The 72,089-nt window shown below is 46.8% G+C and overlaps 3 long non-coding RNA genes across 4 annotated transcripts; all 3 read left to right on the forward strand.

Annotated features, from left to right (window-relative positions):
* Nucleotides 1-10,010: 10,010 nt before the first annotated feature.
* LOC125518837 (uncharacterized) lies at nt 10,011-11,835 on the forward strand. The gene is made up of 2 exons (XR_015612255.1): nt 10,011-11,124; nt 11,325-11,835. It is a non-coding gene; the product is annotated as an uncharacterized LOC125518837 (long non-coding RNA).
* Nucleotides 11,836-45,269: 33,434 nt separating this feature from the next.
* On the forward strand, nt 45,270-47,243 carry LOC125522967 (uncharacterized). 2 transcript variants are annotated; one of them, XR_007290061.2, is made up of 4 exons: nt 45,270-45,995; nt 46,166-46,400; nt 46,597-46,755; nt 46,858-47,243. It is a non-coding gene; the product is annotated as an uncharacterized LOC125522967 (long non-coding RNA). The 2 variants fall into 2 exon arrangements; XR_007290060.2 differs by having other exon boundaries at nt 45,271-46,400.
* Nucleotides 47,244-58,689: 11,446 nt separating this feature from the next.
* LOC125523880 (uncharacterized) lies at nt 58,690-59,559 on the forward strand. The gene is made up of 2 exons (XR_007290471.2): nt 58,690-58,854; nt 59,180-59,559. It is a non-coding gene; the product is annotated as an uncharacterized LOC125523880 (long non-coding RNA).
* The last annotated feature ends 12,530 nt before the right edge of the window (nt 59,560-72,089 follow it).

The raw sequence follows: 72,089 nt of genomic DNA on the forward strand, positions 1-72,089 counted from the left end.
GTGCTGTCGTAGAAGTGTTCCATGACATTACCAAAATTATCATCACAGAAGTGTCCACTTCCATGACGATAAATCGCGCGTCACAGAAGTGCTTTCGTCAAGGGTGACCGACACGTGGCATCCACCGTAACGGAATGCCGTGAAGCTATCGGGTCCCGTTTTGGATCCGATAACCCGCTAACAGCCCCAACCAATGGGGATTTTCCACGTGTAAAATCATCATTGGCTGGAGGAAACACGTGTCGGCTCACCGTTGGGACAGATGTCATCCACTCATTGGACAAAGGCACCTATGATACGTCGACACATGGCACGGACAAACAGAGGCCCATTCCTGTGAAAAGTCCAGCCCGTTTGACTTGGTCAAAAGGTGGCGGGCCGGCCCACGGAAAGCCTGTTAATGGCTTGTTCGCATATAGCCCATTTAGAGCCCGCTAACCCAGGGCCCGTTACGACCTATCCGAATTAGGCCCAGTAGCGTCATCTGGGCCGTCCAATATGATTCCAGCCCATTTTAAGTTCCGGCCCATGTATGGCCCATGACGTCTATCGACCCAGATGAGGCCCTTTGTAACTCTTGGCCCATTAATGGCCCGTGGTGAAACTGGCCCGTAATGAATAGTGTATCACTTTATACCCATTAACGGCCCATTAATCCATTGGGCCGTTTGCAGCCCATGTTATCTTTCGGCCTTCTCAGGGCCCATTTATTCTTGGGCTCATTTCCAGCATTCGGTTACTTACGGCCCGTTACTGCCATTTTCTGCTTGTGGGCCAAATTCATCCCGTGGTTACAGTCGGCCCGTTTGTGGCCCGTTAATACGTTGGGCCGTTTTCATAGCATCATCAAATACGGCCTATTAACGATGGCCCGTTATGGTCGGCCCATGAACGGACGACTCCAACTCTAGCCCGTTTACGGCCATAACGCGGTCTGTTTTTGGCCCATGTTTGGCCAATCGATCATACAGCCCGTCTAAGGCCCATTGATGATACGGCTCATAGAAGGCCCATTGTTTCTACGGCCCGTAGAAGGCCCATTGTTTCTACGGACCGTAGAAGTACCATTGTTTCTACGGCCCGTAGGAAGCCTAGTGTCATTACAGTAAATATGTAGCCCATGGCCTGTTAAAGGCGCGAAACTACTATAGGTTTAGACCTGCTAATGCCCCAAGATGATTAGAGGCCCATGTTTTGGCCCATATGAGTAACGAGACGACCTGAAGACCGACAACACTGAGATCCACTGAACCTTCCGGCCTAAATTACAGCATACCGACCAAAGAATAAACCTAGACTATACAACAAAGAAATTACGGCATATTAGGAATCAAAGTTCACTACCCTGTGATAATAAAGCGCAACATGACCGTGGATTGCATACACTGGGCATCAAAGGTCGCCACCAGTGCATATAAACGCGTCGACAAAAGAATATACAAAACTAAGAGCACTTCAGAAGGCAATAGACCTGGCAAGCTCGGACCTCGCAAGCAGCCGAACAAGATGATGAGACCTCAGTTGTGTCAACGATAGATGCTTCATCCCTAGCTGTATGGCACCATAGTGCGCAAGGCAGTCCCCTGACATCTTCATTACATCTTTGACTTCAAGTCGGAGCTGAGCTGAAGCAAGCCTTGTTGGAAATATGCCCTAGAGGCAATAATAAATTGGTTATTATTATATTTCCTTGTTCATGATAATCGTTTATTATCCATGCTAGAATTGTATTGATAGGAAACTCAGATACATGTGTGGATACATAGACAACACCATGTCCCTAGTAAGCCTCTAGTTGACTAGCTCGTTGATCAATAGATGGTTACGGTTTCCTGACCATGGACATTGGATGTCGTTGATAACGGGATCACATCATTAGGAGAATGATGTGATGGACAAGACCCAATCCTAAGCCTAGCACAAAGATCGCGTAGTTCGTATGCTAAACCTTTTCTAATGTCAAGTATCATTTCCTTAGACCATGAGATTGTGCAACTCCCGGATACCGTAGGAGTGCTTTGGGTGTGCCAAACATCACAACGTAACTGGGTGGCTATAAAGGTACACTACAGGTATCTCCGAAAGTGTCTGTTGGGTTGGCACGAATCGAGACTGGGATTTGTCACTCCGTGTAAACGGAGAGGTATCTCTGGGCCCACTCGGTAGGACATCATCATAATGTGCACAATGTGACCAAGGAGTTGATCATGGGCTGATGTGTTACGGAACGAGTAAAGAGACTTGCCGGTAACGAGATTGAACAAGGTATCGGGATACCGACGATCGAATCTCGGGCAAGTACAATACCGCTGGACAAAGGGAATTGAATACGGGATTGATTAAGTCCTTGACATCGTGGTTCATCCGATGAGATCATCGTGGAACATGTGGGAGCCAACATGGGTATCCAGATCCCGCTGTTGGTTATTGACCGGAGAGTTGTCTCGGTCATGTCTGCATGGTTCCCGAACCCGTAGGGTCTACACACTTAAGGTTCGATGATGCTAGGGTTATAGGGAATAGATATACGTGGTTACCGAATGTTGTTCGGAGTCCCAGATGAGATCCCGGACATCACGAGGAGTTCCGGAATGGTCCGGAGGTAAAGATTTATATATGGGAAGTCCTGTTTTGGTCACCGGAAAGGTTTGGGGTGCTATCGATAACGTACCGGGACCACCGGGAGGGTCCCGGGGGTCCACCAGGTGGGGCCACCTGCCCCAGAGGGCTGCATGGGCCAAGTGTGAAGGGGGACCAGCCCCGAGTGGGCTGGTGCGTCCCCCCACCAGGGCCCAAGGAGAAGAGAGAAGGGAAAAGGGGGAAACCCTAGGCTCAGATGGGCCTAAGGCCCACCTAGTGGTGCGCCCCCCCTCTCTCCCCCCTTGGCCGCCCCCTAGATGGGATCTAGGGCTGGCCGCCACCCGTAGGGGTGGAAACCTAGGTGGGGGTGCAGCCCCTCCCTTTCCCCTATATATAGTGGGGGGTTTGGGCTGCCATACACATGAGAACATCTCCTTCTTGGCGCAGCCCTACCCCTCTCCCTCCTCGTCTCTTGCGGTGCTTGGCGAAGCCCTGCTAGAGTACCACGCTCCTCCACCACCACCACGCCGTCGTGCTGCTGCTGGATGGAGTCTTCCCCAACCTCTCCTTCTCCCCTTGCTGGATCAAGGCGTAGGAGACGTCACCGGGCTGTACGTGTGTCGAACACGGAGGTGCCGTCCGTTCGGCACTAGGATCATCGGTGATTTGGATCACGACGAGTACGACTCCATCAACCCCGTTCACTTGAAAGCTTCCCCTTAGCGATCTACAAGGGTATGTAGATGCACTCTCCTTCCCCTCGTTGCTAGATTACTCCATAGATTGATCTTGGTGATGCGTAGAAAATTTTGAATTTCTGCTACGTCCCCCAACAAGCCTTTCCGCTTTAAATTGAGACTGAAGAAGTCGAACTGATTGAGGCAGCGAATGCACAGAGGTTGTCTCACACCTGCTGGTGAGTAGCTTCAACTCACTGTCTTCATCAAGACAGGACCTTGGGGTCATCTCGCTGTCCTCAAGATGGTTTGGCTCACTATCTTTCCAAAAATTCTGCCTGGCATAAGAGATATGACTCTGAAAGAGATACAAGGAGACACATAACAGGTTTCACAATTATATAAGCAAATAAATGGATCTGTTCTACATAAGGAACATGTTTTTACAACTACAATTTAAAACTGGTAGTTGTTGCAAACATCCAATCAGATGTAAACAGCAGTGGAGGAAATGATGCCTATCCAAATCTATACTAGAACAAAGTTTGAAGGCTTGAGAAGGATGAACTTACATTACATGTTAACACGGGCTGGACAAAGCCCTTCTCCATGTTGATGGAAAGATAATTCAATAAATTCCACAAAGATAATTCTTTCTAAGCATTGCCATTATTCTACATTTTGCAAAGAGTAAATATAGATGAAATAATATTGGAATAAATAGAGGATAATGAAGCTCAGGTGCAGACTGACGATACATAATCAAATAGCAATTAATTAAGTACAGCGTTACAAGGCAAAAGGTACTGACAAGAGGAATGCAGACATCAACGTGTGCAGTGGCATTGGCTTTATTCAACATTTTGGTAAGAGTAAATATAGATATGATAATTTGGAGAAAGTGGAGGGCAGGGCAGATAAGATGCAGAGTAATGCTAGACAATCAACTATCTCGCGATGCATGTACAGTAATACCACCACCGTCCGTTATTAGTTGTCGCTCAAATGGATGTATCTAGCACTATTAAGTTCTAAATACATCCAATTGATCAACAATTAATTCGATACAGAGGGATTACATGACAACAGGTACTTACATGAGCAATCCAAAACTTCATAACCATTGTGTTAATTCTACATTTATCTAAGAGTAAATATAGATCTTATAATGTCAAGCAAATGAAGGATAAACTAGCGAACATTTACAGTGATGCTACATAATCAAATAACAATGAGTCTAAGTATGCTGACAAAGGGCAAGAGGTACTGACAAGAGCAATGCAGAGCCTAGTATTGTCGTGAGATCCTATGATCCTTTGAGCAAGGAGATTCATCTGAATTTAGTTTTCATACAGGAGAGAAGGTAATGCACATGCAGAAATTTAGGAGTTCAAATTTTGAATTGATATCATAGATAGTACCTGACGCTGGGTTGTCAGCAGTTCTAATAGGGGTTTGGCCACTGGAGTAGGGGTAAAGTCTGTTATAGTTGGGCCTGTGTTTTCTGTGGCTATTGATCTATCTGATTTAACAGGTATCACTACCTTTTCCAACTACCTAGTTTGTACTCCTTGAGGATCTGCAATCACCCTCTTCCTTTTGGACATCTATTACGAAAGAACAACATTTGACTGGAAAACAATAGTATGATGACACATGGAATAGGTACAGAAAATGGATAGGTATGGCATATACTCATATATGATGCTTAAACTAAGCAAATGGTGTAATAAAGTAGAAGTAATGCAAGAGGTCAGATGCAAAATATGTGCGACCAATACAACCTTGCCAAGTTAGAGCATGCACCTTGATGGGTGAATAAGATAGGCCATCCTCCACTATGCCAAGTTTGTTAGCCAGTGGATCGTTCCGCAATATTCCACTCGTGCCCCCATTCTCATATTCATTTTGATAATATTCAATACTTGACATGCATGAAAACATAAAAACAAGTGAGATTATCTTTGTAATGTAGAAGTGCTTCTAATCCAATACTTCCTCCCTGTAAACCCCTTTGTGCTATCTCTGCAATTATTTTCGATCGCACTTCTAAACCGTTTATCGGAATGAGGAAAATAATATGGCATTGGAAAGCTGTTGCAAAACCGCACCTTCCACATGTTGAAAGTTTTCTCTAATTCCCTATGGATAAATAGTAATTTGGAAAATTGTAGAATTTCGCAAACGGAACATCCGAGTTCGTATTTTCGATGCCATTTCTAAATGGCTAATCCAATTGAGGAAAATAATATGGAGTTGGAAAGCTTATGAAAATGCGCTACTTTTTTATGTTAAAAGTTTTTTCTAATTTTTAATGGTTTGAAAGTAATTTAGAAAGCGATACAAGTTCCACCGAGTTCGTATTTTCGAGCTAATTTTTTAATCGTACGTCCACCGAGTTCGTATTTTTGAATGGCGTTAGAAAGCTTGAACAAAATGCGAAACTTTTTTGTATATATTGTTTCTTCAAATTCCTTACAGTTTTAAGTCAATTTTGAAAATGACTAAAAACGTATTTCCCCATAATTTCTACAAACTTTATCGGAATGAGGCAAATAATATACTGCTGAAAAGCTACAAAACATGCAAAAAAAAATTCCATGTTGATGGTTTTCTCTGATTCCAAGCCGTTTTCATGTAATTTCCAAAATGGCAAGGTCATTCGTCTTGCCTTTATCGCAAAACAGATTCTTCGAAAATGCACCGCATGAAGAACCTGAACTTCTCGGCGCGTGTACCTGAACTTCACTCTGTTTTTACGTGCTTTTTTTGCTCATAGATCTCCATCAACTGATCGTAGCTCTCCATCCACTCACCGGAATTGAGTAAGTGATATACCGATGGAAAGCTGTTGTAAACACGCAACTTTCCCATGTTAATCGTTTTTTCATACTCGCGACAATTTTAAAAGTTTTTCATCTCAAATTCATTCACTATAGTAGTCAAACTTCTTGCTATTTTCACGTTGAACTTCTTGACGTATTTTTGTTTGTAATTTTCTCATCCATTTCGTCGGTGTTACACAAATGATATTCTTTTTGTAGAAACCTCTCACAATATTTATTTCACTTTCTCCGACCGAGGACTTGAACTGACACAAATGATATTTCTGTCATTCTGAAGTAAATTAGAGAAATGATGAGATCATGATTTCTTCCTTCATTGCGATTGGAAACACACTACGTGAAGTAGTTAAACTTTTCGGGCATGTCTGTTCGAACCTCACTCTGTTTTTGACGTGTTGTTTTTTACACTGCGTGAAGTAGTTGAACTTCTGGGGTATGTCTATTTGAACTTCACTTCGTTCCACTTTATTTTGTACTTTTTCTTATATGAAATACACACAATGTAGTACATGAACTTCCGGTTGTTATCACTTTGAACTTCTCTCTGGTTTGAGAATATTATTTTAAAACACAAAAAACAACATATTTTTTATGTATTTTTGGACATCTAAATACACGGTGATCCTCTCTCACAAGAATTTTTTAAACTTTTCGTTGCCGAGCACTTGAACTTCTAGCAACCATTTTTTCATTTATGAGTTATTTTTAAAAGTGCAAAAATGGCGTTGTGTTTTTTATTTTTTGAACAGGTAAATCCTAGGTTTTAATAAACTCTGAATTTCTCTGTTATTTCAATTTGAACTTCACCTTTTTATATTTTTGATTAAAGAATTGTATTCGATTTTTATACGAAAGAAATCGAACATGGAAATACAAGGTGAACCTTTCTCGCAAGAATTTTTGAACTTCTCCGGACAGAGCACTTGAACTTCTTTCAACAAACCTTTGAAGCTTTTATTTTTCTATACTTTTATTCTCACCTGAAATGCATTTCTTGCAGTACTTGAACTTCTTGTTGTTTTCACTATGAACTTCTATTACATTTTTGTGTATACATCGAATTACAAACAATTGAAGGTCGATCGTCATTTTTTGTCATTTTAAAACATGTAATTGGAGGTCGGATGTCCCGCAATATAAATTTTGAATCGTGCACAAGGGTGCACGTGAACTTCTTGCAACAAATCTGAGTTTTTATATTCTTCGAACTTCTATGTTATTTCAAATTGAACTTCACATTTTTATTTTTGAGTAAATAATTGTTTTTCATTTTTAGATATACATCAAATCTGACTTTTTATCCAATTTGAACTTCGTGGTTGATACTTTAATAATAACAGATATTTAAGTTTCTTTAAAAGGTAAAATCATAGATTTTTTTAATAAACATCAAACCACTTTGTTATTTTAGTTTGAACTTCCAGTTTATTAATAAACAAGAAATTTCTATTTAAACTTTTTTAGTTGCTCCTTTTATTTTAATTTGAACTTCTTCATTTTATTCTTTAAGAACGACAAAAATCTGAATTTTTAAATTTTTGATTCATCACATTTTTCTCATTTATTAGTTTACACTAATTTTACTCATGTTGCTATATCCGAACTCTATTCTTTTTAATAGTTGGACTTCTCATTTATTTACATGACCTTCTTCCTCCATCTATTCACGAGAGTAGCGGCACCAGGCATGGTTCATTGTCCCCCCCCGGTCTGCATGCATAGACCTGCATAGGCAGGGGCGGCGCGGCTGTCGGTTCTCGGGGCGGGGGCGGCGCGGTGGCCGGAGCTCCTGCCAGATGTGGAAGGTTGCCGGGGAGTCGGGGGCAGAGGTTGAAGGTGCAGGTGGAGGCAGGGAGCGGCGGCGGCAGGGGGAGGCAGGGCGCGGTGGCAGGTGGAGGCTGGGCGTGGCGGCGGCGGGTAGGAGGCTGGCCGCGGCGGCAGGAGGAAAGCCGGTCACGGTCGCGTTTTCTATTTTGGTCTAGGCAGGGAGAGAAGGTCGTGGATTTTGTAATGGGCCGTTCGGGAGGTGCATAGTGGGCAAGTCGGGAGGACCTCCTCGGCCCTATATAGCGCGTCGTGATCCAAATAACTATTCTAATCCTGGGATTAGAATAGTGTTGTCCTATACACACACACACACACACATACAGCCGGTCTACTCTGTTAATATTAGCAGAATAACTATTCTGATAACACTTCCGCACTGCACGCTCAACGCAAGTGCACGTCATTATTTGAACCAATTGTGCTGCAGTACTCACACGAGTGAACTTCGTGTCGGAAAAAACTGCACGCAGTGTTTTTCCGGTACTATTTTCGCTCTAATTTTTTAACCATTTATCGGAACAAGGCGTATAATATACCATTGGAAAGCTATTGATTATGCGCAACTTCTCCATGTTGAACACTTTTCGAGATTTCTCTCAGTTTAAGAGCAGCTTCAAAAATGGTGCGGCGGATGACGAGTGGCAGCGAGCGTTTTTTCGTGATTTTTTCTAAACCGCTCATCGGAATAAAGCAAATGATACGCCGTTGGAAAGATATCGTCGAGGCGCATCTTTTTCATATCTATTATTTTCTCTAATTCGTTACGGTCAGTTCCAAATTTACTAAATCGCGGAATTCTGTTTTTTTATTTTGCAATTTTCGGTACTGTTTTCGCTCTAGTTTTTGAACCGTTCGTCGAAACGAGGCGTGTAATACGTCGTTGGAAAGCTATGAACAAGGCACAACTTTCATATGTAGAAATGGTTTTAAGATTCCTTACAGTTTTAAGTTAATTTGGAAAATCATTTGGCAGACGACGAGTGCCAGCGGCCGTTTTTTGCGAATTTTTACAAACCAGTCGTCAAAATGATTCAAATGATATGCCGTTGGAAAGATATCGACGAGACGCAACTTTTTCATGTAGAACACTCTCTCTAATTCCTTACGGTTTAAGAACAGTTTTAAATTTACCGAAAAGCGGACACTGTTTTTCGTGAGACCAAAATCATCGTGTGTACTTCATCGGACAGAAGAACGCACTGCTTCAAATGGAAAACCGCACTACCTCAGGCAGTCAAGTGAACTTCATGATTTCTTTTTGTCGGACATAAACTTTCTCGCAAAACTTTTTGTTGTCTTTTTTTCAACTTTTTTTGAACGATAGTGGACCGCAACACTCCCGAAAATGAACCGCAACACTATCAAAAGTGAACCTCATTAGTTTTTGTTGTATTTTTTCATACTTATTAATTTTTACGCGCGTTGACCAAGCGAGTGGACCTTTCATCGAATAGAAGAACGCACTGCTTCAAACGGAAAACCGCACTGCAGCAGACAGTCAAGTGAACTTCATAATTTCTTTTTGTCGGACATAAACTTTCTCGCATAAGTTTTTTTTGTCTTTTTTCAACTTTTTTTGAACGAGAGTGGACCGCAACACTCTCGAAAATGAACCGGAACAATATCAAAAGTGAACCTCATGAGTTCTTGTTGTCTTTTTTCACACTTATTAATTTTTTACGCGCGTTGACCAAGCGAGTGGACCTTTCATCGGATAGAAGAACGCACTGCTTCAAACGAAAAACCACACTGCAGCAGGCAGTCAAGTGAACTTCATGATTTCTTTTTGTCGGACATAAACTTTCTTGCACAAGTTTTTGTTGCCTTTTTTCAACTTTTTTTCGGACGAGTGGACCGCAGAGAGGAGGGAAAATGAACCGCGACATATATCAAAGTGAACCACATTACTATCTTATTGTTTCACTAAAATTTTAGCACTTTCATGTTGAGCGTAAGTGAGCAGCGTCACTCTCAAAAGTGAACCACATCAGAGGACAAATCGCACTGCAAGTGTTAATGTAGTCGACTAGATTTTGAGACACACAAAACAAATTGCACTTCATACAAAGGGCTAATGGGCTGCAATTTCCCAAATTTTCACATTACAACTTCATACACCCATGCATCACACTGCACAACCAAACAACGTTGGTGTGTTCGTTTCTCCTATAAAATATAGTTAACTAAACCACAGGTGTGTAATGCATCAGAGCAACCCAGCAGCAAACAACACTATACACACAACCAAAATGTAATGAACCACGTTGGAGACATAGATAAGTTGAAGTGCACACTTGCATTTGTAGCAGCAAAATCTAAAATAGAAAAAAAAACCCTCCAAAATGGTATTATATCCCTGGCAAACTACACATTTAATAAAGGTGTTAGTGTAATTTGAATAGAATTGCACATTTTGAACTCCACTGCAGCGGGATGAACATGACAAACTGCACTGTGTCACCGCCCGTACTGCATGCTGTGGGCGCACGACAAGTTGCACCACGAACGGTGCGCCCACGTGAGCGAACTACATGTCGCAGCATACCGAGCTGCAATCCAAGCCGCAACGAGTTGCACGCTGAGCTGCAACAAGCTGCACACCACGCTGCCTAGTATATATAATTTTTTCGAAAGTGAGCTTATACATAGTACAAGTGAATTGCATAAAAAAGTGTACCCCTCGTGGTTTTCTTCGGAGCTACAGAAGAGAAATCACCAAACTTGTTGTTTTCTTCGGACTCAAAACCGACAGGAGACTACACTGCAAACCCCAAGCCAGCGGACCGCGAGGCACCGTGTCCAACCATCCACATAAACCACATATTTATTCGGAATCGCTATTTTTCATCCGGATGAAAATAATTGGCTTTCATCCGTTTTCTGAGCCGTTCGATCTCTGTCCTGAGATTCCATCGCTACCGCGGCCTTTGTCCCTTCCACTCTCTCGTTCCCTTTGTCATTTCCCACACGCAACCGAACAGAGTCGAGAGAGAGGGAGAGAGGGGTCCATGGCGACTTGGAGCTCTCCTATCCGGCGGCTTAGTTCACTAGGGTGGTCGTCAGGCGTCCGACGTTCTTCCTCCAGCTGCCCCCTGGCTGTCCCCGCACGGAAATCTGCAGCATCTCTCGGGCACCGCACCCACCTGGCCCCCAATTTTCCCCCGCCGGCATTTCTGGCCTGATCCTGTGATTTGGTATGTTCGTCAGTTTTGGCATGATCCTCCTTCCTGTTGTTAGTTGTATGTACTGTTTTATGGTTAGATCTATCCCCTTTCGTCTGTTGAGTGTGGTATTTCCCCTGTAGCTAGTTTAGATGTATGTGGTTTGCGTTGTTTACTGTCATTGAATCTGGTGAATTCGGCTGGTTGATATGCGCCTGGATTTTCCCTTGCAGCTAGGTATTTCAATTTGGACACGCTGAAATCATGTTCAGTGAGTTCAATCCCCTGGAACACGCTGGATTCTCTAGTGTTTTATATACCCTGTGCCGTTTGCTGATGTAGGTTTGTATGTATTGTTTCATTGCCTATCCATCACTATGAGATTGCTATAGATTGTCCATGTCCTGATTGCCTGGTTTAATGGGGGATTGCTTTGGCTATTTGTTAGTGTAATTTTAGTGTTTTGTAAGTCAATTTACACTGCATTTTTTACTGTAATTCTTTGCTGATTTACATTGCATTAGTGGATTTACTGTGTATTTTTCAGTGGATTTGCACTGTAATCCTTAGTGGAATTACAGTGTATTTTCTTAGTGGATTTACACTGTAATTCTATTTTGGAAATACACTGTAGTTCTTACTGGATTTTTAGTGGCTTTTACAGTGTAATTCTCAGTGGATTTACAAAATGTAATAGTTGTTTTTACAACGTAATTTTCAGTGGATCGGCACTGTAATTCTTGATTGATCTTGTAATTCGTTAGTGGAGTTACAGTGTAAGTCTCAGTTAATTTACAGTGTAATTCCTAGTGCTTTTTCGACTGTATTTAGTTGATTTTTACAGCGTAATTTTTCAGTGGATTTACACTGTAATTTCTAGTGCACTTTCTTAGTGGATTCACAAATGTAATACTGCATTTGCTAGTGGTTTTTACAGCGTAATCTTCAGTGGACAGACACTGTAATTCTTGAGTGCTCTTGTAATGCAATTCTTTAGTGGATTTACAGTGTAAGTCTCACTTGATTTACAGTGTATTTCCTAGTGTTTTTGGACTGTATTTAGATGATTTTTACAGTGTAATTCGTCAGTGGATTTACACTGTAATTCTTAGTGCATTTTGCAATGTATTAGTTGATTCCAAGTGGATTTTTACAGTGTAAATCTCAGTGTAGTCACGCCGTAATTCTTTTGTGGTTTTACTCTGTAAACTCTTACTGCCATGGTACTGTATTTACTTATCTTATCGGTGATTTTTACACTGGTTCGTATTGGATTTTTTGTGTGATGTACTGGAAGCGTGAGCTTTTTGGCGGCTTGCTTGTTTCGATTGATGTGTGCTTGCAATGAGTTTTGAAATACTAGTAGTGCTTAAGAAGCAGTTTTTGTCTATGTGGCTGCAGTGTAAATGTGATCCTCTCCTCTTACGAGTGTTTGGCATGTAGTATTTTGAACTAAAAAGCACTTGTCTCTGCCTGTGAGCTTGCTAAGTATACATTTCATATGAGCAGGCAACCCTTTACATTCCATATTTTCTAGGTGGTTGTCTATGCTTTTCAGTTTTGTGTTCTTTCAGTTATTGGTTCAGCTAGTGCTTGTTTATGTTGTTTGGGAGAGGGAGTTGTTGAAATTTTCAGGGCCATTTACGGTGGAATTACAGCAGTTTTCAATGTTGGTTCACTGTAGATCACATTGTAATCCAACTGCAATTATACTGTAATTCAACTGTCATTTGCACTATAATACTACTGCTTTTTCCTCTGTAAATTTAATGTCAAATGTCACTGGGAATTATAGTAGTTCTATGTATATTGCACTATATTTGTGATGTAATTAGATTGTATATTACATTGTAAATCTTTTGCAATTGCACTGTAAAACTCACAACATTTCTACTGTAGTTGTATTTCTACTATAAATTAGACTGTAAATCTATTCAAATTACACTGCAGATCACACGATTAATCTACTTGTTACACTGCAATTCTACTATATTTGTTACAATGTAAATTCCATTGTAAATCTACTATAAATTATACTGTAAATCTTCTGAAATTACAGTGTAAATCACACTTTGAATTTACTCTATTGTATTTAAAACATCGTAATTGTATTTGTAAATTACATTCTAATTGTACTGTGTTTATACTGTATTTTACACTGCAATTCTACTGTAAATCTACTGTAAAATACAGTGTAATTTAAACTGCAAAACTAGGAGCTGTAGCAATCCCAAACGGGGTCTCGTCCACAAGAGCACAACAGGAGAATGGCGGACGCGCGCCCCTCCCGCGCCGCCGACGCCAGCTGCGCCTCCCTGCTCGGACCTGGGCTTCGCCTCCTGGTTCATGCCCCTTCCTCCGCCGCCTGTCGGTGGCCCTGCTGGCGCCCCTGGCCGTCCCACGCTGTAGCTGTGCTCGACAGCCCCAACCTCGTCAGATCCAATCCCGCCGGCAGGCCGGGGTGGTTCGACCTCTTCCGTGGAGTTCGTCCCCGTCTCGCAGCCGGTCGCGACGTCGTCGTGCCAGGCAAGGCCAGGTCCGGGGCGTGCCGTTCCTGCTGCTGCGGTCTCGAGCATTCAAGATCTAGGTGGCGGCCATAACTGCGAGGATGCGCGGCAGCTGGCCTCCTCACCCTCAGCTCCTGCCGTGCCTTCAATGCCGATGGCGAGGACGGGCGCAGGGCGCGATGCCGATGTGACCGGCGGCTGGCAGCTCGTCGTGTCAACCAAAGGCCCGCGCCGCCCGGCTTTGGCCGCCCTTGCCCCTGCATTCAAGCTGGCGCCCATCCCTCGATGGCTCCTTGGCCGCTGCTGCCGATGCCTACACCGGGGTCACCGTGCTGAGCTGTGCAGGGATCCCATCCGCTGCTCCCGCTGCCTTCAAAATGGGCACAAGTCGCGTGGTTGCAGCAACAACTGGAAGCCATTAAGCTCCCTCGACGGCCCTGCTGTGCCTCCTCCTCCGCTCCCCCGCCCTGTATCATCTACTGCTTGTCAAGAGGTGCCGCCTCGTCCTGGCCGGGGCTGGGAGATCCCTTGCCCGCCTCCCCTGCTGCAGCTTCACGCCGGCCCAGCCACGATGCCATGCCGTGGCGACCCCGAGGTGCCATGCCCTGGCGACCCTGCGCTCAGGCCGGAGGAAGACTTCGTGGTTGTCCCGGCGACGCCGGAGATGCAGGCCGACGCAGCCATCCTCTCCACCAACTGTGTCGTCGCATGGCTCGATGGAGCGCGGCAGGACATTCCCTGCCAGCAGGTGGCGGTTGAGCTCGCCACGGAGCTGGGCGCAAGACTGGCCGACGTCGAGGTGGTCAAGCACTACCCCGAGCAGTTCCTTGTTTGCTTCGTGTACCAACACCACTGCGCCGACGCCGTGTCCCGCGGCCACCTTCGGGGCACCGGCCACCGCATCTACGTGCGAGAGTGGAGGCTCGAGGCTCATGCAGACAACGAAGACCAGCTCCATCATGTTCGCCTCTGCTTGGAAGGTGTCCCTCTCCACGGCTGGAACAACTACATAGCCACCTTCCTCATCGGCTGCGGATGCTCGCTTGACTACATCGAGCAGCGGTCGCTTCGCAAGGAGGACACCAGAGACCTGGCGCTCTGGGCTTGGACGGCGAACCCCAACGCCATCCCCAAGGTTAAGTGGCTCACACTTCCGGCCCGCGGTCACCGCCGCCGTGGTCGGCGGGGCCTCCGCCATTGCGTCCTCATCCACCTCGACCTCCACGAGGACCACTCCAAGGCCGGCGACGACGACGACAACCCACCGCCACCAGACGTGCATGAGTTCACCTGGTACAGGAAGGTGGTCGATGGCACCTTTGTTCCGCGAGAGCGCCGTCCAGCTCAGGGGTGCGCTGAGCGCCGTGCGGACAGACGCGAAGACGACGGCGACCGCGACAGAAGGCGCGGACGTGAAGGAGGTCGCCCTCGGGAAGGCTAGGGCGCCAGGGTCCGACGCTCGCTTTCCCGCAACCCGCGTGAGCGCCAGCGCGAGGGGGGCCAAGACCGCACCAGAGACAGGTCCGGTGGACGCCGCCATGACAGCACCAACGCTGCTGTTGTGGCCACCCCTCTGGCGTGTGCGGCCATTCTGCGGGGATCGGGCTCGGGCAGTGATGAGCCGGTTCGCGCCCTCGAGCTCCTGGGCACGCATGAGCCGGGGCTCATTGAGGCTCGTGGGCGTAGTCCATCGCGCCAGGCTTCGCCACGGGCCTCCAGGCGCCGCTCTCTGGAGGAGAGAACTCCACCGGCGTCATCCCCTCTTTCTCCAACAACAGTGCTGCCGCCGAGCCCCATATCCAAGCGCGCCGAGGCCAGGTCCTCCCCTCTGACGCTGGTCGCTGCAAACCATGCCATGAGCGAGCTCTGCTCTCCCACAACGCTCGCTCGGCCTCTGGTGTCACCCTCGAGGCCCCCGGGGTTCCAATCGTCGCCCACACCGCCGCTCGCATGCGTCGGCCCCCTGCGTCGTACCCCTTCACCTGTGCGTGATGGTGCGGTTGGCGTCTCCACTGATGCCCTCACGTCAATCTTCGTGGAGCGACAGATGGGCGTCCTTGCCACACCTGAGTCACCCCCTCCCAGGCCACCAGTGGCTCGCCGAAAGACCCTGGCCGGTGTCAAGATTTCTACCAGAGGTGGCCTCACCCTGCAAAAGGTCAAGCGGTCCGGCACCCCTGCTGTGGCCATGGCAGTTAAGGCTGCAGAGAAGCTCGTTTGCTGGACGATGGGAATCACCAAAAATGGAGAGGACGTGACTGAAGCCATTCTTGACGAGTTCACGGCCAAGTTCAAGGAGCAGCTAGCCCCTGAAGTGATTCTGGCAATGAGAGAGTTCTTCCACCTCGATGACTCGTCCGTCAACGACATCGAAGATGCCCTAATTGATCATGGCGGCGCCGGGGCTCTGGAGTTGGCCCAAGATGGTGTTGCGGCTCAGGACAACCAAGGATCGCAGCCGTCAGCGGCCTGAACGCCATGCTAGTTCGTAAGGGCTGTTTTAGTTTCAGATGTTAAGCAAACTACCTTGTATGTGGTTGGATGGTGCTTGTGCCGTCCGTGTAGTGCGGGTGGGTTATGTCTTCAGTATGTGCTTATGCTTTTGGGTAGTTTCCCTCCAGTGCTTTCTTGCCTCTGGGAAGTGTCTTCATGGCCATGCTGTTTTGCTCTCTTTCGGCTTCTGTACTAAACAACGTGATGTTCGTTGTGCTCCATGACAATGCAACCCGTCAACACGCTCCGTGAGTGCAACTGTGAGTGCAACAATTGCCCGGATAGGAGGGCTACTGTGAGTGCAACAATTGCGACCTCATCGTGCCAAATTGTGTGTTTACAAGAGACAAAGTTTGATAATATAGATATGTTTGTCGCCTCCTCCCTGGGTGGTAACAGACTCAAAAAATTTGCGCAGCGCCCGGCGACGGGAACCAGGGGAGGGATTCTTCTGTTGTGGGATGACAGCATTCTCGAGATCACTAACATCACAATTTCGGCCTTCTGCCTCTCTGGCAAGGTCCGAATCCGCGCAACCGGTGTGTACTTCAAGTTAACAACCGTCTACGGTCCCACTGACTCCGCGAGCAAAGATTCCTTCTTCGCTGAGCTTGCCTCCCACAAGCCTTTGTCGGGCCTTGCCTGGCTCGCCGTTGGGGACTTCAACCAAATCTACCGGGCGTGTGACAAAAACAAAAGAAATGTAAATCAGAGTAGAATCAACCGATTCCGCGCAACCCTGCAATCGTGTGAACTCAAGGAAATTCACCTTCAGAACAGGCGCTTCACTTGGAGTAATGAGCGGGACAACCCAACTCTGTGCAAGCTAGACTCCTTTTTCTGTAACGCCGAGTGGGACACGACCTTCAACACACATGTGTTGCATGCCCTATCGTCTTCCCTCTCCGACCACTGCCCTCTTCTGCTTGCCGATGCCAAGGGGCCTAGGAGACCACGGTCCTTCAAATTCGAGAACTTTTGGGTATCTCTGCCCGGTTTCAACGAAGTGGTCCAAAAGGCGTGGGGCGAGCGCGTGAGCCACACAGAGCCGTTCCTCATTTTGCACAGTAAACTAAAAAAAATAGCGCTCCGTCTGTCTGAGTGGAGCAAGAAGCTATTCTCCAATGCTAGCATACAACTTCATGCAGCACTTCTCGTCATCCTCCGGTTAGATACCGCACAAGAGCAAAGATCTCTATCCCCGGAGGAGCGTGACCTTCACTCTAGGCTCAAGCGCAGGGTGATTAGCTTGGCTATGCTTGAACGGGCCAGAAAAAGTCAATGTGCTAGGATTACCAACTTGAGGTACGGGGATGCCAACACCAAGTTCTTCCATCGGCGTATTAATGCCCGCAGACGAAAAAAACACATTCACCGGATTAAACACGATAATGGCTGGGTGATCGAGCATGAAGAAAAAGAGAAGATCATACATGACCACTTCTCTAAGGTTATGGGGAGAGGTACGAGCAACAAAGATTTCAATTGGGAGGAGCTTGGCACCGAGCCTCATGATTTGCAAGACCTTGATGATAGCATCACAGAAGACGAGGTCTGGATTGCCATTAAAGAGATGCCTAGTGATAAGGCGCCTGGACCGGATGGCTTCACGGGGATGTTTTTCAAGAAATGTTGGGGAATCATCAAGCATACAGTCATGAGGGTTGTGCAGCGTTTCGACTCATTGCACACCTCCAATTTGCAGTGGGTCAACTCCGCCAATGTTATCCTCCTACCGAAAAAGGATGGTGCAGAAGGCATTCCTGACTACAGACCCATTAGCCTTATTCATGCCATCGCCAAAATCATTGCCAAAGTTCTCTCACTCAGGCTTGCTCCCCACATGGATGAACTTGTCTCCAACGCTCAAAGCGCCTTCATCAAGGGAAGAAGCTTCCATGACAATTTCATGTACGTTCGGAATTTCGCCCGGCGCCTACACAAGAGGAGAACCTCTGCCCTCCTTCTCAAGCTTGACATAAAGAAGGCCTTTGATTCGGTCAAGTGGGGATACTTTCTTGAGCTCCTGCAACGGCTAGGGTTCCCGCCTAAATTTCGGGCATGGATTGCGGCACTTCTTTCCTCAGCTTCATCGAGAATCATGCTAAACGGGGTGCCCGGCCCTCCGATCAGGCACGGGAGTGGGTTCAGGCAGGGGGACCCCCTTTCCCCCCTCCTATTTGTCCTTGCGATTGACCCTTTGCATAAGATATTGGACCTCGCCACGCGGAAAGGGCTCCTCCATAAGCTTCGTGGCCGGGGAGCTGTGATGAGAACCTCCCTGTATGCGGATGATGCTGTGGTCTTTGTGGCACCCATCAAGAGGGACATTGACAACCTAGCTGCGATCTTACGAGGCTTTGGTGATGTGACGGGCCTCTGCACCAACTTCCAAAAAAGCTCAGTCGTGCCAATTCGTTGCAACCATCTCGACCTTGAGCGCATTCTTCGGAATATGCCGGTGATCCGTGCTTCCTTCCCGGTGAAATACCTAGGCTTACCTCTCTCGGTTTGGCAGCTAAAGATGGTGGATTTCCAATACCTGGTGGACAAGGCAGCCAGAAAATTAACCACTTGGGATGGCCAAAACATCACTGCTATCGGACGCACGACCCTCGTCAAGTCCGTCATCTCCTCCCAAGCAGTTTTCTCTATCATGCCTCTCATTGTACCGCAGGGCATTCTGGATACACTCAACAAGATTGAGAGGGCCTTCCTTTGGTCGGGTGCGGAGAAGACCACGGGAGCCAAATGCAAGGTCAACTGGAAAATGGTGTGCAGACCAAAAGATTATGGTGGCCTTGGGGTGCTCGATACCGACAAGTTTGCACGGGCGTTGCGGCTTCGTTGGCTATGGTACGAATGGAAGGAGCCCCGCAGATTATGTGTTGGCTCTGACAACCCCTGCACTGAAGAGGACCTCCAGTTCTTCTATGCATCTACGACTATCACTGTCGGCGACGGCGACAAAACACCTTTTTGGGACTCCCCTTGGCTCCTGGGGCGCAAGCCCAAGGACATTGCACCTCTAATCTATGAGGCACCGAAGAGAAAGAATTGGAAGGTGCGTGAGGCTCTGAAGGGGAACGCTTGGATCCTCAAGATCAAGCATGACACTGCCATCTCCGTCAACCACATTTCGGAATTCTTTAACCTTTGGATGCTTGTGCAAGACTTCCACCTCAATGAGCAAGCCGCAGACAACATCATCTGGAAGCATGCGAACAATGGGATCTACACGGCGAGCACCACCTACAAAGCGCAATTTTTAGGCCTAACTCTGTCCCCCATGGACCGCATGGTGTGGAAGGCTTGGGCACCTCCAAAGGTTCAATTCTTTACTTGGTTGGCTTTGCAAGATAGGATTTGGACTGCCGATCGTCTGGAGAAGCGAGGTTGGCCAAACTGTGGCCCTTGCCTGCTTTGCAAAAGAGAACAAGAAACGAGGATACACCTCTTTGTCAAGTGTCGTTACACGCTTAGGCTCTGGAGATCAATCATCCACAGGCTTGGGCTCACGCACATGGACACCTTCGGTTGGCAGTTAGAAGCAACCGTCACTGAGTGGTGGCAAAAAAGAACCGACGACCGCAACCCTCACCGCCACGCAATGGCTTCCCTCACCATGCTTGTTTCTTCGACCATTTGGAATGAGAGAAACGCCCGAGTATTCCGCCAAAAAAGCGCACCACCACCGGTCCTCCTAACCAACATTTTAGAAGATGCTAAACTTTGGGTTACTGCTGGCGCAAGAAAGCTAGGGAACATCATATTGTACGAGTAATTGTCATGTCGCTTATTTGTGAGTGCGTTGTAAAATTCTAAACTCTACTCTTCCTTATTTAATTGAAGAGGCAAATCTTTTGCCTCCGTTTCAAAAAAAAACTGTAAAACTGTCTTCTACTGTAATTCAACTCCGAATGTATTGTTTCAGAGTGACTTAAATGTGTGAGTTCAGTTCATCATGTGTGATGGTTACGTTTTTATCTTCAAAGTTTACTGTAGTTGTTCCTTTTTTCCTGTAATTGTTACTGGACTAAAATGATTTACTGTTTCCGCTTTACTTTGCTTACAGTCCAACTATGTGATAGTTTCCTGTACTGAGATCTTATATTTCTGCTACATTTATCAGTATAATTTCTGCTTCTCTTTGCCATTCCTGTTTGAAATATATATGATTTGCAGTTCTTTAGTAGTTTTATTTTCCCTGTAATCTTAATGTAATATGTTTCCTGATGTACACTTGTCTTTGTTTCTTTCTTTCAATTTGGAGAAGCATTTCATGTCTTCTCTTTCTACCTTCATAAATGAGGGTAGTTGTTTTTCACTATAGTCTTTTGCATGAGTTACAAGATCTGGTAGTCATATGCACATGGCTAGATATGGTATACAAAACTCATTTTCTCTGTAAAGTTCGATGCAATTATGATTTAGATGTGCTTCTAGTGTCTACTAGCTGTTAGAAGTGCTTCCATTGTCTACCGGCTGCAGTCTCTGAACTATTTTATGTTCTCCTTTTTTTGTAACTTGTAACAGAAAATTAAGGATTCATAAACATCATGTTGATATGAGGGAATGCTGCAGTTGGATTGATGTACTTGACAGAAGCATCAGGGACAGAGGTGATTTAGGGAGGGCACCTGACATGTGATTATTCCATAGTGTAAATTAGACTGGTCGTTTCAGTAACTTCATTTTTTTACATGTGAGAATAGTGTCAGTGGCTGCACTTCCTAGTTTAGTTCAGGTGTTCGCTTTTACTGTAGTCTTCCTTACGCTTTTGTATTTGGGCCTCATGACGTTGTTATAAGGAAGAGACTTGATACTGTTAGTGGACAGGAACTCTTGTCAAGTTGTAGTTGGTTGAAAAAAACGACTGAACTCCAATTGGTTTTCATCCGGCTGTAAAGTAGACAGTCCCTATTTATTTACCCAATAACCTTATCCATATTGACGGCCAATTTTGCTCTAAACAACAAAGCTTTGCATAAGCATTAGAATACTTACCGTCAAAAAAAAAAGCATTAGAATACTTAAAAGTCTTCTATGCACCACATGTTCCCTATCCTCTTCGGTGGCACTGTACTTCGCCTTTTTCCTCAAAGTAAATTGTAAGACCAATTCCACTACCTCACAAGAGCAGCTATGCAGTTGACTCCCTCTCCTACTTCAGAAATGCACTATATTGATAATGCCATGAGGTGAGATTGGGGGGCGTCAGAAATTTCAATTTTAGGAGAAGAGAAAACAAAACGCACCGAAACTCCCACCCACTGAACTACAAATCCGCACGCTGCACCTCCTCTGTCCCTCCAGCGAGCTGCAAATGGCAGCGTGGCCAACTACACAGTGTCGCCACCGTGGGCGCATGGCGAACTACATGGCGTTGCCGCCCGCACTGCCCTGTCGTCGAGTGCCGGTGAAGTGGAGGTCGCCGCACAACCCGAGGACGAGGATGAGGGGATCCGGCTGGATCACGTGGCTACAGGCGCGGGGGCTCCGACGGTGGCCGGCGTCCACGGCCACTTGAGGCACTTGCGAGCAGGAGGCCCGAGCCGTGCTTGTAGGAGGCCGTCGGGGCGCGAGGTTGGACGGCCGAAGATGCGCGGAGAGGCGCCGATGCGGGGCAGCCTCCTCGATCCCGGCGACCTGAGGGTCGCGAGGCACCGTGAATGAACGGATCAGGGCCATCGGCGAGGGAGCATGCGGGGGTCAACGGCGGCTGCTGCCCGATCCCTTCTTCTTATGGCGCGGCGGGGCCAGCTTCGCTCAGATCTGTCGTCGAGGCAACGGAGCGGGGGGAGGGAATTGGTTTCCAGGGGCCAGATCAGTGTGCGGGAGGAAGGTAGCGGCGGGGGTGAGGCTTGCCCGGCGGAGTGGGGTGCAACGGTGGCGCCGGTTGCGGCCCGGCCTAGGGAGGAAGGTGGTTAGGGGCGGCGGGGCTGGATCCAGCCGGATCAGTCGCAGGGGAGGCATTGAGGGAGGCGCATCGGGGCGACAAAGGGAGGTTGGAGGAGGGGCGCCGGAGTTGGTGGGTTGGTGGGGCGCCGCGGGGGTGGGATGGTGGGGCGCCGCGAGGCTGGGAGGTGGTGGCGCGTCGGAGGGGTGGGTGGTGGCCTGCCGCAGGGCTAGGAGGTGGTGGCGCGCCAGAGGGATGGGGTGGTGGCGCGCCGCGGGAGTGGGGAGCGGTGGGTTGCCGGAGGGGTGGGGTTGGTGGGGCGCCGGGGGGCGGTCGTGGTGGGGAAGGTGGGCAACGAGGGGTGGTTGCTGCGGGGTAGAAAGTGGGGTGCGAGGGTTGGCTTAATGCAGTTTTCTCGTGTTGCTGTGCGGTCCGGGTAGGTGTCTTGAGTAGCACGGAAGTGTTAGCAGAATAAGAGGTTTGTGTGTATAATAAGGTCTTAAGGGATATTATGTCCTGTTGTTAGTTTGAAGCACTCCTTTGGTTTAAAGGATAGATATTTTTCTGGAATCAAGTACATCCTCTGGTTTAAAGGATAGATATATAGGATGGGTCTATTATGATAACACCCTTAAGACCTTATTCTGCCAAAACACTCTTATTCTGATAACACTCGAATCTAGGTTGCCCATGAACCGAACAGAGGAAAAAACTACTTATCCCCCACCTCCCCCTCCCTACGCCCACCTACCCCCACTGCCCCGATCCCATCCCATCGGCGCCGCCCATCCCGAGCTTCCAGCGCGCCATGGCAACTCACGGCCGGCACCGCCCCACCAATCCCTCTAGCTTCCCCTTCCTCCTTAATAGTTGCCATCTTCCTCCTCGGCTATCACATGAGATCCACGCCGCCCTGCCCCCAGCGACCTCGTGAGATCCACCGCCGCCTGGATCCGCGCAGCCGCCGCCGCCTGGATCCGAGCAGCCGCCGCCGCCTAGATGCGCGCCATCCCGTCCCGGGCGACCTCCCGTGGGCCGCCGGTCGGGGCTTGCGCCGCCCCGGCGCCTCCCACCCCATGCCTGCCCCGACCTTTCACCGTCGCTCCGACGACGGTGCCACCCCGCTGCCCCACTTCCCCCTCCCTCTCATCCCCATCCCGAGCTCCCACGCCATTGGACCGACGCTGGCCCGACGCCCCACAACCTCCACCTCGCGCCGGCAGTTGTGGATGCGGTTCCAGGAGCTCCTCGCTCAGCTGCGCCATGGAGTTCTCCTGAGCGGCATGTGCGGCTCACGGTCTGTAGCTGTGCAGCTCGCTCGTGAGTGGTTCGCGCAGCACGGCGTGCAGTCCACCATTGATGTTTTGTGGGTTTTGGATTCACGTGAGCGTTGCCGTGTCCGCCGACGAAGCAGCTGTGACTGGGTGGATGGGACACTGCAGTCCACATCCCACAACGGTGTGCCCCACTTCCTTTTCTACATCAAGTACACTGTCACAGCTCAGTGCAAGGGGAGGACGACACCACGGTGGTATAGAAGGGAGCTCGCTAGGGCCCCTGAAACCATGGATGTGATGCTGCACCTTGTTGACACTTTGCTCGTGCTTTTTGTGTTGGAAATATGAGCAAATTACTACGAGATTTAATCCGAATAAACAGAAGATAAATCATGACCACAGCAGCAGAGATTAAACTAATCATGCGAACTAGCATAGCAGATGAACATATCACATCTAGGGCACATACTAGAAGCATGAATTCTACCACGATCTCGAATAGGAAGGATAGAATCACATACGGTGCAGCGGGTGCAGCACCGCCGGCGTTGACGTTGTCGCCCATGTCGTCGAGGACGAGGTTGCCGAGGTCGGGGAAGAAGTCGTCGTTCGCGAAGTCGTCGCTGCCAGCAGTCGCGCGAGTGCGCTCCCCAAAAACCTGATCGCCCCTCTCCCGTACAGGATCACGAGAGGCGGGGTTCCGGAGGCCTGTTGTCCCTTCTCGCAATGCACGCCGGAAGGAGGGATGGAGAAGACTTGCTTAGCGGCGCAATGATCTGGAACGGTGGTGAGAAACCATACGAAGCGGCGGCGGCTAGGATAGACGTCTGCCTGACTATATAGTGCGGGCCGGGTAGGTCGTGGGAGTAAACCCCACGTCCGAGTCGTCACGATCCAAAAGAATCGGAAACGGTTCAGTAATTAACGTGTCCGTTAATTATTAATTAATGACTCATTAATTTTCCCATGCAGTAAATATATAGACAACGTGCATAGCTCTGTCCTCGGCTCGGCTCAATCTCGCAACCCGCGGCGCGGCGCGTCATGACGAGGCGTGGCGTGGCGAGGCGAGCGAGGAGGAGGAGCGCGCGTGTAGGTCTCCTCTTCTCATGCTCATACAAGTGGTAGAAGAGCTCACCTTATAAAGAGGTGCAACTCTCTCTCAACTTCTGGGGTGTGACTAAACTTTAGCCTCACTCACTCCACTCACATGTGTGCATGAATGGGCCAAGAGAATTTGAGAATTTTAGTTGGGCTTTGGGCCAAAGGCCTACTAGCAAAATTCCAACAATCCCCCACAAAGTCTCATTGGCACATCTCATCATTTAGTTCCAAAACATTGTTTTATATATCGGTGCTTAGTGGAGACTGTGAAGTTGAACTTCCACTTAGAAATTTATGCTACACTAGATCACAACTTGAATAGTGGACTATGCCTTGAACTACAAGTTTTCTGTGAAACTAGTTTCACACAAATTCTTGACCGATACTGGGCTGCCGCAAGGCTTCCCCGCGGGTGGAGCGTATACGTCATACTCCAGGGCCTTTCATGAATTTATTAGAGAACACCCAATTCTCACAGACTGTGACGTTAACAGTCAAATTCATATAGGTGTGTTCCTCAGAAGATGTTCTGCAGGACAACATCTCTGCTTACCCGAATCAAAGGATCGATATGGTTGATTAGAGGGGGGTGAATAGGCAACTAACAATTTTTAGCTTTTCTTTAGCAATTTAAACTTTGCATCAAAGTAGGTTGTCTAGATATGCAACTAGATGAGCAACCTATATGATGCAACACGAATAGGAACACAAGCAAGCAAGATATATGAAACAAATAAGCTTCACAAGTAAAGGCATGAGATAACCAAGAGTGGAGACGGTGGAGACGAGGATGTGTTGCCGAAGTTCCTTCCCTTTGAGAGGAAGTACGTCTCCGTTGGAGCGGTGTGGAGGCACAATGCTCCCCAAGAAGCCACTAGGGCCACCGTAATCTCCTCACGCCCTCACACAATGCGAGATGCCATGATTCCACTATTGGTGCCCTTGGAGGCGGCGACCGAACCTTTACAAACGAGGTTGGGGCAATCTCCACAACTCAATTGGAGGCTCCCAACTACACCACGAAGCTTCACCACAATGGACTATGGCTTCGCGGTGACCTCAACCGTCTAGGATGTTCAAACACCCAAGAGTAACAAGATCCGCAAGGGATTAGTATGAGGGAATCAAATATCTCTTGGTGGAAGTGTAGATCGTGGCCTCCTCAACCACTCCCGAGCAAATCAACAAGTTTGGTTGGCTAGGGAGTGAGATCGGGCGAAAATGGAGCTTGGAGCAATAATGGAGCTTTAATGGTGGAAGAGGTAAGTCAACGGGGAAGAAGGAGACCCCTTATATAGTGTGTGGAAAAGATCCAACCGTTACCCACCAACCAGCCCGCGGCCAGCGGTACTACCACGCCTGGCCAGCGGTACTACCGCAAGGCCGCGCGGTACTACTGCTTGCAACCAAGCGGTACTACCGCACGGCTGTGCGGTACTACCGTACCGACCCACGGTACTGCCGCGACCCCAGCACAGAAACAGACGCACAGAAGCTGGGGGCGGTACTTCCGCACGCGCGGTACTACCGCGCCCCCCATGCGGTACTACCGCAAGGCAAAAGTCCCAGCCAGGGGGAAGGGAAACTTCCGTGCCTACTTCCGCAAAAAAACGGAAGTAGCAAAAACCCGACACAGTAGTACTGCCGAGGGGCGGTACTACTGCCTGACCGCATAGCACGGTACTACCGCACGGTGAAAGCGGTACTACCGCGGCAGGTGCGGATGTAAAAAATTACATCCGCTCCTACTACCACAAAGGGGCGGCACTAGCCTGGTGGGCAGCGGTAGTGCGGCTCCAGGGGAGCGGTACTACCGTGGGCACCAGCGGTACTACCGCGCCACCGCGCGGTACTACCGTGGATGCCTACGGTACTACCGTTGATCTAGGAGCAATACTACCGCAACCACAACAGCAGCCAGTCACAGGAGGCAGGAAAACGGAGGAAGCTCCAAGGAAGAAGGAGGGGATAAAAGGAGACGTGTACGTGATGATTCCACCCAAACCTTTCCAACGCAGCCCCCCTCTTAATAGTACGGCTTTCCTACGACTCAAATCCACCAAAAAGAAACGTAGAAAAGACGCCGTCTTCGTCAGTCTTTGAGGGGCACCCAATCGTCTTGTGCCTAGCAAAGAAGTGTCTGGAATACTCATGGCACACGATTAGTCCGCAAATGCGTTGTCATCAATCACCAAAACACTTAGGGATAAATATGTCCTTATAATCTCCCCCTTTTTGGTGGATTGATGACAAAACGGGATTTGCACAAAGAAAATACTATTAAGTAAATGCAAACCCCTCTCTCTATAATATAGACGGGCTCCCCCTAAATATGTGCCACCTAGATGAGCACGAATACTAGGAACAGAGCTCCCCCTATATTATAGAGACAAGGCATATCTATCACTAGACAAGATAGTACAAACAAGAGATAACTAAGATAGATAGAGTGCATATGTCTTACACCATATGGAGGATAGGTCTCGAAGGCACAAACCAAACAAAAGCAAACGAGGTCCAAACGACAAAGCAAACAAACACACCAAACACGACACAACGCAAATCCCTACACTCTCTCCCCCTTTGGCATCGAGACGCCAAAAAGGCAGAGAGGACACCTACACACACGGGGTGGCTCAGGCAGAGAAGTCGTCCCACTGCTCCTCGTGCTCCTCGTCAGACTCAGCGGCGGGGATAGTCTCCTCGAGGTCATCCTCTGAACTGGTCCACTTGTAGCCCTGCTTTGACATCCAGGCAGCCTCAGGTGTGATGACGTCCTCAGACCCGCCAGACACATCCTTTCCAAAGAGCCTCATCACCTTCTTGTCACGGCGGCGACTCTCCTTGTCAGCCACATGAGCCCTGTACTGTCCCTTCGCCTGCATGCAGAAGAGAGTCTTCATCTTGTCCTTCAGCTTCTTGGCCCATGACGGCTCAGAGGAAGAAGTGGTGGACCTAGCAGCACGGTCCTCAGCAATAGTCTCAGCAGCAGCAGCCTCCCCCTCACCAGCAGCCCTCCTAGCAGAAGATGCCTCAGCACGGGTAGTGGTGTTGGCCCAGTTGGGCTTGACGCGGAGGCTGATGGACTCATGGCGAATCCAGTCTGGAGCAAGGAACTCATCACCTGGATACGTCTTCTCCCAAGTGGTGGAGAGCAGTAGAAACAGGTACGGTCCATAGATAGGTACCTTGCGAGTGAACACCGCAAACCGAAGCTCACACCACATGATGTGTGAGACATCAAGTGGCTGAGTCTGAGAAGAACGTGCCTCTGCACACAAGAGCAACATGTCCACTAGATATGCATGTACCTTGTCCTTGTCGCCAATGCGTGGGAACAGAGTGTTGCGGAAGATGCGATGCATGATATCCAGAAAGGAGTTTAACACCCAAGATGACTTGCCATTGGGGAGTACCTTCTCAACAAGGAAGGGCTGAAGCTGGTTCTTGTTGGCAGACTCAGAGTTGGCATGGGGGCGAACGCCAACGGGGGTGTGAAGCTCGTCATCAGGAATGTGCAGCAGATCCATGAACTCTTTCCATGTAGCAGACAGCTGACGGCCATTGGTCATCCAGGTCATCCTCCGCTCCTCCCCGGGATGAAAGTACACTGAGGCAAAGAACTGACAGATGAGCTCAGGGTCATAGTCAAGGTGAAAGGAGATCACCGGCTCAATAGCAAACTGCTCCACCAAGTCTAGAGCCTCTCCAAAATAGTCACGAAACTTGTCCTTCCGCAGGTGATGCATGTCTATCCACTTGACATCCACGAAGGTATTATGCTTGTTCTTGATCACATCCAGATAGATGAGAGCCTGTTGCTTGGTCCAGAACAACTCGGTGCCTCTGAGGATAGCCCGAGGATTCACATAGGGATTGATCTTCTGGCGCTCGACATACTCAGTGGTTGAAATCTCGTCCATGCCCTTAGCCGGTTCCTTTTGCTTGCTGGCAGTGGTCTTGACATTGCGCTTGGGGGCATTGGAGCCCTCTGGGGCTTCATCTTGGGGGTTGCGCAGACGCTTGGAGCCAGTGTCACGACTGGGATTGGAACGGCGAGAGCCACCACCTGAGACACAGAACGCAAAAACACCCACAACAGCCAAGAGAGGTTAATGCAAAGACCACAACAACGCAAGTGAAATAAGCAGAAAGGACACATGATAAATGCCTAGAGAGAGATTTGATCCCTACGGTAGTACTGCCAAGTGATGCGGAGCTAAGATAGTAGTACGGCTCTTAGACGCGGTAGTACCGTGCAAGATCATGGTAGTACCGGGTGTAGGAGCGGTAGTACGACCTTAGCGCCGCGGCCGGCGCAGTAGTACCGCATCTGCAGAACGGTAGTACCGCACGGTACGGTAGTACCGCACCTGACGGGCGGTAGTACCGCAAGAGCGGTAGTACCGCACATTGGGCACGGTAGTACCGCAACGCGTCAGATCTGAACAGGTTCAAATCTGAAAAAGCCCGCGAAACCACGGCGGTACTACGGTTGGACAAAGCTACCACAAGACAGCATATCAAGTATGTTTTCTACGCATCACCACTCTCCTACATCCTACTCTTGCATAGATTTGGCCTAAAATCTCAAGAACGACAAGTTTCTCCCCAAAAACCTAGAAGCAAGAGAACAGCCAAGAAAAAGAGGGATTTGGGGAAAAACCTTGGTCCATGGCAAGAGGAAGTGGTGGGGAACGATCCCACCGGTCGGAATCCGAGGAGAGTGGCCGGAGACAGAGATCCGGCGAGGGCCTCCGGCGCCGTTCTTGAGAGGGAGAGACGTGGAGAGAGAGACAATGAATGGGTATGGGGAGTTGGAACTCCCCTGCCCGAGTCATAACCCCCACGCGCCCTTGACGGCGCGGTAGTACCGTGCCCAGACACGGTAGTACCGCACGGCACGGTACTTCCGAAGTACCGCACCAGAGCGGTAGTACCGTGCTGTGGCGCGGTAGTATCGTGCCTCCCAAAGCGGTAGTACCGCGCCCAGACGCGGTAGTACCGTGGGCTCAAGAAGATGCACGTTTCGAGCGCACGAAAAACTGGATCTTTGCACAAACCACTCCGAGCCAACACGACACCACAAGACCACGCAACACACAAAACCAGAAAGACACCACCTCTCCAAAAGAGAGGGCGGTGGCCGTAGCCACCTATGTTTGAGTCAATTGGTATGGCACCGTGAATAATTATCCTTGGGTCCATGACCAAAACTCGTCTTTGAAGCACAAGTACCATCAAACATGGCTAATGTGAAAGACTTGATTGATTTATGCATAATGGGGGGAGAGAGAGTTCATTGAGAGAACATCACTCCCCCTATGTCCATGCCTACATCTAAATAGGACAACACGTTGAGTATGGTGGGGTGTGCAAGGGTTCAAGCAACATTGCTCGAATCGATGATATTTAGCTCATGCCTTAACTCGCGAAATCTTGCTTCATCCAAGGGCTTCGTGAAGATATCTGCAAGGTTATCATGAGTGTTGACGTAGTTGAGCTCGATCTCTCCTCGCCTAATGTGATCCCGGATGAAGTGATACCGGATCTCAATATGCTTCGTCTTGAAGTGTTGCACCGGGTTGAGAGAGATCTTGATGGCACTTCCATTGTCACACCAAAGAGGCACTTTGTCACAAGTGACACCGTAATCCTTTAAAGTTTGCCTCATCCATAAGAGTTGTGCACAACAACTACCGGCCGCCACATACTCCGCTTTGGTGGACGAGAGAGACACACAACTTTGCTTTTTGGAAGACCAACTTACCAAAGAGCAACCAAGGAATTGGCACCCTCCGGAAGTGGACTTCCTATCCACTTTGTCTCCCGCCCAATCGGAATCCGAGTACCCTACAAGCTTGAAGTTTGATCCTCTTGGGTACCATAAGCCAAAGTTTGGGGTATGAGCCAAATATCAAAAGATTCGTTTGACCGCCACATAGTGACTTTCCTTAGGTGTGGCTTGAAAGCGTGCACAAATTCCCACACTCAACATGATGTCCTGTCTAGATGCATAAAGGTAAAGCAAGGATCCAATCATGGAACGATATACCTTTTGATCCACCACTTTACCATTGGGATCTAAGTCAAGTTGGCACTTGGTGGGCATTGGAGTGGAAGCCGGCTTGACGTCACTTAGCTTGAATCTCTTGAACATGTCTTGAGTGTATTTGGATTGATTGATGAAGGTTCCTTCTCTTCTTTGCTTCACTTCGAACCCTAGAAAGAACTTCAACCCTCCCATGGAGGACATCTCGAACTTTGAGGTCATGAGAGCGGCAAATTCCTCATTGAAAGCTTTGTTAGGAGAACCAAAGATAATATCATCAACATATAATTGGCACACAAACAACTCCCCTTTGACCTTCTTAGTAAAAAGAGTGGGGTCGATTAGCCCAACTTCAAAACCACGGTCTTGTAACAACTCGGTAAGGTGGTCATACCACGCACGTGGGGCTTGTTTAAGGCCATAGAGTGCCTTATCGAGTTGATACACATGATCGGGAAAGTAGGGATCCTCGAACCCGGGGGGTTGCTTGACGTAAACCAATTCATTAATGGGACCATTAAGAAAAGCACTCTTCACATCCATTTGTTGTAACTTAAAGTTATGATGAGAAGCATATGCAATCAACATGCGAATGGATTCAAGACGAGCAACGGGAGCAAAGGTTTCACCATAGTCGATACCCTCGACTTGGGAGTAGTCTTGTGCTACCAAACGAGCCTTGTTGCGAATGATGATCCCATAGGCATCTTGCTTGTTCTTAAATATCCACTTGGTTCCTATGACACTGTGATTTCCGGTCGGTCTTAGCACCAATCTCCACATTTTGTTGCGCTCGAAGTTGTTGAGTTCTTCATGCATGGCATTGAGCCAATCCGGATCTTCTAGCGCCTCATAAACCTTGTGGGGTTCCACACAAGAGACAAACGCGTGATGCTCACAACAATTTGCTAATTGTCTACGAGTGCTTACCCCCTTTCTTAAGCTTCCAAGCACATTCGTCATGAGATGATCCTTGGTGGAGAGCTTGGAAGCAACCTTGGCGGCACGACGCTCTAATTCCTCCTCGGTGGTGAGTTGAGGAGCGGTTACTTGATCATCTTGAGCGCTGTCATGAACTTGTTCTTGATCTTGAACTTGCTCGGGGGAGAGAACTTGACCTTGGGCATCACTTGGTGTGTCCACACCGTCTTGAGTATGATCATGCCCTTGGTCTTGTTCATGAGGTTGAGGGCCTTCACTTTGTTCTTCGGAAGCGTGTGGGCCTTGGGTTGGTGATGGCTCCACTTGAGTGGAGCATTGTCCTTCTCCTTCAGCCACAAGGGGTTCCTCAATGGGTAGGATAAAACCAACACCCATTCTTCTTATGGCTTGAGGAGGAATTTCATCACCTACATCACAAGTGCCACTTTGCTCCACTTGGGAGCCGTTATTCTCATCAAACTCCACGTTACACGTCTCCTCAATAAGTCCCGTGGATTTATTGAGGACACGGTAAGCATGATAGTTTGTAGCATAACCAACAAATATGCCCTCATAAGCTCTAGCCTCAAATTTAGACAACCGAACACCTTTCTTGAGAATGAAACACTTACACCCGAATACCCGGAAGTACTTGAGGTTGGGCTTGTTATCGGTGAGTATCTCATATGGAGTCTTGTTCAAGCCCTTGAGGAGGTAGAGCCGATTTGATGCATGACACGCGGTGTTGATGGCTTCGGCCCAAAAGTTGTACGGAGACTTGAACTCCGCCATCATGGTCCTTGCCGCATCCATCAACGTCCGGTTCTTCCTCTCTGCAACACCGTTTTGTTGAGGGATGTAGGGTGCGGAATATTGATGCTTGATTCCCTCGTCACTAAGAAACTCATCCAAGGTGTAGTTCTTGAACTCGGTGCCGTTGTCACTTCTTATTGTCAAGATATTTGCATTGTGTTAACGTTGTGCTTCATTTGCAAAGTCAATGACGGTTTGTTGAGTCTCGCTCTTCCTCTTGAAGAATTACACCCACGTGTACCTTGAGTAGTCATCCACAATCACCAAGCAATACTTCCTACCTCCAAGACTATCGAAGGATGGAGGCCCAAAGAGATCCATGTGAAGGAGCTCCAAAGGCCTCTTTGAATAAATGATAGTAGTGGGAGGGTGAGCCTTCTCATGTAGCTTTCCTTCGATACAGGCACTTCAAGCACGATCTTTAGCAAAACTAACATTCGTTAGTCCACGGACATGGTCCCCCTTGAGGAGACTTTGCAAAGATCTCATATTGACATGGGCTAAACGGCGATGCCAAAGCCATCCCACATCAACTTTAGCCATTAGGCATGTCGCGGTCTTAGTGGGTCGCTCCGAAAAGTTAATCACATATAGACCGTTCTCGACATGCCCAACAAAAGCTACTTTAAGAGTCTTGCTCCACAAGAGGGCCACGATATCGATATCAAAGAAAGTGGCAAAGCCCATGATAGCAAGTTGACAAACGGAAAGTAAATTGTATGCAAGGGACTCAACAAGCATGACCTTCTCGATCGTGAGATCATGAGAGATGACCAACTTGCCAAGTCCCAATACCTTAGAAGATGAGGCGTCACCCCACTCGACATTGGTGGGCATAGATGGAACCTTGTGCACGTCCACCACCAAGTCCTTGTTTCCAGTCATATGATTTGTAGCTCCGCTATCGAGCAACCATGATCCCCCACCGGAAGCAAACACCTACAAGAGATCAATGCTTGGTTTTAGGTACCCATTTTGTAATGGGTCCTTTGATGTTAGTAACAAGGGTTTTTGGAACCCAAATAGACCGTTCAATGTATTCATGAAGAGAACCAACAAATTTGGCATAAACATGCCCATCACTAGCACGACATAACACATAAGAAGGGTTAAAATCGCCGGCTTTGTTGAGAGGGGTGGCATTGCCCTTCTTGACATTGTTCTTCTTCTTCTCCTCGGGGGCACTCTCTCCCTCCCTCACAAAGGTTTGCATGAGGGGAGGAGGTCGTTTGGTCTTGTCATTCTTCTTCTTGTTCTTGGAGTCGGGCACGTACCCAACCCCTTCCTTGGCCACACCTCCCTTTTGGTTGATCAAGAGATCGTTGAGGTTCTTCTTGCCTTGTATGCAAGTCGCAAGACCTCTCTCAAGTTGCTCCTTCCACTTCGCATTTTCCTCAACAAGATGTATATGCTCACAACACGGGTTAGTAGCATTTGCATTATCAATTAAAACCATATGAGGAAAAGTTGCTTTCTCCTTAGTTAGCTTCACTTGGAGTTGATCATGAGACTCCTTGAGACTAGCGTGAATACCCTTCAAGGCCTTGTGGGCCTTGTCAAGTATATCAAACTCCTCTTTGAGTCTAGCAAGATCAACCCCAAGTTTGGCCTTCTCGGAATTTAGCACACGAGAAACAATGAGGACATGATCATAATCTTTCTTTAACTTAGCATGATCAACATTGTGTGACTCCTCAAGAGCCAAACGAAGACCACGCTCTTCCTCAAGAGCATTGGAAAGATCCGAAATCTCATCGGCATAGTCACGACTATGCCCTTCCATCTTAGAGATGGTGTCTTCGTGAGCCTCGATCATGTCATTGGCTTCACCAAGTTGTTTGAAGAGAGCAACAAAGTGCTTCTTGGATTTTCCCTTGAGTTTGCCCATAAAGGCCTCAAACTCGTTAGCCTCCACACTAGCTCCCTCAAGTTCATTAATGCTATCCGTCGGGGAAGGATGATTAATGATGGTAGTTTTGATGTTGGAGGTTACCTTGTTGGTGGCTTTAGCCATGAGGCACTTGGCGGTGATGCTCTCGTTGGGTGAGTCGAAGAGAGACACCCGTGACGTTGTTGCAATGGCAATGGAGGCCATGGCAACCGACTCACCATCTTCATCATCGTCATCATCCTCATTGTACTCTTCTTGCACAACCAAAGCCTTGGGAGGAGTCTCTTGGTGAAGTTGTTCTTGTTGGGGAACGACTTGGCCTTGTCCTTTCGGATGAGCTTGCCACCATTGTCTTCCCTCTTCTCATACGGGCATTCCGCAACGAAGTGACTCACGTTGCCGCAATTGTATCAAGTCCTTACGTGTTGCTTGCCCCTTGTGCCACTCGAGTTGCTTTTGCTAAAGTTTGGCCTCGAGTTTTTCTTGCTCCAAAATTGCCTTGAAGCAAGTGCCATGTGTTCATGATATGCATACTTCATATCTTCGGGGTTGCTCTCCTCTTCTTCCTCTTCTTCTTCTTCCACGGTGAGCTTGGCCATCAATGCAAGGTTAGACTTCTTTGCCCGTTGAGAATGGAGCACCACATTGTCAGCGGTCTTGTCCAAAATGTTCATGGCCACAAACTCATCCAACACTTCGCTTGAGGTCAAAGTGTGGAAGTCCGGTCTTTGACGAATGACGGAGGACATGGCCTTGTGATAGGGCATCATTGCCTTGAGGAATTTGCGCTTGATCCAATTGTCATCCGTGTCCTTGCTCCCGTGATCTCGTAGTGAGACCGCAAGTTTGGTTACTCTCTGATAAAGCTCACGAGGTTCTTCATCTTCTTTCATTGCAAACTCATCGGCCTCATCTTGTACCACTTCATAATTGGAGCGTTGAATGCTTGCGCTTCCCCGGTAGAGAGAGACAACACAACGCCATGCATCTTTGGCCAAGGCAAAGGGACGAAGATGAGGTAGGTCTTCGGGTGGAATTGCATCTTGAATGATGAAGAGAGCATTCTCATTGAATTGATTATCCGCGGCTTCTCGAGGAGTGAAGTTGCTTGGATCATGCGGATAAAAACCTTCTTCAATGATTCTCCAAAGGTTAGTGTTCACATGATTTAAATGATGTTTAAAGCGGTAAACCCAAGAATCAAAGTCCTCATTTTTCACAATCTTAGGAGGAGGACCGGCATGATTCAAGTGAGTGGAAGGAATCGGTCCACCATAAACAAGTGGTGGTTCCACATGGGAAAAGATGCCGGTGCCATTCTTACCACTAGAAGAAGGAGCCTTTTCACTACTAGCTTCCCCCTTGTCGGGGATAGCATCCGTCACCTTGTTGGCGGGATCACCCACTTTCAACGGTGCGGTGGATAGTTTAAGCCCCTCAAGAATTTAGTAAACATGCTCTCAACTTCGGTCGTCATGGAGGTTTTCAATGTCTCCAAGACCACATTGAACTCCTCACGAGAGACCGAGGTTCCCCCATCGCCCGTAGACGAGATAGGATTCACACCGGAGTGTTCCTCCGCACCGTCTACGGTATCAACCATACTCTTTGGACGGTAAAGTCCTTAATAAAGAGACGAGGCACTGATACCAATTGAAAGGATCAATATGGTTGACTAGAGGGGGGGTGAATAGGCAACTAACAATTTTTAGATTTTCTTTAGCAATTTAAACTTTGCATCAAAGTAGGTTGTCTAGATATGCAACTAGATGAGCAACCTATATGATGCAACATGAATAGGAACACAAGCAAGCAAGATATATGAAACAAATAAGCTTCACAAGTAAAGGCATGAGATAACCAAGAGTGGAGACGGTGGAGACGAGGATGTGTTGCCGAAGTTCCTTCCCTTTGAGAGGAAGTACGTCTCCGTTGGAGCGGTGTGGAGGCACAATGCTCCCCAAGAAGCCACTAGGGCCATCGTAATCTCCTCATGCCCTCACACAATGCGAGATGCCATGATTCCACTATTGGTGCCCTTGGAGGCGGCGATCGAACCTTTACAAACGAGGTTGGGGTAATCTCCACAACTCAATTGGAGGCTCCCAACGACACCATGAAGCTTCACCACAATGGACTATGGCTTCGTGGTGACCTCAACCGTCTAGGATGCTCAAACACCCAAGAGTAACAAGATCCGCAAGGGATTAGTAGGGGGGAATCAAATATCTCTTGGTGGAAGTGTAGATCGGGGCCTTCTCAACCACTCCCGAGCAAATCAATAAGTTTGGTTGGCTAGGGAGTGAGATCGAGCGAAAAATGGAGCTTGGAGCAATAATGGAGCTTTAATGGTGGAAGAGGTAAGTCAACGGGGAAGAAGGAGACCCCTTATATAGTGTGTGGAAAAGATCCAACCGTTACCCACCAACCAGCCCGCGGCCAGCGGTACTACCGCGCCTGGCCAGCGGTACTACTGCAAGGCCGCGCGGTACTACTACTTGCAACCAAGCGGTACTACCGCACGGCTGTGCGGTACTACCGTACCGACCCACGGTACTGCCGCGACCCCAGCACAGAAACAGACGCACAGAAGCTGGGGGCGGTACTTCCGCACGCGCGGTACTACCGCGCCCCCCATGCAGTACTACCGCAAGGCAAAAGTCCCAGCCAGGGGGAAGGGAAACTTCCGTGCCTACTTCCGCAAAAAAAACGAAAGTAGCAAAAACCCGACACAGTAGTACTGCCGAGGGGCGGTACTATTGCCTGACCGCATAGCGCGGTACTATCGCACGGCGAAAGCGGTACTACCGCGGCAGGTGCGGATGTAAAATATTACATCCGCTCCTACTACCGCAAAGGGGCGGCACTAGCCTGGTGGGCAGCGGTAGTGCGGCTCCAGGGGAGCGGTACTACCGTGGGCACCAGCGGTACTACCGCGCCACCGCGCGGTACTACCGTGGATGCCTATGGTACTACCGTTGATCCAGGAGCAGTACTACCGCAACCACAACAGCAGCCAGTCACAGGAGGCAGGAAAACGGAGGAAGCTCCAAAGAAGAAGGAGGGGATAAAAGGAGACGTGTACGTGATGATTCCACCCAAACCTTTCCAACGCGGACCCCCTCTTAATAGTACAGCTTTCCTATGACTCAAATCCACCAAAAAGAAACGTAGAAAAGACGCCGTCTTCGTCAGTCTTCGAGGGGCACCCAATCGTCTTGTGCCTAGCAAAGAACTGTCTGGAATACTCATGGCACACGATTAGTCCGCAAATGCATTGTCATCAATCACCAAAACACTTAGGGATAAATATGTCCTTACACCGAATAAGCCACTTGGAACACATTAAGATAAGTATCAACCTGCCATGCAGATCAGGAGAGTATTGCATCTTTACAGAGTGGGATAATTAATATAGGGATACTCTCGTCCCAGCTGACCAACAGCTTGTCTTCCATTTCTACTTCACGGGATCTCCTATCACATAGAGTGGTTTACCACTATGGACAACTCATGCGGTGGGTCTCAAACCCATCTCCATTGATGCATTATCTATCACATTACGTGATAGACCCTCTGTGAAGGGATCTGCCAAGTTTTTCGACGTTTGGATATAATCCAACATAATAACTCCGGAGTTCCTCAATTTTCTGACAGATTTTAGTCTCCTCTTCACATGCCTTGAGGACTTCATATTGTCCTTAGAACTGTTTATCTTGACGATCACAGTTTGATTATCACAGTTCATCAGGGGGGTATTGGTTTTTCAACCACAGGTAAGTCCTTCAAGAGTTCACGAAGCCACTCTACTTCAACAGTGGCAGTGTCTAATGCTGTGAGTTCTGCTTCCATAGTTGACCTCGTTAAGATGGTCTGCTTGCAAGACTTCCAGGAAACAGCGCCACCACCAAGTGTAAAAACATAACCACTTGTGGCCTTAATCTCATCAGCATCAGATATCCAGTTTGAGTCACTATAACCCTCTAGTACCCTTGGATACCCGGTGTAGTGAATCCCATAGCTCGCGGTGCCTTTCAAATAGCGCATAACTCTCTCAAGCGCATGCCAATGATCATCTCCTGGTTTTGACACAAACCGACTCAGCTTGCTCATAGCAAAAGAGATGTCAGGCCTCGTGGCACTCGCCAAATACATAAGCGAGCCAATAATCTGAGAATACCTCAGTTGATCTCTAGCAATCCGTCGATTTTTTCGAAGCAACACACTAGCATCATATGGAGTTGGAGAAGGCGTGCAGTCGCTATACCCAAAACGACTCAAGACCTTTTCCACATAATGAGACTGAAGCAGTGTGATCCCACCATTCTCATCTCTCAACAGCTTGATGTTTAAGATAACATCAGCTACTCCTAGATCCTTCATCTCAAAACAGCGAGATAAGAAATCCTTAACCTCCTTGATTAAATCAAGTTTGGTTCCAAAGATCAATATGTCGTGGACATACAGACAAAGAATAACTCCTTCGCCCCCACCATAGAGATAGTACACGCACTTGTCACCATCGTTTACTACAAAGCCGGCAGCAGTTAATGTTCTTTCGAACTTCTCATGCCACTCCTTAGGAGCTTGTTTAAGGCCATATAAAGACTTTAATAACTTGCACACCTTTCCTTCTTGACCAGGTACTACAAAACCATCTGCTGATCCATGTAAATTTCCTCCTTCAACTCTCCATTGAGGAAAGCCGTCTTAACGTCCATTTGATGAACGAGAAGACCATGTGAGGCAGCCAGTGATAGTAGCACCCGAATTATGGTCAGTCTAGCCACGGATGAGTAAGTATCAAAGTAGTCTTCACCTTCTTTCTGGGTATAACCCTTGGCCACAAGCCGTGCCTTGTACTTTTCAATCGTACCATCAGGTCTAAGCTTCTTCTTGAACACCCACTTACATCCTATAGATTTGCACCCATAAGGACGGTCAGTGGTCTCCCAGGTACCGTTAGCAAAGATGGAATCCATCTTGCTACGTACAGCTTCCTTCCAGTAGTCAGCATCAGGAGATGCATAGGCTTCTGAAATAGTCCTGGGTGTGTCATCCACAAGGTACACAATGAAATCATCACCAAAAGACTTTGCAGTCCTCTGTCTCTTACTCCTCATAGGAGTTCCATTGTTACCCTCAACAGGATTCTCAACATGTTCCATCGCAATGGTGGGTTCAGGAATTACAGTGAATTCCTCACTAGATGGAGTAGGTATCTCCTGATTTGATGAACTCGACATATCCTTCATAGGAAATATGTCCTCAAAGAAAGTTGCATCATTTGATTCCATAATCGTACCAACATGCATGTCGGATACCTCAAATTTTATTATCAAAAATCTATACCCGATGCTATGAAAAGCATAGCCCAGAAGAACACAATCCACGGTTTTTGGTCCAAGCTTGCGCTTCTTGGGAATTGGTGTATTGACTTTCGCCAAACAACCCCAAGTACGTAGGCAAGAGAGTTTCAACCTTTTCCTTTCCCATTCCTCAAATGGAGTCATGGTCTTATGCTTTGTGGGAACTCGGTTTAGGACATGACACGCAGTCATTAGCGCCTCCCCCCACCATTCCTTGGATAGACCCGAAGTGTCTAACATGGTGTTAACCATATCAGTTAGAGTTCGGTTCTTTCTTTCGGCTACCCCATTTGACTGGGGTGAGTAGGGAGGCGTCCTCTCATGGATTATACCATGTTCCGCACAAAACAGATCAAATTCATTGGAAAAATACTCTCCACCACAATCGGACCTAAGCCGTTTAATTTTTCGATCAAGTTGGTTCTCTGCCTCAGCTTTATAGTTTTTAAAGAAAGTCAAAGCCTCATCTTTTGATTTCAGAAGATACACATAACAATATCTAGTGGAGTCATCAATCAACGTCATGAAGTATCTCTTTCCACCTTTTGTCAACATGCCATTCATCTCACAAAGATCAGAATGTATAAGCTCTAGTGGCGCCAAGTCTCTTGCCTCTGCAGTCTTATGGGACTTGCGATGTTGCTTAGCTTGCACACATACTTGGCACTTGGAACCTTTGACAGTAGAGATTTTCGGAATTAAATTCATATTGGCTAACCGCATCATGCAACCAAAGTTAATATGACAGAGTCGTGAATGCCAAATATCAGACTCATTATTGTGGCAAACATTATTAATAACTTTAGTGCACATATCTGAAAAAGATAGGCGGAACAAGCCTCCGCACTCATAGCCTTTTCCAACAAATTGTCCACACTTAGAAATTACAACTTTATTGGATTCGAAAACCAACTTAAAACCATCTCGACATAAACGGGAACCGCTAACGAGATTTTTATTGATGGACGGCACATGATGAACGTTCTTCAGACGCACAGTCTTCCCCGAAGTAAACTTCAGATCGACCGTACCAACACCTCGAACGATGGCATGTGACCCGTTCCCCATCAGCACGGGTGAAGTCCCTGTTGCCTGGTAAGAAGAAAACATGGAGGAGTCAGCACAAACATGTACATTGGCACCGGTGTCAATTAACCAATCAGGGGATTGAAATACTGAAAGGATGGTAGGAAAAATACCGTACCCTGATTCCTTCATATCAGTATCACCGATGACAATATTAGCGGACTTGCCGCTCTTCTCATGTTCGCGCTCCTCAAAGTGGTTAGGACACTTCGGAGCCCAGTGATTAGGATCACCGCAGACATGGCAAAGTCCCTTCCCCTTCTTATGAGAATTCTTCTTGAAGTTGGTAGAATGTGATGGCTTGTTCTTTGTATCAAACTTGCCTTTTCCCTGAGTTTTGTTCTTATTGTTTTTGAACTTGTTGGGCTGGGAGTTCTTCTTCTGTACCATGTGGGCACTAGAACCTCCCTCAGCAACTCGAGCACGTGTGTCCTTTGCTCTCGCCTTCTCTTCAACATCAAGAGTACCAATGAGATCCGCAACGGAAAACTCCTGTCTCTTGTGTTTCAGGGAAGTAGCAAAATTGTTCCACGAAGGTGGAAGCTTGGCAATGATGCCTCCGGCAACAAATTTGTCCGGCAACACACACTTGAAGTACTCAAGTTCTTTAGCGAGCGACTGTATCTCATGAGCCTGCTGTACAACAGGGCGCTCATCAGTCATCTTGTAGTCATAGAATTGCTCCATGACGTACAACTCACTGTCGGCGTCCGAGGCACCAAACTTGGCCTCGAGCGCAGCCCACATGTCCTTGCCGTTGTCAAACGACATATACGAATCCACAATGGAGTCATCAAGAACACTTAGAAGAGCGCCTTTAAAGAGGGTATCGATCTTCTCAAAAGCTTCCAGCTGTGCTGGATTAAGATCGCCCTCAGGCTTGCCCTTGGTGGCATCATAGCAGCCCATGGTCTGAAACCAGTAGACTGCTCTCGTGCGCCACCTCTTATATTGCGCCCCCTTAAAGGCAGGCGGCTTCAGATGCCCAGCAAAACCACTCGAAGTAAATTGCCTATAATCAGGTTTTTGGATTGTTGGAAATATGAGCAAATTACTACGAGATTTAATCCGAATAAACAGAAGATAAATCATGACCACAGCAGCAGAGATTAAACTAATCATGCGAACTAGCATAGCAGATGAACATATCACATCTAGGGCACATACTAGAAGCATGAATTCTACCACGATCTCGAACAGGAAGGATAGAATCACATACAGTGCAACGGGTGCAGCACCGCCGGCATTGACGTTGTCGCCCATGTCATCGAGGACGAGGTTGCCGAGGTCGGGGAAGAAGTCGTCGTTCGCGAAGTCGTCGCTGCCAGCAGTCGCGCGAGTGCGCTCCCCAAAAACCTGATCACCCCTCTCCCGTATAGGATCACGAGAGGCGGGGTTCCGGAGGCCTGCTATCCCTTCTCACGGTGCACGCCGGAAGGAGGGATGAAGAAGACTTGCTTGGCGGCGCAATGATCTGGAACGGTGGTGAGAAATCATACGAAGCGGTGGCGGCTAGGGTAGACGTCTGCCTGACTATATAGTGCGGGCCAGGTAGGTCGTGGGAGTAAACCCCACGTCCGAGTCGTCACGATCCAAAAGAATCGGAAACGGTTCAGTAATTAACGCGTCCGTTAATTATTAATTAATGACTCATTAATTTTCCCATGCAGCAAAAATATAGATAACGTGCATAGCTCTGTGCTCGGCTCGGCTCAATCCCGCAACCCGCGGCGCGGCGCGTCGTGACGAGGCGTGGCGTGGCGAGGCGAGCGAGGAGGAGGAGCGCGCGTGTAGGTCTCCTCTTCTCATGCTCATACAAGTGGTAGAAGAGCTCACCTTATAAAGAGGTGCAACTCTCTCTCAACTTCTGGGGTGTGACTAAACTTTAGCCTCACTCACTCCACTCACATGTGTGCATGAATGGGCCAAGAGAATTTCAGAATTTTAGTTGGGCTTTGGGCCAAAGGCCTACTAGCAAAATTCCAACATTTTGTGTGCAGATCGCATGCATGCCGAGTCGAGCTGTGCGTGCTGTGTTTGACGAGATGCAGTATAGATGGCGACACCATGCAGCTCATTGGCGGTGTACGTGTGAATTGCCAGCTAGTGTGATTCGCTAGTTAAAAAATAGATGCCGTTTGTTATATCAAACTTTGTAGTGCTGCACTAATATCATCCCTGCAATTATTTTGTAATTTGTTGATAAATACTATCTTTTTCCTTGCAGAACACTTGTCTTGTCTCTGTTGTTCGCTTGCCTTGCCTTGATGTCACAGGTTGCATTTATTTTACATGTGAAAAAATTCACTCTGATTTGAACATCTGCAGTGCGCATTGTCTTCAGATGTGGTTCATTTTCGAGAGCCATGCTGTCCAGCAGTGCTCTTGTGCACTTCACTGACTAGTGCTCTTGTGCACTTTACTGACTTTGTGATTTTTGAAGAGAAAAAAGTGCAAATGAAGTCCGCTATGGTTTGCTATTAAGGTTCATTTTACTCGTTTTTGCAGGAAAAAAGATGAAGTGATGCAGTTCTATTGGATGCCCCATTACTCAATTTTGTTGTTGTTGAAGAGTGCACTTCATTAGTTCATTGTAAAAACTGCAGTTCATTACCGTGATTTGGCTGGTGGAGAGTGTAGATTCTGTATGCTATAAACCTCCTCTGTTGTCCACTTGGTAAACACAAAACAAAAAAGATCTCAAAATGAAGCTCGCTTCTATATTAGATGTAGTTCACTCACTCAGTCCCTACGGTCCACTCGCTTGGTCAACGCGCGCAAAAAATTAATAAGTACGAAAAAAAGACAACAAGAACTCATGAGGTTCCACTTTGGGTAGTGTTACGGTTCACTACCGGAAGTGTTGTGGTCCACTCTCGTTCACAAAAAAAATTGAACAAAACGACAGCAAAAACTCGTTAGAGAAAAATTTACATTTGACAAAAGAAATCATGAAGTTCACTTGACCGTCTGATGCAGTGCGGTTTTCGACCGAAACAGTGCGGTTTTCTGTCGGATGAAGTTCACTCGTTCGATTTGGATGTCGCGAAAAATAGTGTCCGCATTTCGGTAAATTTAAAACTGCTCTTAAACCATAAGGAATTAGAGAGAGTGTTCTACATGAAAAAGTTGTGTCCCGTCGATATCTTTCCAACGGCATATCATTTGAATCATTTCGACAACCGATTTGTAAAAATTTCGGGAAAAACGGCCGCTGTCACTCATCGTCCATCGTACGATTTTTAAAATTAACTTAAAACCGTGACGAATCTCAAAAACATTTCAACATATGAAAGTTGTGCCTCGTCCATAGCTTTTCAGCGGTATATTACACACCTCGTTTTGACAAACGGTTAAAAAACTAGAGCGAAAACAGTACCGAATTTTATTTTTTTTGAAAAACATAATTCCGCAATTTAGTAAATTTGAAACTGCTCTTAAACCGTAATGCATTAGGGAAAACAATAGTTATGAAAAAGATGCGCCTCGACGATATCTATCCAACGGTGTATCATTTGCCTCATTCCGACGAATGGTTTAGAAAAAAACACGAAAAAACGCTCGCTGCCACTCTTTGTGGGCCGCACCGTTATTTTGATAACACTTTTTTATGGTCGCGCTATTCGTCATCCTGGGTGAGGAATAGTTATTCTTCATCCCCCTCTATTTTACCATCAATGCACCGTAATTTTACATTCTGTAAGTTTTGTCTTACTTCCGACGCAAAAAGAGACCGTAAGAAAAAATATATAATCGTTATAAAAAATATTTTATGTTATATAAAATTACAAACGTAAAAACATAGTCTAAAATACACATAAACTGTAAATTTTCTTGTCTTATGACCTATATTTTTATTTTCTTATGTCAAATTTTACGTAGTGAATCAATAGAAATGTAACTATTTGAATTCGAAACGTAATTTAATTATGAAATGATCGTAAGATTACCTCGGGTGAAGAATAACTTATTCTGCACCCTGGGTGATGAATAGTAACACTATATATATATATATCACTATATATAGGGTCGCGCTATTCGTCACCCTGGGTGAGGAATAGTTATTCTTAACTCCCCTCTATTTTATCATCAATACACCGTAATTTTACGTTCCGTAAGTTTTGTCTTATTTCCGACGTAAAAACAGACGGTAAGAAAATATATAACCATCGTAAAAAATATTTTATGTTATGTAAAATTACAAACGTAAAAACATAGTGCAAAATATACATAAACTGCAGTTTTTCTTGTATTATGACCTATATTTTAATTTTCTTATGCCAAATTTTACGTAGTGAATCAATCAAAATGATCGTAAAATTACCTCAGATGAAGAATAACTTATTCTGCATCCTGGATGATGAATAGTATCACTATATATATATATATATATATATATATATATATATATATATATATAGTAATATTATTCATCACCCAGGATGCAGAATAAGTTATTCATATATATATATGTTTTACATTATGTATGTTTTATGTATGTTTTACATTATGTTTTTACGTTCGTAATTTTACGTAAAATAAAATGTTTTTAAGATGCGTATATATTTTCTTACGTTCTCATTTTATATATGAACTAAGACAAAATTTACGAAACCTAAAAATATAATGCATTGACATCAAAATAAACAAAGGATGAAGAATAATTATTTCTCATTCAGGATGACGAATAGCGCGACCCTATATATATAGTAATATATAGAGTAGCATTATCGTGCGTTCCCGAGATCAACAGAAAACCTCCCCCACCCCGATCCAAAAATCCCCACGGCAGCGCAGCTCCACCCCAACCCACCTCCAGCCCCCGGCTCCGGCGAGCCTCCCGCCGACGACCCACCGCCGCTGACCCACGTGCCGCCCCACCCGACACCCCGCCCCCATCTCCCCTGGCTTCGGTCGCCACCCCGCCCCCATCGCCCCCAACTCCGGTCGCCGCCCCGCCCCATCGCCCCTGAATCCCGCCATCACCCCACCTTCATCTTCTCCTCGGAAGCTCCCGCTGCGCACACCCACCTGCGTTCCCCCGGAGAACCGACGCCACATTAGTCGCCTACTTGCCCCGGCTCATTCTGCCTGCCTCCTATTCCAGAAAAATTGGGGGCCATCCGTGGGGATCCAAGTTTTTGTCGGCTCCGCCAAGCGCCTCCCCACTCTGGCACGATCCCCCAAGGTGGAGTTCCCGCGCTCCCCTTCTTCCTCGTCCCGGTTCCCACACCTCCGCCTCCTCCCGATTGCCCTGACGGGGACACAACGCCATCCCAGTCCAGCCACGCAGCGTCAGGGAGGTCGGGGCCATCGCGAGTAGCAGTCCAGAGCAGCCAAGGTGAGGGTGAGCACAACACTTCCATCCCATCCATTTGAAGCACGTTTGTGATTTTTTTGCAGGTAGCACGTTTGTGATTTTGGGAAGTAACAATGTTCATGCCCGCGTACACTGCCGCCGCTCACCTCCCCACGACCTGCATACATACAGAGTTGAGAGTTCTAACTTGTTGCAAAAGTTCAAAAAGAAGAATATATGCAGTCCACCTTATTCTAGCATAATGCTTCTCCGTTGAATCTAGATGCTACAAACAGTCCTCTGTGAATATGAACTGAATGTTGTTGTTTTGATGTTCTATAGAAAGTGTACTGAATTTTGCAGTTTTATCCTTTTTACACGCACTATTGTTCGAGCTGGCGGCCGCGAGACCCTGTGCCTCCACGGGCCTTATCTCCCGCTATCGGCGACGGCACTCCCTTCCTCCAACGCATCGCCGACGAGGCCAACCGCCTACACCGTCTTCGGCTGCAACGATGTCGTCCGACGAGGCCAACCGCCTACACCGTCTTTGGCTGCAACGACGCCGTCTCTCTCCGTGAACCTTCTTGTCTCCTCTGTACGTCAGTTTGATTGCCTATAAACAAAATTCTATAATTTTCATGTCTGAAATTAAGGAGTTCATTATATCCATTACAAAAAAATGTTGAATTTTTAGAAGTTCTAGTACGTATGTTAGAAGAGTTCATTGACAAAAGAAAATCATCAGTTCTTAACAGTTAAAAGAAATGAGCTTTGCAATGTTTATGGTGCAGAAAATTTCATGACCGGTGTTCATTTGGGATGAACATTTGTACATACCCTGTTTTTACTTTACTCGTGAGGACTGAGGAGATGAATGTGTGACAGTCGATCTTCATTGGTGAAAGATAAAAAGAAATGGCATTCAGTTCAGAGAAACAATTATAACGATGGTATTTTTCTCTAAACTTTCATCTACATGTGTTTGAGATTATGTCTTCAGGCCATAGCTATTAATTCTCCCTGAACTTTTTTGTGCGCCTGGTCATTTTCAGGCTACATCTATTTTCTCTTTGAACACTTCTAGGGGCTAAAAAAAGGCTGGGGAATGTAGCAGTGTGTATGTGCTGGCTGATGCTTTCTGAGAACTACTCTTTGAGAAAGAAATGGTGCGTTGAGAGAAAAGAAAAGTGCAGAGAAGGCAACTGGTGTGTTGAGAGGAAAGCAAAGTGCAGAGAATGCTCCAAGAACAGAGCTGCATGTTCTTCAGTTTCCATCTTTGTGCTCACATCACAAGAGCTCAGCTAAAGAAAATAGAGAAAATCAACACTTCAGATCTTTATATGTACAGAAAATCGTTCCAGAAAGTACATGTTAAAAAAAGCCTCTGTTGTAGTTATAAACAAATATACACTTTACTAAATCCTGTCGGCAAAATCAATCATTGTGAAAAAGTCAGTGCACCGATCCAAAAATATTTTAGTTTATAAACAATTAACCTAAATTCAAATTAAGAAAACACACATGATTTATCTTTGTACTAAAAAATTATTTTTTGATTTACAAAAAAACAAAGAAGGTCAAATTAAAACAAGGTAGAATAATTCACAGCAGTTTTAAAGAAAAAGGATTTTCCTCGTTTCTTAAATAAACTAGAAGTTCAAATTTAAATAACGGGGAAACTCGACGTTTATTACAGCACAAATAACGCTGCCCAGAGTGGCATAAAAGATGCATCATCAAGTCCTCTGTGTGCGCTTCTGTGTCGTGCCGACACAACATTGTTGTATAGCTCCTCCTAGATTGCGCTATGTGCAGGTCGAACAAAATGTTCATAGCAAGTCAAATGAAAAACTAGTAGTAGGCTGAAAAAATGTTTGCTCGTGTGCTAGTGCCATGGAATAGTTGGAGCTTTTTTAGTTGTTCTTTGTGTAATACTATTACATTGAAGTTCAAACTAAAAAATGATCATTTCAAAAATTATAAAAAAGCATTCCCCGTTTTCCTATACCATTACATTAAAGTTCAAATTAAAAAATGATCATTTTAAAAATTATAAGAAAGCATTCCTCATTTCTAGAAAAAGCCTATTGGTTCAAATTAAAAAGACGAAGAAGTTCAATGCTTGTTACAAACCTAAAGGTCATTAAAAAAAGCATCTCAAATTTTTTTATAAAAATATCTTCTCTGTTAAAATAAACCTAGAAGTTCAAATTTAAAAATGGAGCATCTCGATGTCTATCATAAAGTAGGATTTTTTTCCATTACTAAAAGAAATAAAACCAGGAACTCCAAATTAAAAAGATGGAGAAGTTCGATGATTATAGAAAACTCAGATTTTCCTCTTTATTAAAGAATGGAAACAAGAAGTTTAAAAATTAAATAACAATAAGTTCAACTTTTAAAAATAGAGCGCTCCAAAATTTCATAAAAAGGTTTAAGAAAAAACCAGGAAGTCCATATTAAAAACATGGAGAAGTTCGATGATTATAGAAAACTCAGATTTCCCTCATTATTAAAGAATGGAAACAAGAAGTTCAAAAATAAAATAACAAGCAGTTCAACTTTTAAAAATAGATCGCTTCAGAATTCATAAAAAAAGGATTAAGAAATTCACATTAATATTCATTAAAAACTCAGATATTTTCACGTAACCGAGAGAAGTTCAGGTTGATAACTGCCAGAAGTTCACATACTACACGGTGTGCATTTTGTATGAAAAAATTTAATGAAAAAGCAAAGGCTAAAGGTTTGTTGTTAGAAGTTCAAGTGCTCGGCCCGATAAAGTTTAAAAATTCTTGTGAGAGAGGTTGAACAAAAATACGTGACACAAGTTCAAGGTGAAAACAGCGGGAAGTTCAACTACTACACGGAATGCGTTTGAGATAAGAATATAAGAATAGAAAACTAAAAGCTTAAAAGGTTTGTTTCAAGAAGTTCACATACTCTGTCCGGGGAAGTTAAAAAATTATTGCGAGATATGTTCACCTTGTATTTCCATGTTCGATTTTTTTTTTGCTTTTTTGCATTTTAAAATAATTCTCTCAATACACAAAGAAGTTCAATTATTATTTGGGAGCAATTTGATTTCAAAAAGAAAATAAAATATTCAAATTATAAAGATTAAGAAAATAAAACCAGGAAGTCCATATTAAAAAGATGAAGAAGTTCGATGATTATAGAAAACTCAGATTTCCCTCATTATTAAAGAGTGGAAACAAGAAGTTCAAAAAAATAACAACAAGAAGGTTAACTTTTAAAAATAGAGCGCTTCAAAATTCATAAAAATATTATTAAGTAAAACCAGGAAGTCCATATTAAAAAGATAGAGAAGTTCGATGATTATAGAAAACTCAGATTTTCCTCGTTATTAAAGAGTGAAAACAAGAAGTTCAAAAATAAAATAACAAGAAGTTCAACTTTTAAAAAATAGAGCGCTTCGAAATTCATAAAAATGGATTAAGAAATTTAGATAAATATTTATAAAAAACTCAGATATTTTCACGTAACCAAGAGAAGTTCAATTGATAACTGCAAGAAGTTCACGTACTACACGATGTGCATTTTGTATTAAAAAAAGAACAAAAAGCAAATACTAAAAGTTTTGTTGTTATAAGTTCAACTCCTCGGTCGGAGAAAGTTAAAAAAATTATTATGAATGGGGTTTGTACAAAAGGAGTATCATTTGTGTAACACTAACGAATGGATAGAAAATTACAAATGAAAATACATCACAGAAGTTCAACGTGAAAACAGTAAGAAGTTCGACTACTATAGTGAATGAATTTGAGATGAAAAACTTTTAAAATTGTCGCGAGTATGAAAAAACGATCAACACGGGGAAGTTGCGTGTTTACAGCAGCTTTCCGTCGGTATATCACTTGTTCAATTCCGGTGAGTGGGTGGAGAGCTACGAGCAAAAAAATCATGTGAAAAACAGAGTGAAGTTCAGGTACACATGTCGAGAAGTTCAGGTTCTTCACGCGGTGCATTTTTGAAGAATCTGTTTCACGATAATGGCAGAACGAATGATCTCGCCGTTTTCGAAATTACATGAAAACGGCTAGGAATCAGAGAAACCCATCAACATGAAAAAGTTTCGCATTTTCCATAGCTTTTCAGCGGTATATGATTTGCCACATTCCGATAAAGTTTGTAGATATTAGGGGGAAAATACGTTTTTAGCATTTTCAAAATTGACTTAAAATCATAAGAAATCGGGAGAAACAATATATACAAAAAAGTTTCGCATTTGTTCAAGCTTTCCAACGCCATATCATTTGCTGTATTCGGATGTAAGGTTAAAGAAATTAGCTCGAAAATACGAACTCGGTGGAACTTGTATCATTTTCTAAATTACTTTAATATATATATATCACTTAGGCTTCAACTTAGGCTTCAAGGGTAATGTCAACAATAACAGTTCATGATGCCTTACATCCAATTGGATATATATATATATATATATAGGGAAAAGCAAACATATGAAACTATGCTGGAGCAGATGCAATCACGAGCGCTTGTTCATATTGGGATCTGGTCCCTCCACTTTCCCTATTTGCATTTTTGTGTTATTAATCACTGGATGATTATTTCCTGTTATAGCGGATGATGGACCACGCTGCTTGCGGGAGCACTGTAGTGCGCAGACACTAGGCTGGCGTGATGCAATCCGGCAGGTAGGGGCCCGCCCGTGTTATGTTCAAACGATTCTAGGATTTGTAGAGAACCGCTCGGCCAAAGGTGCAAACCTTCCACCCATGTTTCCTTTTTTTATTATGCGTTCTGTTCTTGTAGGCGCCTTCTCGTTTTGGTAGCTATTTATTTATGTTTTTGAAGTAGTAGGCATATTTTTCTATGGTTGCATTTGTCTACGGCCTTTTTTGGACACCGCAGATAAAAGAAAGATGTGAAGAAAATTTCCGGGCCGTTACTTCAAATAGAAGATGTGAAGAAAATTGGAAAAAAAGGTGCACACGCCGATAGCTATGCATGTATGCTGATTTCCCTTTTGGAGCATACCAACCCCATCGACACGTCACAAACGTGGCACATGCATCCGCACGCGCAGGGCCTCACCTGTTTGACTCAAGTGCACAAAGAATAATGACGGGCATCACCCAAAAAATCTCAGGCGCCAAAAATGGTTTGACCATCGTGGAATCAACGATCGTGTTTGCGGTGTACTATTACTCATTGTTTATATTTATATACTTTCTAGTTGTCACAACGCCCAGCACCTTACACATTTTTGTAACTCTCTCGTGACACAGGCATGTGAGAAGTCAAAAGGCGCCCAACGTGGGGCATGCCTGCACCAACAGACCGGTTTTTCGATCAGTGCCCCGTGATGACACGCAGCCTGGCGCGGATGGAGATAAGACCATCGTGCCAGCCATCAGGGGAGCACCAGATTCAGCACATTCTCCACACATAGCCAAGCATCATTTCGCAACAGCCATGGCCGCCATCACGCGGGATCCATTTCTATGGTCCTTGGCTTCATCGACTCCTCGAGCAAGTGTTTATCCACATCGATGTCTTGAAGAGCCTTCTGCGTTCTAGCGCCGTGACGAGAGAGTGGTTAAGCCTTGTGTCAAGGAAGGGGTTCCCTCTAGAGTATGTCCAACCGCACTCCTCTGCTGGGGATCATCGTGCAGTTCGCCGTTGTGGAGAGCGACGGGAGGTAGCTTGAGTTCGCCCCCGTGGCTGACCTAGACCCCAAAGGCCTCGGAGGTCGCGGCACGCTTGTCAGACAAGCTGGTACGGGACCGTGCTATCATGCGGCGACGGCGAAGTAGTCAAAAGAGAAAGGGGCCACCCAAGGGGATACGCTCGCGAACCAAGACAAACGGAGCTTCTGCTCGACATGGCTGGCAGCTACGAGAACTGCGGAGGACAGTGTGGGCGTTTGGACCGATGGATATCTCTCGGATTCGCTAGTTGAAGGATTTGAATGCCCGCGTTCATTTCTTTTATAGCAAAGTCGAGCTGGCTGAAATGATTGCGTACCGCCATTGTGAAAAGGAGCACGCGCTCGCAATCTCCCGTGACCCCTAGAAGTCATAAAAAAGGTGCACACAGCAACAAGGTGGGATGGGCTCGTGACGGAAGGATGCGTACGGGTGCATCGTAGCTATACCATACTATTGCCTCGTCCCTTCACAGGTGTACATGTCCCTAAAACAACACCATCCAAAACTAGATCAACCCAATGCAGTTCTCTTCTTTGCATCTTCTCATTCTCTCTGAACCAGGTGCCCTGCATCATACGCCCGGGCGAGTCGCCCGGTCACGAAATTTCTATCTAGACGAACGCCTCAAACAGGCCTCAAACGCCCGGTCTGACTAGCACCCCATGTCCACCCCAAATATTGGACGGATATGGGGTGCCCGGGCACGTATGTCACGTCGAACCCGGCCCACGCTGGCCCACCCAACCCCACATATATTTCTCCCCATCCGCTCGCATGACCAAACCATAGCCACTTCACACTCCACTCCATTCGCCAACCAAGCTCACCTCTGACATTTTCCAGCCGTCTCCGGCATGACGGGCAGCTAATCTGACTCCGGCCAATCCGGATCCATCGACTGGGGTGTGATCCCATGCGGGTTGGAGGAGGCAATGACAGTCCGCATTGCACTCCGCCGTTGCCGGGAGGACAACGCCCCAACGACGGCAGGACTTGTCCGGTGTGACTCCACAGCGTTGGCTCAACGGGCGCTCGTGTCCTCTGGGGCTGGATCATCGCAGTCCCGGTAGCCAGAAAATCTCTCCTCCATCACCGGCCGGGTGGACTATGAGTCCGTGGGAAGGTGAGGATAAGGTCCGCCAAGGCCCGTAATGCGGCAAAATGTCAGCAGCGGAGGCGGCGGCGTGGGTGGCCGCAAAGGAGGAAGCCTTCCACACCCGCATTGTGAAGAAACGACAGCGGAGGAACACGCGCACCCTCACCCAAGAGCATAATCGGGTGGTCTGAGCCATAGCCGGACTGCCACCAAAGGAGGATAGCGACAACTCCAACGACAGCTCCGACGATGAGCAGATCCGGCTCGATCCCCACTACGTCTTTGACCCATACTTTCACGAGAAGGAGGACAAGGGCACCGGGAAGAGCAAGGGCGGCCGTGGATGATCTCCACCATAGCCAAACATGCCAAATTTTGGTATTCCGGTAGCATGTTAGTAGTGATGGAGTAGTTGGGCGATGTGTGTAATGTATTGACGTAGTTGCATGAGTTTGTACGGGTTTGAGATATGATAGTTGAGGAGTTCGGTTGTGTGAAGGTAAATTTGAGACTTGACCGGTTAGTATCCGTGGACGCGCTCGCCACTCCTCGGGCATTTGAGGGCCAGATTTGCAAAGTATAGATGCTCTTAATTTCCCTCTTGATTTGGTTCGCATGCGGCATGCACCCATTCTTTCCCTTCCATGGGTTCTCTCTCTTTCTTTTATCTCTGTTTATTGAACGAGGCATCCGCCTCCTCTGCAAGAGCCGGTTCCACCCTGCAAGTGGCCTAGATATATCTATGAAATGGTGGTGTGATTTTTAAATAAACAACGCACAACTTTGATGTGGCAATTTCCTCACAAACCGGGCAATCACGTAGGAAGGTTCAAGTCGTAGGGTGCCCCCCCACACATCGAACAGGCGGAAGGGAGTCCTGTGATCACATGCACTCAAAACCTGGTCTGGCAAGTCAGCATGACTTGTTGTGACACGGACCAAGAGGAACGTCCATTGTCATAACCCCATAGTTCCCGATCAAAGCATTTGAGCCCACCGATTGCCGTGTCATGACCTGTATACATGTAGAACCTCTGTTTTACATTCTCGGAACCATGCAGACCCGCCCCTATGGCACCTTTTTATTCACAAACAAGAACCTTCCATATAAGATGGATGTTGCACCAACTGACACTAGTCGGCAGCCGTATAAACTACTATGATGCGTGCGCGTCCAATCATATGGTAAAGGTATATATAGAGAGGGGGCGATAGATAGCTATATATAGCATCACATCAACAATTATATTACACAATGACATGACAGTTTGCATTGTCGGAACCATGCATACCCATACAAGGGAGCACCCTATTACATCTGAACATGAAACCTTTCATATAAGAATGACGTTGGACCTATCACGGGAACCAATCATACATTTGTGAGGAGAGAGAGAGAGAGAGCATCACAAGGCTTACATTAAACATAAACCTTCATTTTACTTTGTCGGAACCATGCATACCCGCATGAAGGCACCTTTTTTGTGGGCGAGAACCCTCTGTATAAAGTGGACATTGGACCCACCGACACCTCCATTTTACTTTGTCGGAAGACTCGGAACCATGCATACCCATAAGAGGACACCCTTTTTTATGGGCGGGAACCTTCTCCATAAGATGGGCGTTGCACCCCACCGACACCATTCGGGACCGTGTGATTCTTTTTACCATGCATGTCTGTCAAATAAGGTGTTAGAAGAATAGAGAGAGAAGGAACGATAGATAGATATAGCATGTTTTTAGTTTTCCGGAACTACGGATCACCACAACGCTTGCACCACATGTAGATCCTTCATTTTACTTTGTCGGTACCATGCATACCTGCATAAGGGCACCCTTTTCTGTAGGCGAGAACCTTCTCTATAAGGTGCATGTTGCACCCCACCGACACCATTCAGGACCTTGCATTTTTTTACGATGCATGTGTGTCAATAGAGAGAGGGAACGACATATATATAGGTATATCATCACCGGAATGCTTACATTACACATGAACCTCCATCCATTTTTCCTTTGTCGGAACCATCCATTACACATGAATCACCGCAATGCTTTACATCACATCTATAACCTCTTTTTTACACTCTCGGAACCATGCACAGCCTCCCTAGGGGCACCTTTTTATTTGCGCATGAGAACCTTCTATATAAGATGGATGTTGCACCCCCACGACCCCAGTCGGCACCTGTGTAAACATTTGCGACACATGCACGTTATATCATATGGTAAAGGTCTATAGAGAGGGGGAGCGATAGATAGTTGGATATACCATCACCGCAACACTTGCACCACAAGGGAACTTCCAATTTGCATTGTTGGAACCATGCATACACACACAAGGGGCACCTTATTACATCTGAATGTAACCTTTTCCATATAAGGATGATGTTGGACCTATTCGCACCCTTCCACTCATGCGAGTTTCTCTGAAACCTTGGTTGTGTTTTGTATTGCCATGACAGTACTAAAATTGGTTTCATATAATAGGAAAATGACTCTGACTTTTCCTAGTATTCATTAAACGCACTGACCCCGGTCGACGCCTGTGGAAATGTTTTGTTGTACATGCGTGTTATATCATATGGTAAAGGTCTATAGAGAGAGGGAGCGATAGCTAGCTAGATATAGCATCACCGCAACAATTACATTACACAAGGAACCTCCAGTTTGCATTGTTGAAACCATGCAGCCCCACAACAGGGGCATCCTATTTCATGCGAATGTGAACCTTTTATATAATGATGAGTTGGACCTATCACGCGAAACCATCATACATTTTCAGGTGTTAAAGGGCTAGAGAGAGAATGTGCGATATATAGCTATCATAGCATCAATGCAAGTCTTACTTTAAACAGAAACCTCAATTTTACTTCGGAACCGTGCATACCTACACAAAGGCACCCTTTTTTGTGGACAAGAACACTATCTATAAGGTGGACGTTGCACCCACCGACACTCCATTTGGTACTGTGTAGTTTTCACGGTGCATGCCTATCAAATAAGGTGTTGGAGGACTAGAGAGAGATGGAGCGACAGATAGATAGATAGATATAGCATCATCGAAACGCTTACATTTACACATGAATCTCCATTTTTACTTTGTCAGAACCATGGATTGCCACAATGCTTACATTTACACGATTCTTACGTGGTAGTGCAGGGGTTAGTTGATCTGGATACAAAGAAGGAAATTTCGCCGTATATGACGGAGAAATGGCCCCACGTGTTTTTTCTAGCACGCGTTATCGCACGCTTGAATGGGCAGATCAGTCTTATGTAAGGGTCGTTTAATGCTGGCTTGACCACAACGTACTCGCGAGCTGGCGACTGCTCTCTCCTAACAAGTCGAGAGTCAAGCGTATCAAGAACTAGCCTAAACTACGCTTCATCGACAGAGATGTCCATGATCTCCGTGTCGGGCACCGTGTAGATGGGCGCGCAGGAGGGATCCGACTCCTCCTCCTCAACCATATATATGAGCATCTCGTCGACGGCCACGGCGTGCTCTGCCTCCTAGAGGTAATGGCAGTTGGCCTCTGCCTCTGCCTGGAGGGAATCAACGACTGCCTGCTACTCCGCGTGCATATCCACGTCCCCTACGTCCCCCGCATCGTCCTCGTCCTCCTCCTGCACCGCGTCCTCCCAATCCTCCTCTGGATCCACCGCATTCGGAGGTAACCCCACGACGATCCGGGCTTCGCGCCTTGACCGGATCATCTCAAGGAGCTGCAGTCGGCGCTCCAGTGTTAGATATAGGTAGCTCCTTACCCGGCGGCAAGGTGGCATGGCTACTTGTGGCGGCGGATGGCGAGCGGCCGATGAGTAGAAAATGGCGGCTGCAGCGGACGGGAAGGGAGGAAATGTGGTCAAGTGGAATTTTGGTGCAGGCGTCCAGCTTAAATAGCCGAGCTAGGGGATTACGCAGCACACCGAAGCGGTGACACATGGCGCCGTCAGTCCGACGGAAGAGATGAGCTTCGGACCACCGAGTTTAGGAGTGTTTTCGTGTGGGACCGACTGTTAGTCCGTCGTGGCGGACACACGCGGTCGCGTCCGGGCCTCCCAAATCCGTCCGAGATTAAGGCTGAATATGAGGGGTGCCCGCTTGAGGCGCCCATTTAGTTCGGGTTTTTTGTTGGTCACTGAGCATTTGGGCATTTAAGGGGGTTTGAGGCACCCAGCTATAGATGCTCTTACATTTAAAAGGGTCCGTTAAAAAATACTCCCTCCATTACTAAATTTAATCTTTTAGAGTTTCTGTATGGACTGCATATGGAGTAAAACGATTGAATCTACACTCTAAAATGTGTCTATATACATCTATATGTTTCTGTATGGGCTGCCACCACCATTTCTCCCCATTTTCCCCAAAAACGCTCCCGCCTGCGCGCGCCCCCGCCCCCAACCAGCCATGGAGGACGCCATCGACCTCGACCTCGATGCCGCCGCCGGCCTTGCCTCCCTCGCCTCGTCCGGCACCGTCGCCCCCTTCGGGAGAGGCAAGCCTCGTGCCCCGCGCAAGACCGCCGCGGCGGCCAAGCCGAAGAAGGCGCTGACGCCCGAACAGCGGGCAAGGGAGGCGGCCAAGAGGAAGGGCCGGAGGCATGCCGCGGACGTGAGGGATGAGGCCGCTGCTGTCGCCGCCGCGCAGCAGGAGTTCACCTACGCCCGCGTCGCCGCGGCAACGAGGGAGGCGCTCTACATGCTTGGGGTAAACCCTAGCCAGCACAGCCTCGTCCAAGCCGCTATCGCCGCGGCCAGCACCGGCTCGTCGGCGTTTCCTCGGATGGTGATGCCCGACTCACCCCGCGCATCGGCTTGCAACCTGGCCCCTGGCTTCCACGTCTACCCGCAGGCCTCCCGCCTCTCCGAGGAATGCTCACCTGACGTGAGCATGGTCGCGCCTTCCACGCCCATGCCCGCGCCCATCGACCTCAACGCCACCCCGGTGGTCGGTGGCTCGTCGTCCGGCGGCACGAGGAAACGCGCGCGACAGGCGCCTGCCGGCGGTCTCCCGGACGCCCGTAACCTGTTCGAGGAAATGTCGTCCGCCGTCGACGAGGACTACATGCAACACCTCATCTTCGAGGGTGGTGCGCCGGGCGCTGACTACGATCCCGAGGCGCCAGCATTTCAAGGCGGAGCAAATGGATGCTTTCATGGAGATCCAAAGGAGGAGGCTTGATCTTGACGCCGAGAAGCAAGCCAAGATGTTCGAGCTCGAGGCGTAGAAGCAAGCCAAGATGCTAGAGATTAAGGCCGACGACGCCAAGACAAAGGCGAAAGAACTGGCTCTTGCAAGCATGATGACCGGGGTGGAGATCATGAAGGTGGATCTCAACGCCTTGTCACCAAGGAAGAGGCCGTGGTTCAAGAAGATGCAGGCCGACATGCTCAAATTCGACGACGAGTGATCTATGGCGTCGAGGGGCCATCTTTTTTGTATGCCGGCAGGTGTGCCGGCATGACCACGGGAGCCGCGATGGCGTGGTCGAACTCAAGTCCCACCATTTTTTATGTGCTGGCATGTGTGCCGGCCGGCTGATGAGTGCGCCAACATGAACTGTGGTGTTTTCTGAAGCCGGCATTGTATGCCGGCGCTGGCATGGTGCCGGCATGAGACATGACCACTGGCATGATCGGTCGCGGGCCTTTTTTATTTAAAAGTTGAATGCGGATCTGAAATGGGTCGGCACGTTGAGCGCATTGCCGACCCAAACGCAAAACTGGGCGGACAACGGGCGGGCGGCCGATTCAAACGGACAAAAAGCGGACAAATGCGCCGTCCGTTTGAGTTGTCCCATTGGAGTTGCCCTTAGAAACTGAGGAAGTAAAACACAACGGGTGAGACAAAAATCGGGACACCGCCCAACAGCAAGCACGCTATAGCGTATATAACAAAAAAACACATCATCAATTATCCATGAAATTTTACAATGATGGGCGGTAGGAAAGGCACTTGATTTGCTGGAACAAAAGTCAAAGCTCACCCCGTGAAATGAACTACCATGGAATCCAGGGTTCACAGATGTCCTGACATTTTTTTTGTCGGCTCCCCTTGGAAGTTATCGCGCAGACAGCAAGGGGCGGTCCGTGATCGCACTCATGTAGTGGGGCCGGCTAAGAGACCAGCTATAGTATAATCTTCCTGAAGCCAAGCAGTCCATTCGGTGTGCGATACCAACAAACCAGAGGCTGAAGCACAACGCAAGATTGACGAACTGCGTTCGTTCACAGGGCGGCGCACACCGCAATCTAAGGTATATCCGTCTCCAACCTAATGCCTTTTGTAGACCAGGATTACGATTTGCGCACCGCATTACGGTAGCGTTCCTGCAGTGCTTTTTTCATGTCTACGGTGTCGATCCGATTTCTCGCGCTCAACAATCATTTTCTGGCGTTTTGTATAGATTGTTCATGCAAAATCATTTTCCTTGACATGACCCAAACAAAACTCAATCTGAAAATCATTTTTTGTCCCACTACACAGCCAAGGAATTGATGTGAACGCATCATGATCCTGTAATGGTGAATGTGAGACGTCGGAAAAACTGAATATCTTTTGCTGTCCATTTTCTGTCCCAGGATGGATGGGTACGGGGTTCTACCTTCAGGGCCGAACGCGCCCCGACTGATTGACAATGTATCATTCGAATCAGAAGACGAAGAGGGGATTGGTTTCCTGGCGGCGTTGTGGAGCCTGAGCCGGACGAGGAAGATCAGAACCAGGACAATGGAAAGGCGCCCCCAACCGGCTCGAGATGCGGCGTGAAGAAGTTGCACGATCCGATTTCCTCGTTCAATGACGAGAAAAGACAGTACGTCGAGATGGTGTTTGGGGGGCTGCTAGATTTAGTTGGATGTTCACTGATGTGTTTTTCCATAAGTTACATTTCATTTTTATGTGGAGAGCAAGTAAGTATTGGTTCACACGTGTTTTTTCATGGGTTACATTCCTTTTTTTATGTGTGCATCAATGACGCAATGTTGGATGTTCACTGATGTGTTGCAACAACTGGGTTGTTAGCCCATTTCCCAGCTACATAGAACTGACGGGCGCCGTACTGAAAAAGCAGTTGAGTGTGGGAGGTTTCATAGAGATAGATCTGACGAATGTTTTCAAAGCTCACCACAGGCCCCTGGGTTTGCAGCAGTACGAGCTACGCTCCATTGCTCGCGCTCCCATCTGCCAAAACCTGCATGTTTTCTCAATCAAATGATGCTACCTCGGAGAAGAGCGCTTGACTAAGGTGAGGCAGATACGCTTGTATGCAAATACTAGCACCGGACGTAGTAATTGCACGTCCGAGACAGCAGCGCAACATTTACCACATAGAGTTTTCTGGATGTGTTACATAGGCCCTTTTCCTATCCTAGATACATCTTTATAGAACTTGATCCTCTCACGTACGAGATTGTGAGCGCCCCGGCTACGGCGACCCCACTAGCAGGAGGGACCAAGCCCATGGGACTTAATCATTATGGATTTTGTCGACGGCTTACCTCAGTCCGGCAAGGCCAACTGTCTTTGGGTGCTGGTGGATAAAAAGACTCGGTATGCTCACTTCTTGCCCACTGCCCACCCCTACACGACAGCTAAGGTGACCAAGCTGTACATGCAACACATGTATAAGCTTCATGGTTTCCCTCGTGCCATCCTATTTGACGGAGATCCAGTGTTTACAAGCCACTTCTGGCAGGAACTGTTTCGTTATGCCGACACTGAGCTACGTTTGAGCACAACCAACCACCCGCAGACGGATGGTCAAACAGAGCGCGTGAACCAGTGCATGGAGACTTTTCTGTGCTGTTTCACGCACGCGTGTCCTCATCGCTGGAGTTTCTGGATTCCCTTGGCACAATTTTGGTACAATTCCTCACACCACTCAGCTATAGGAATGTCACCTTTTAAAGCTCTGTTCGGTTATGAACCGCAGCAATGGGGAATCATTGCAACAAGTTCCTGCTCGGTGCCGTCTTTGGAAGCATGGCTGGAGGAGTGTGTAGTGATGCAGAATCTGATTCAACAGCATCTGCATCGTGCTCGGCAGTGAATGAAGAGTAACGCGGATAAACACCGCTCTTTCCGAGAATTTGCCGTAGGGGTCAGTGTCTATCTGAAACTTCAGCCCTACGTGCAATCTTCAGTGGCTCCGCGGGGAAACCACAAACTGTCATTCAAGTTCTATGGCCCATACCCAATCATCGAGAAGATCAACATTGTCGCCTACAAGTTGCAGCTTCCGGCACATGCGTCCGCCCACCCCATTTTTCATGTGTCGCAGCTTCGCCGAGCACTCCTCCCTGGTACGGTCATAACTCCTGATCTTCCCATCTGTACTGACATGCTTGCCATTCCCGTGGAGATACTCCAGACTCGCTGGCGCCAGAAGAATGGCGCTATGGTGGAGCAAGTCAAGGTGCGTTGGTCACCGGACTCTGCCATGGAAGACACCTGGGAAGACCGTGCTGCTCTCTTCGATCGCTTCCCTCAAACTGCGGCTTGGGGTCAAGCCGCCACTCAAGGAGAGGGGGGGATGTGAGCGCCCCGGCTACGGCGACCCCACTGGCAGGAGGGACCAAGCCCAATGAGCCACGACCCAACAGAGCCCGCAGGCCTAACAAACGCTTCTGTGGGCCGGAGTGGGTGACGGCCCAGCCTACCACTACTTAAGCACAAGTCACCAACTCCAGCAACCATCCAGTAGATCACGGCGGTGGCGGCATCTGTTCTTCATCCTAGGGTTAGCAAGAGAGAAATTCCCCATTCGTGTATCGGTCTGTAATCTTGCTACCAATTCAGAGAGCAATATAGATCGAGTTGCTGTTACCCTATCAGAGATACTACTACAGAGGGACGTGAATGCATATAGGCTGTTCGTTGTACATCCAACCGCAGCAGATGAAACAAGTAGAAATAAGTAGGAGTCAGCTGCCGGTACGCCTAGCTCGATGGTCGTGGTCGGCTGCACCACGACATCGAGGCCGCTCTGGACTAGTGCTATTTTTGGGCGCTCGTGCTCTGTGCCACCCGCCCTAGCGCATGGCACATGCATGCCAGTCACATCTGTTGGGTTCCGTAGTAATTTCAAAAAAATTCCTACGCACACGCAAGATCATGGTGATGCATAGCAACGAGAGGGGAGAGTGCTGTCTACGTACCCACGCAGACCGACTGCGGAAGCGTTGACACAACGTAGAGGAAGTAGTCGTACGTCTTCACGATCCAACCGATCAAGCACCGAAACTACGGCACCTCCGAGTTCGAGCACACGTTCAGCTCGATGACGATCCCCGGACTCCGATCCAGCAAAGTGTCGGGGAAGAGTTCCGTCAGCACGACGGCGTGGTGATGATCTGGATGCACTACAGCAGCAGGGCTTCGCCTAAACTCAGCTACAGTATTATCGAGGAATATGGTGGCTGGGGGCACCGCACACGGCTAAGGAATAGATCACGTGGATCAACTTGTTTGTTCTAGGGTGCCTCTGCCTCAGTATATAAAGGACTAGAGGGGGGAGGCTGGCCGGCCAAGGTGTGGCGCGCCAGGAGAGTCCTACTCCCTCTGGGAGTAGGATTCCCCCCCAATCCTAGTTGGAATAGGATTCGCGGAGGGGGAAAAGAGAGAGAGGGGGCCGGCCACCTCTCCTAGTCCTAATAGGACTAGGGGAAGGGGGAGGCGCGCAGCCCATGTAGGGCTGCCTCTTCTCTTTTCCACTAAGGCCCATCATGGCCCATTTAGCTCCCGGGGGGTTCCGGTAACCTTCCCGGTACTCCGGTAAAATCCCGATTTCACCCGGAACACTTCCGATATCCAAACATAGGCTTACAATATATCAATCTTTACGTCTCGACCATTTCGAGACTCCTCGTCATGTCCGTGATCATATCTGGGACTCCGAACAACCTTCGGTACATCAAAATGCATAAACTCATAATATAACTGTCATCGTAACCTTAAGCGTGCGGACCCTACGGGTTCGAGAACAATGTAGACATGACCGAGATACGTCTCCGGTCAATAACCAATAGCGGGACCTGGATGCTCATATTGGCTCCTACATATTCTACGAAGATCTTTATCGGTCAGACCGCATAACAACATACGTTGTTCCCTTTGTCATCGGTATGTTACTTGCCCGAGATTCGATCGTCGGTATCCAATACCTAGTTCAATCTCGTTACCGGCAAGTCTCTTTACTCGTTCTGTAATACATCATCTTGCAACTAACTCATTAGTTGCAATGCTTGCAAGGCTTATGTGATGTGCATTACCGAGAGGGCCCAGAGATACCTCTCCGACAATCGGAGTGACAAAACCTAATCTCGAAATACGCCAACCCAACATGTACCTTTGGAGACACCTGTAGTACTCCTTTATAATCACCCAGTTACGTTGTGACGTTTGGTAGTACCCAAAATGTTCCTCCGGTAAACGGGAGTTGCATAATCTCATAGTTATAGGAACATGTATAAGTCATGAAGAAAGCAATAGCAACATACTAAACGATCAGGTGCTAAGCTAATGGAATGGGTCATGTCAATCAGATCATTCTCTTAATGATGTGATCCCGTTAATCAAATAACAACTCATTGCTCATGGTTAGGAAACATAACCATCTTTGATTAACGAGCTAGTCAAGTAGAGGCATACTAGTGACACTTTGTTTGTCTATGTATTCACACATGTATTATGTTTCCGGTTAATACAATTCTAGCATGAATAATAAACATTTATCATGATTATAAGGAAATAAATAATAACTTTATTATTGCCTCTAGGGCATATTTCCTTCAGTCTCCCACTTGCACTAGAGTCAATAATCTAGATTACACCGTAATGATTCTAACACCCATGGAGCCTTGGTGCTGATCATGTTTTGCTCGTGGAAGAGGCTTAGTCAACGGGTCTGCAACATTCAGATCCGTATGTATCTTGCAAATCTCTGTGTCTCCCACCTGGACTAGATCCCGGATGGAATTGAAGCGTCTCTTGATGTGCTTGGTTCTCTTGTGAAATCTGGATTCCTTTGCCAAGGCAATTGCACCAGTATTGTCACAAAAGATTTTCATTGGACCCGATGCACTAGGTATGACACCTAGATCGGATATGAACTCCTTCATCCAGACTCCTTCGTTCGCTGCTTCCGAAGCAGCTATGTACTCCGCTTCACATGTAGATCCCGCTACGACGCTTTGTTTAGAACTGCACTAACTTACAGCTCCACTGTTTAATGTAAACACGTATCCAGTTTGCGATTTAGAATCGTCCGGATCAGTGTCAAAGCTTGCATCAACGTAACCTTTTACGATGAGCTCTTTGTCATCTCCATATACGAGAAACATATCCTTAGTCCTTTTCAGGTATTTTAGGATGTTCTTGACCGCTGTCCAGTGATCCACTCCTGGATTACTTTGGTACCTCCCTGCTAGACTTATAGCAAGGCACACATCGGGTCTAGTACACAGCATTGCATACATGATAGATCCTATGGCTGATGCATAGGGAACATCTTTCATATTCTCTCTATCTTCTGCAGTGGTCGGGCATCGAGTCTTACTCAATTTCACACCTTGTAACACAGGCAAGAATCCTTTCTTTGCTTGATCCATTTTGAACTTCTTCAAAATTTTGTCAAGGTATGTTGTTTGTGAAAGTCCAATTAAGCGTTTTGATCTATCTCTATAGATCTTTATGCCTAATATGTAAGCAGCTTCACCGAGGTCTTTCATTGAAAAACTCTTATTCAAGTTTCCCTTTATGCTATCCAGAAATTCTATATCATTTCCAATTAGTAATATGTCATCCACATATAATATTAGAAATGCTACAGAGCTCCCACTCACTTTCTTGTAAATACAGGCTTCTCCGAAAGTCTGTATAAAACCAAATGCTTTGATCACACTATCAAAGCATTTATTCCAACTCCGAGAGGCTTGCACCAGTCCATAAATGGATCGCTGGAGCTTGCACACTTTGTTAGTTCCTTTTGGATCGACAAAACCTTCTGGTTGCATCATATACAACTCTTCTTCCAGAAATCCATTCAGGAATGCAGTTTTGACATCCATTTGCCAAATTTCATAATCATAAAATGCGGCAATTGCTAACATGATTCGGACGGACTTAAGCATCGCTACGGGTGAGAAGGTCTCATCGTAGTCAATCCCTTGAACTTGCCAAAAACCTTTCGCGATAAGTCGAGCTTTGTAGACAGTAACATTACCATCGGCGTCAGTCTTCTTCTTAAAGATCCATTTATTCTCAATTGCTTGTCGATCATTGGGCAAGTCAACCAAAGTCCATACTTTGTTCTCATACATGGATCCCATCTCAGATTTCATGGCTTCAAGCCACTTTGCGGAATCTAGGCTCACCATCGCTTCTTCATAGTTCGTAGGTTCATCATGATCTAGTAGCATGATTTCCAGAACAGGATTACCGTACCACTCTGGCGCGGATCTTACTCTGGTTGATCTACGAGGTTCAGTAGTATCTTGATCTGAAGTTTCATGACTATCATCATTAGCTTCCTCACTTATTGGTGTAGGTGTCGCAGAAACAGTTTTCTGTGATGTACTACTTTCCAATAAAGGAGCAGGTACAGTTACCTCGTCAAGTTCTACTTTCCTTCCACTCACTTCTTTCGAGAGAAACTCCTTCTCTAGAAAGGATCCATTCTTAGCAACGAATGTTTTGCCTTCGGATCTGTGATAGAAGGTGTACCCAACAGTCTCCTTTGGGTATCCTATGAAGACACATTTCTCCGATTTGGGTTCGAGCTTATCAGGTTGAAGCTTTTTCACATAAGCATCGCAGCCCCAAACTTTAAGAAATGACAACTTTGGTTTCTTGCCAAACCACAGTTCATAAGGCGTCGTCTCAACGGATTTTGATGGTGCCCTATTTAACGTGAATGCGTCCGTTTCTAGAGCGTATCCCCAAAACGATAGCGGTAAATCAGTAAGAGACATCATAGATCGCACCATATCTAGTAAAGTACGATTACGATGTTCGGACACACCATTACGCTGTGGTGTTCCGGGTGGCGTGAGTTGCGAAACTATTCCACAATTTTTCAAATGTACACCAAACTCGTAACTCAAATATTCTCCTCCACGATCAGATTGTAGAAACTTTATTTTCTTGTTACGATGATTTTCAACTTCACTCTGAAATTCTTTGAACTTTTCAAATGTTTCAGACTTATGTTTCATTAAGTAGATATACCCATATCTGCTTAAGTCATCTGTGAAGGTGAGAAAATAACGATATCCGCCACGAGCCTCAATATTCATCGGACCACATACATCGGTATGTATGATTTCCAACAAATCTGTTGCTCTCTCCATAGTACCGGAGAACGGTGTTTTAGTCATCTTGCCCATGAGGCACGGTTCGCAAGTACCAAGTGATTCATAATCAAGTGGTTCCAAAAGTCCATCAGTATGGAGTTTCTTCATGCGCTTTACACCGATATGACCTAAACGACAGTGCCACAAATAAGTTGCACTTTCATTATCAACTCTGCATCTTTTGGCTTCAACATTATGAATATGTGTATCACTACTATCGAGATTCATCAAAAATAGACCACTTTTCAAAGGTGCATGACCATAAAAGATATTACTCATATAAATAGAACAACCATTATTCTCTGATTTAAATGAATAACCGTCTCGCATCAAACAAGATCCAGATATAATGTTCATGCTCAACGCTGGCACCAAATAACAATTATTTAGGTCTAATATTAATCCCGAAGGTAGATGTAGAGGTAGCGTGCCGACCGCGATCACATCGACTTTGGAACCGTTTCCCACGCGCATCGTCACCTCGTCCTTTGCCAGTGCCCGCTTATTCCGTAGTCCCTGTTTCGAGTTGCAAATATTAGCAACAGAACCAGTATCAAATACCCAGGTGCTACTGCGAGCTCTAGTAAGGTACACATCAATAACATGTATATCACATATACCTTTGTTCACCTTGCCATCCTTCTTATCCACCAAATACTTGGGGTAGTTCCGCTTCCAGTGACCAGTCTGCTTGCAATAGAAGCACTCAGTTTCAGGCTTAGGTCCAGACTTGGGTTTCTTCTCCTGAGCAGCAACTTGTTTGCTGTTCTTCTTGAAGTTCCACTTCTTCTTCCCTTTGCCCTTTTTCTTAAAACTAGTGGTCGTGTTAACCATCAACACTTGATGCTCCTTCTTGATTTCTACCTCCACAGCTTTCAGCATTGCGAAGAGCTCGGGAATAGTCTTGTTCATCCCTTGCATATTATAGTTCATCACGAAGCTCTTGTAGCTTGGTGGCAGTGATTGGAGAATTCTGTCAATGACGCAATCATCCGGAAGATTAACTCCCAATTGAATCAAGTGATTATTATACCTAGACATTTTGAGTATATGCTCACTGACAGAACTGTTCTCCTCCATCTTGCAGCTATAGAACTTATTGGAGACTTCATATCTCTCAATCCGGGCATTTGCTTGAAATATTAACTTCAACTCCTGGAACATCTCATATGCTCCATGACGTTCAAAACGTCGTTGAAGTCCCGATTCTAAGCCGTAAAGCATGGCACACTGAACTATCGAGTAGTCATCAGCTTTGCTCTGCCAGACGTTCATAACATCTGGTGTTGCTCCTGCAGCAGGCCTGGCACCCAGCGGTGCTTCCAGGACGTAATTCTTCTGTGCAGCAATGAGGATAATCCTCAAGTTACGGACCCAGTCCGTGTAATTGCTACCATCATCTTTCAACTTTGCTTTCTCAAGGAACGCATTAAAATTCAACGGAACAACAGCACGAGCCATCTATCTACAATCAACATAAACAAGCAAGATACTATCAGGGACTAAGTTCATGATAAATTTAAGTTCAATTAATCATATTACTTAAGAACTCCCACTTATATAGACATCCCTCTAATCTTCTAAGTGATCACGTGATCCAAATCAACTAAACCATAACCGATCATCGCGTGAGATGGATTAGTTTTCAATGGTGAACATCGTTATGTTGATCATATCTACTATATGATTCACGCTCGACCTTTCGGTCTCCGTGTTCCGAGGCCATATCTGCATATGCTAGGCTCGTCAAGTTTAACCTGAGTATTCTGCGTGTGCAAATACTGGCTTGCACCCGTTGTAGATGGACGTAGAGCTTATCACACCCGATCATCACGTGGTGTCTGGGCACGACGAACTTTGGCAACGGTGCACACTCAGGGAGAACACTTCTTGATAATTTAGTGAGAGATCATCTTATAATGCTACCGTCAATCAAAGCAAGATAAGATGCATAAAAGATAAACATCACATGCAATCAATATAAGTGATATGATATGGCCATCATCATCTTGTGCTTGTGATCTCCATCTTCGAAGCACCGTCGTGATCACCATCGTCACCGGGGCGACACCTTGATCTCCATCGTAGCATCGTTGTCGTCTCGCCAATCTTATGCTTCCACGACTATCACTACCGCTTAGTAATAAAGTAAAGCATTACATCGCGATTGCATTGCATACAATAAAACGACAACCATAAGGCTCCTGCCAGTTGCCGATAACTCGGTTACAAAACATGATCATCTCATACAATAAAATTCAGCATCATGTCTTGACCATATCACATCACAACATGCCCTGCAAAAACAAGTTAGACGTCCTCTACTTTGTTGTTGCAAGTTTTACGTGGCTGCTACGGGCTTAAGAAAGAACCAATCTCACCTACGCATCAAAACCACAACGATAGTTTGTCAAATAGACTCCGTTTTAACCTTCGCAAGGACCGGGCGTAGCCACACTTGGTTCAACTAAAGTTGGAGAGACAGTCGCCCGCAAGCCACCTGTGTGCAAAGCACGTCGGGGGAACCGGTCTCGCGTAAGCGTACGCGTAATGTTGGTCCGGGTCGTCTCGTCCAACAATACCGCTGAACCAAAGTATGACATGCTGGTAGGCAGTATGACTTATATCACCCACAACTCACTTGTGTTCTACTCGTGCATATAACATCAACATAAATAACCTAGGCTCGGATGCCACTATTGGGTTTCGTAGTAATTTCAAAAAATTTCCTACGCACACGCAAGATCATGGTGATGCATAGCAACGAGAGGGGAGAGTGCTGTCTACGTACCCACGCAGACCGACTGCGGAAGCGTTGACACAACGTAGAGGAAGTAGTCGTACGTCTTCACGATCCAACCGATCAAGCACCGAAACTACGGCACCTCCGAGTTCGAGCACACGTTCAGCTCGATGACGATCCCCGGACTCCGATCCAGCAAAGTGTCGGGGAAGAGTTCCGTCAGCACGACGGCGTGGTGATGATCTGGATGCACTACAGCAGCAGGGCTTCGCCTAAACTCTGCTACAGTATTATCGAGGAATATGGTGGCTGGGGGCACCGCACACGGCTAAGGAATAGATCACGTGGATCAACTTGTTTGTTCTAGGGTGCCTCTGCCTCAGTGTATAAAGGACTAGAGGGGGGGAGGCTGGCCGGCCAAGGTGTGGCGCGCCAGGAGAGTCCTACTCCCTCTGGGAGTAGGATTCCCCCCCAATCCTAGTTGGAATAGGATTCACGGAGGGGGAAAAGAGAGAGAGGGGGCCGGCCACCTCTCCTAGTCCTAATAGGACTAGGGGAAGGGGGAGGCGCGCAGCCCATGTAGGGCTGCCTCTTCTCTTTTCCACTAAGGCCCATCATGGCCCATTTAGCTCCCGGGGGGTTCCGGTAACCTTCCCGGTACTCCGGTAAAATCCCGATTTCACCCGAAACACTTCCGATATCCAAACATAGGCTTCCAATATATCAATCTTTATGTCTCGACCATTTCGAGACTCCTCGTCATGTCCGTGATCATATCTGGGACTCCGAACAACCTTCGGTACATCAAAATGCATAAACTCATAATATAACTGTCATCGTAACCTTAAGCGTGCGGACCCTACGGGTTCGAGAACAATGTAGACATGACCGAGATACGTCTCCGGTCAATAACCAATAGCGGGACCTGGATGCCCATATTGGCTCCTACATATTCTACGAAGATCTTTATCGGTCAGACCGCATAACAACATACGTTGTTCCCTTTGTCATCGGTATGTTACTTTCCCGAGATTCGATCGTCGGTATCCAATACCTAGTTCAATCTCGTTACCGGCAAGTCTCTTTACTCGTTCTGTAATACATCATCTTGCAACTAACTCATTAGTTGCAATGCTTGCAAGGCTTATGTGATGTGCATTACCGAGAGGGCCCAGAGATACCTCTCCGACAATCGGAGTGACAAAACCTAATCTCGAAATACGCCAACCCAACATGTACCTTTGGAGACACCTGTAGTACTCCTTTATAATCACCCAGTTACGTTGTGACGTTTGGTAGTACCCAAAATGTTCCTCCGGTAAACGGGAGTTGCATAATCTCATAGTTATAGGAACATGTATAAGTCATGAAGAAAGCAATAGCAACATACTAAACGATCAGGTGCTAAGCTAATGGAATGGGTCATGTCAATCAGATCATTCTCTTAATGATGTGATCCCGTTAATCAAATAACAACTCATTGCTCATGGTTAGGAAACATAACCATCTTTGATTAACGAGCTAGTCAAGTAGAGGCATACTAGTGACACTTTGTTTGTCTATGTATTCACACATGTATTATGTTTCCGGTTAATACAATTCTAGCATGAATAATAAACATTTATCATGATTATAAGGAAATAAATAATAACTTTATTATTGCCTCTAGGGCATATTTCCGTCAACATCTTCCAAGAGGAGGAGTATAGTTTGGCTTCCTCATAGCAGTAGCTGCCAGAGAACACATAGCATCGGAAGAGCAGGCTATAGCGATGCCGCCGCCGTTGTCATCGTGGTCGTCCTATGGTTCATATTCCTGTGCGGTGGTTCGTGTTCGTCCATCTCTCCTTCATTGGATTGGGCTGCATCACGTCCAGCGCTGCGTTCATGGGTTTCACCTGCTACCAATGCGAGCATGGACGTCAGCATGAGGCCTGGGAGCCGGCTCGTGTGCTCCTTTTTGGGACACGGCCAACATGCGCTAGGCCGGCGGCGACAGAGAGAACGAGCACGGGGAAGACGGATTCCTACTCCTCCTCTTGGATGATGGAGCCGGCGTGCGCCAGTGCGGCGGCGCAGAGTGGGAGCGTGGCGAACACAAGCACCAGTTGAGAGCGCCACGCAGGCGTCGCAGAGTACGAGACGGACAACACGAGCACCAGTTGAGATCGGCACGCCAGCAACATAGTATACGAGCGTGCCAAACATTAGCACTGGTTGAGAGCCGCCTCGACGGTGTAGCGCAGCCGACCACCGTCATCTGAGCTAGGCGTTCCGGCGATCTTACTCTTGCGGTTTCTACAGGTTCCACCTATTGCCATTGGATGCACAATGTAACCTGCATACATTCACGCCCCTCTGCAGTAGAGGATAATCTTCATCATGTGGCAGTTCAATCACTAGTCCGAACGGTGCAACAGTCTTCATTTATCTAGACGAAAAAAATGACAGGATGTGTCAAAATCGATTTCCTAGTACATAGGGTGCCGAACTTTTCTTCAGTTGGCTATACAAAAATGGCAGTTTTTATGATGCCCATCCGCCACGCGGTAGCCCAGAACTTTTAGTAATTTGCCACCATCGCTTGATTCCAGAAGTTAGCCTGAAGTAGTTCCTACCGCCCCTGCCACTTCAGAAAGCCAAAGCTGCTTTTGGTTCTGAGTGCGCCTGCGAAGACAGAGAGTAGGTTTCCATTCCTGGGTCTGCCACTCCAGAAAGGTACAGCCTCTCTTTCCTCATATTCCTTGGCAAAATTCAATAATTGATGAAACCAGAACCTTATCCACCTAAAAGTGCGGATCTTAAAGCAAACCAACGGTTCCGATAACCACCACCCGAGCTAGTGTGGGTAGCAAATCCATTCCCTATATATATATATCACCTAGGCTTCAACTGTGTACTTGTTAGTTAAACCTATGATTAAAATGTGACACTAAATATGACTAGTAAGTAGTACAGTAGCAGTACTAGTGTACGTCGGTCATATTCATCATGTCCACACATTGAATTGATGTGACAACACGCTGCACGTGAGGTGACACAAGAATCCCGGCAGCGTGTTCGGGTATTCTGGACTTCAGATTTGGAGTACCACTTATCTATCGAAATCTTTCATCATTCACTTAAAACAGTCGATTGATCATACATTGAGTACCATATAACTGGAATTAACCCATGCAAGTCGAAGAAGGATTGGCCGATGCTGCCGGCTGGAGTCAAGTTTGATCCCACGGATTAGGAGCTGATCGAGCACCTTGAGGCCTAAGCAAGCATTTCTTCCAGCGCAATTCCAGGGCGTTCAAAAGGGGCACGTGGACGCGTTGCAAGATACAGTCAGAGTGCGGCATGCACGCGATGTGGCACAACACCGGCAATCCTTGCCGGTGATGGTCAACG

The sequence above is a fragment of the Triticum urartu genome, chromosome 7A (genome assembly GCF_056163025.1).
Source record: "Triticum urartu cultivar PI428250 chromosome 7A, HENAU_Tu73, whole genome shotgun sequence".
Classification (NCBI taxonomy): domain Eukaryota; kingdom Viridiplantae; phylum Streptophyta; class Magnoliopsida; order Poales; family Poaceae; genus Triticum; species Triticum urartu.